At 31.7% G+C, this 60948-nt stretch overlaps 5 protein-coding genes and 1 long non-coding RNA gene across 6 annotated transcripts; 2 read left to right on the plus strand and 4 right to left on the minus strand.

Moving 5' to 3' along the window:
• Positions 1-2147: 2147 nt before the first annotated feature.
• Positions 2148-5065, minus strand: LOC139503577 (uncharacterized). The gene is made up of 3 exons (XR_011659132.1): positions 5044-5065; positions 2750-2860; positions 2148-2173 (listed from the first exon to the last, which is right to left on the minus strand). It is a non-coding gene; the product is annotated as an uncharacterized lncRNA (long non-coding RNA).
• A 3770-nt stretch (positions 5066-8835) lies between these two features.
• LOC139504243 (uncharacterized) lies at positions 8836-12673 on the plus strand. Its single transcript, XM_071294309.1, has 4 exons — positions 8836-9494; positions 10320-10400; positions 10779-10899; positions 11761-12673. Exons 1-4 carry the CDS (start codon positions 8941-8943, stop codon positions 12586-12588), a joined length of 1584 nt encoding a protein of 527 aa, XP_071150410.1. The 5' UTR covers positions 8836-8940; the 3' UTR covers positions 12589-12673.
• A 374-nt stretch (positions 12674-13047) lies between these two features.
• Positions 13048-14535, minus strand: LOC139503576 (uncharacterized). Its single transcript, XM_071293375.1, has 2 exons — positions 14441-14535; positions 13048-13809 (listed from the first exon to the last, which is right to left on the minus strand). Exons 1-2 carry the CDS (start codon positions 14531-14533, stop codon positions 13048-13050), a joined length of 855 nt encoding a protein of 284 aa, XP_071149476.1. The 5' UTR covers positions 14534-14535.
• Positions 14536-14638: 103 nt separating this feature from the next.
• Positions 14639-15932, minus strand: LOC139504244 (uncharacterized). Its single transcript, XM_071294311.1, has 3 exons — positions 15488-15932; positions 15009-15203; positions 14639-14646 (listed from the first exon to the last, which is right to left on the minus strand). The coding sequence occupies exons 1-3, from the start codon at positions 15930-15932 to the stop codon at positions 14639-14641; spliced, it is 648 nt and encodes a 215-aa protein (XP_071150412.1).
• Positions 15933-19874: 3942 nt separating this feature from the next.
• Positions 19875-59418, plus strand: LOC139504245 (transient receptor potential cation channel subfamily M member-like 2). Its single transcript, XM_071294312.1, has 13 exons — positions 19875-19961; positions 22493-22602; positions 23671-23736; positions 25166-25295; positions 27430-27567; positions 28208-28307; positions 28769-28829; positions 30294-30497; positions 31418-31558; positions 31967-32221; positions 32962-33136; positions 58153-58309; positions 59202-59418. The coding sequence occupies exons 2-13, from the start codon at positions 22501-22503 to the stop codon at positions 59416-59418; spliced, it is 1746 nt and encodes a 581-aa protein (XP_071150413.1). The 5' UTR covers positions 19875-19961; positions 22493-22500.
• LOC139503574 (uncharacterized) lies at positions 40654-53688 on the minus strand. Its single transcript, XM_071293374.1, has 4 exons — positions 53506-53688; positions 46312-46482; positions 45065-45195; positions 40654-43181 (listed from the first exon to the last, which is right to left on the minus strand). Exon 4 carries the CDS (start codon positions 42930-42932, stop codon positions 41670-41672), a length of 1263 nt encoding a protein of 420 aa, XP_071149475.1. The 5' UTR covers positions 42933-43181; positions 45065-45195; positions 46312-46482; positions 53506-53688; the 3' UTR covers positions 40654-41669.
• Positions 59419-60948: the final 1530 nt, after the last annotated feature.

Below are 60948 nucleotides of genomic sequence, written 5' to 3' on the forward strand. Positions count from 1 at the left end.
AGTATGAGTTGGTTAATAGTAATAGTGTAATCATATTAATAACCAAATTAACTATCCAAAAAAATGGATAATTAATGCAGAAATCGAAAACATAGCCACTGTAAGATGTTTGCATTCAAGAATTACATTTAAATAGTTTGTAGGGGTTTCTGTCTCTATGTTTTTATCAAGTTTTTGCCTTTCGATCATTTGATGTCATATTATGGTAATTTTTAAACTTCTTATTAAGTTCAATATTGTATATTTCACCTTCAGCATGTTACGATACATTGAGTGGATCGTGCCTTCTTCATTCTTATATCAGTGAGTGTTAACTTCTCACAATTCCTAGTGAACATAAAGCAACGATAACTGCCGACAATAGAATGTCGGATTGTTTTTATGTATAAGTGCTACAAACTTCTAATTGTTCACTTCCCATTTTCTAATAGTTACCTACTATCTGTAAATCGTATGCCGTTTATGTGTTTTGTGCTTTACGTTTCAACCACATAAGTTATATGAAAGGGTGTGCCTCTTAAAAAAAAAGCTGCGTCAACACGGATATGGAATCAGAAGGAAGGAAATCAACAGAACATAAGTGTATGACGATTATCTGATATTTTTGTCTCACTATACATGCGACACTTTTCATGGTCTCAATCATTATATACCAGAATAGTCATTTGGCTATAACATTAAAGACTCTGCCTTCAACCGGATGTGATATATTGACAACGACTCTGTCATCACCAAAATGGTATATATTGACTGAGTGTTGCTTTGCATTTCGAGTATGTATCAACATCTAGTCAATCTTACACTGTCATAGCACGGGTGTTATCCTAATGCTTATATAAAAAGATGAAGTATGATTGCCAATGAGACAACTATTCACAAAAGACCAAAATGACACAAACATTAACAACTATAGGTCACCGTACGACCTTTAACAATGAGCAAAGCCCATACCGCATAGTAAGGTATACACGGCCCCGATAAGACATGTAAAACAATTCAAACGAGAAAACTAACGGTCTTATTTATGTAAAAAAAATAACAAAAAACGCGTGATCCCAACCCTTCCCTTAACATTGGACAGTGGTATAACAGTACAACATAAGAACGAACTATAAATATCAGTTGGAAAAGGCTTAAATCATCAGATAGACAAAAAATACAAGTAAGCGTGGCCGGGTACTTATACATATCGACACAAAAAGACACAATGCACACATCTGAGAGTACTCGATGTTATCTGACAGCTAGTTCAAAGCCACTAATAACTAATAAAAAAGTCATGCATCTAAGACCAACTAATCAATCCGTACACATCCAACATCCAATGGAGAACGTGTAAAGACGCCATAAACAGTCAGGGAAACACATGACCTTGTACAATGCCAAGTTACAGGTATCGACAGATTGTAGATCCATGAATATGTATATGTATATAACATACTAGTAATATTTAGTTACCTTTTAATCCATTAATATTGATACCAATAAAAACAATATTCAAGTATCGTATTACAGTGTTGAATAGGTAACCTTTTAGAATAAGTTTATTTCAAAGAGCGACAAGTTTACATGGATCATTTCTAAATATCCGGGCACGGCATGAGGATGTGCTAACCCGTTTGAAATAAGTTTTCTACAGGTACAACCAAACCTCAAAACCAAATCTTTATATCTATGGAAAAAATATGTTGCATTTACTACTTTACGCCATCACGAGTTGGGTGACCGTTATGGAATACCCGTTTCACAAATGATATCGGATATGTTACTTACATCGTAACTACAGTCCCCTTCCTTTTCATGAATGTGATACACCGAATTAGACTATTTATGGAAATTCTAGAACAAGAGCAACACGACGGTTGCCACATGTGGATCAGGATCTGCTCACCCTTTACAGAGCACCTGCGATCAACCCTAGTTTCTTGTGGGGTTCGTGTTGCTTATTCTTTAGTTTTCTAGGTTGTGTCAAGAGTACTATTGTCTGTCTGTTTGTCTTATTCATTTTTAGCTTTGACGTTGTTATTTTTTTTTTTTAGTTTATTTTCGATATATGATTTTGAGTGTCCCTCTGGTGTCTCTCCTTTTTTGTAATAGTTTAAGTTATAATGAACGTAATGCAAAGAAATACAAAAAATCTAGCTCACCTCGTTCAAAACGCCTCTTTTACTCCCTGCAAACAGAATCATAAAAATATTTTGTTAAGGAAAGCTATTAAAGAAGTGCATCTACGTTAAAAAAAAAAAGAAAAATCGAATTATCACAAACTCATGATGATTAGTCCAAAATATATTAAAACAAGAGAGAAGAAACTTAGCCAAACTTAATAATTCCACAAGGCTCTCTCGTTTTTAATAAAATGTTTAATCACTAATTACAAAATCACAGGAAATATATTCTAAGTAGTGCTTGTTATACAGTATCAAAACTTCATTGAAAAGTATTATGCAAAATAATAAGAGTCGTATATTTTTTTCAAACGATAGTTGTTTTTCATTTTTTTATATAAATAAAATATGATTTTCGTTTGCACTGTTTTACATTGTCATTTCGAGGCCTATTGTAGCTCACTATGTGGTATGGATTTTGCTCATTGTTGTGGGCAATACGGTGATCTATAGTTGGTCTTTTTTGGAGAATTGGCTGATTGACAATCCTACCATATTTAAAAAAAATAAAAAATAAAACTTTGGGGCACGGAATTCATTTTACTGCTACAATACACAATTGTAAAACAATAAGATTTCACCTGATATGGGTGTACATTCACAAATCACACGGTTGTTCTTGAAATCATCTGCTGTACACTGACGGACTTCCTGTCCGGTTGGACACCTAATAAAGCATCTGCTGCAAGATCCTAAAAGGATATATTACTTAATGTAATAGGAAAAACATTATATATTCTAATTCTACATTTAATTTGAAATTCAAATAACGTCACCAATGTGTATGACATCGGTTCAAAATTTTTGTATAGGATTATAGATTTCTAGAGGTTATTGATGTGAAAACCGGGGAGATTAAGTTTTTGAGTAAGATTCCCGGTTTTCACATCAATATCATATAGAAAAAAAAACGTGTTTCATCCTTATTATTCTTCAGCCAAAGATACACGACTATTAATGTACATAATTTGTTTGATGGCTGCTGTATTTACCACCAAAGGCACAATGGCATGTCGTAACTAAGGCATACGCCGCCATCTTGACTTTCTAAAAATACACAAATGTCCGATAAATACAACAGAATCTAAAATGAAATAGCACCTACCCTCTACATTTTTCGAAAATTAATTATTATCCGAAATTGAAGCGTACACGTAACGAAATAATCTATCCCTTAACAATTTTTATTGGTATGCCGTCGTGTTTTGCTGTTACGTAAATTTGCCAAACCTTCATGAAATTTTGCGAAATTTTATATGAGTTTCATTTGCATACATTTTCGAAGCTTTAGTACATTTATTTTATGTTTTTGTGTTATTTATGCATAAAATATAAACAACTGTTATGCAAGTGTTTTATAATCTCAACTTGTTCAAAATCCCAATACCCCTGCAAGACTATATATGCACATGAATAGATTACGAAAGCAGTTTCGGAAACATGGTTTATCGAAGTAAAAACCAACAAAAAAAATCTAATTGACAAATCCAATTAAAGTAATTATAGATGGGCAATAGATATAAGACTATTATGAAAAAAATACTAACAAACACAGAAGACATATGACAGTTTTAAAAATGTGTGATACAACGTTATTTTCTGTCCATTCAATAAACATATAGAAAACAAGATGTAATGATAAGTTCCGCTGACACGTCGCAGTTAACTAAATTTGCGACCAACAAATCACTGATTGATGCCGTTGAGGCGTAAACGATCAAAACAGTTATCTCTTATGTGTGACATCAATATTCTGAAATTCTAATTATTTGGCATTTATATATAGCTCACAAACAGATGGTTTGATATAATTAAATGCACGCTAAAGTAAAATTGCACAGTAAATTTGAACCCTTAATTCGAGGAGTTTTTGTTTGTACGACATTCCATTATGGCATTTAGTTATGTATAGCTTTGTTATCAACGGAAATATTTTTAACAGTCGTTGAAGATATAACTTCAAAAACGCGGAGCACACTGGCATGTGCACAACATATTTTGTTTGTGCTTTTTGAAATAAAAAAAAGCAACATAACAGCAATTCCTTCCAATTTATTTTTTATAATAATTGCATTTTCGAATCATGATTAAATCGTTGATCACGTAACGGTCACATGATCGAATAATGCCTAGGAGCTGATGAACCAAATAGTCTCAAATCAAATGTCAAATTACCTCCATAAATATCCATTTATTTCAGAGGATCATTATAAGTTGTTTATTTTGTTTGTTTGTTTTTTTGCATTTTTTTTGTGAATGTTTACACCCAAACAATGAAAATTCAATGAAGGTGTATCAACATAGATCTGAACTATTGTTTGTCAACCTTACCTGTAACGATAGTAGCGCTTCCTTTGTTTTTTACAAACAGAAAAGAAACCAACTAATACAGATATTTTATTTGTAACCAGAAGAAAGAATCATGGAACTTGTATTTTATACTTAATGAATCAATATTAATGAAGTCCTTTAAACTTTGTTTTCTGAAACAGATGATATGCAAATCTGTTGATAACTTCTTCTTTTCTTTGTATTGAGACATTTTTTGTAGCAAAGATCTTTAGCTAATTGCAGGATGTATTTTATTCGTGTATTGACAACAATTATATATCGAATGTGTTTCTAGAATAATGAACATATCCTTACAGTTTTCTTTTTCGATTTATTGTGTGGTTCTTATTCTTTGAATTTTTTAAATATGTTTCAAAGAGTTGAGGTTAGTATTATGTCATTTTTTGAAAATTCAACGAACAAAACAATTTGGTTCAGTTGTAAGGTACCTTCTTTTCATTTTACCATTAGCTTTTTTTAAGTAATCAAAATAGTACATTATAAACCTCCTGCGAAATTAGTTTTTCTTTTGTAAATATCTTACCTTCATTACGCTTCTCTGTGCTGAAAAAGGTGAATCATTTGTCAATAACAATTGAAAAAAAATCGCGATGAAAATTGAACGCATCTTTGAGTCATCAGTTGACGATAGGTCAGTAACTGGTTGTTCAGCATTTGCTTTTTTATAATGGTTTCCCGTGTCTCTGTTTTATTATATAGATGAGAACCTTTGTACTTTTATTGAGTTTTCACAATAAAGATGTTGGGCCCTTAATAGTTTGCTGTTCGTTGTCAAACAAGGCTCCGTGATAAGAGTCATAGTTTGACCGATTATAGTTTATTTTTTTCACTTTGTGACTAAAATGGAGATATATCTCATTGTCAATATAGGCAACAGTAATATACCGCTGTTCGAAATTCATAAATCGATTGAAAAGAAACAAATCTGGGTTACAAACTAAAACTGAGGGAAACGCATCAAATATAAGAGAACTACGACACAACAGAAACAAAAAAAATAAAATTGACCACACACAGAAACGAACTATAATATGGCAATGACCATTTTAAAACCACATCTACTTATTTCTATATCTGAAGGAGTTAAACAAAGTAAGTATATTTTGATAGATATTACATCATGTGACTTTTTATGTTGTAGTGAAACACTATTGTTTTATATTAGTGTGATGATTAGTTCCTTTTAAAGCTTCAAATGTTTGTATAGTGATTTGTAGCTACAAAATCCCCGTGTTAAAAGTGTCTAAATAAGTTGTGCAGTTGTCATACAAAATAGATATGTACCTAGCTATAAAATCAGATTCATTCACCTCATTTTTTTCATTAGAAAATGCCTGTACAAATACAGGAACATCTCAGTTGTTATCCATACATGTAATGTGTTTGAGCTTTTGATTTGCAATTTGTTAAAGTACTTTCTTTCATTTCGAATTTTCCCTGAAAATCTTTTTTTTGTGATTGTACGGTTAAAAAATATTTAAATAAATATATATATAAAAAATATTATATGGAATCTTAAAAATTTTGATGAAATGTTTTGTTCTGCTATTACAATTAACAAGTATAAGACAATTTAAAAGATAAATGTCATGTGGGATACACTGGCTGTCAATTTTCAAGATATAAACCCTGTCATCAGGATAACAAACAGAACAATAACCTATATCATATGTCCGTTCAAAATATACAGATATATTTTAATTTATATTTTCAGACTTTTTCTTTTTAATTTTCTTAATTAAGTTTTAATGTAAGTTCAATTAGGATCCAAAAATAAAAATATTAACACGCATCACAGTTATACAAAAAAATATGACTGAAATATTCAATGAAACATACAAATAAATCTACACAAAAACACGAACAAAAAAGTTGAGGTCAATTTTACTCAAAGTGTTAATACACAATAGCTGATTACATACACATTTTAAGAGGAAGAGGAGGTAAATTTTCGTAAATTGATCATATACAAACAAGGAGGCGTTGATATGTTTCTGTAGTTGATAGTACATACCGTAATACATTCAATTCAAAGAGTTAACAAAATGGAAAACATAAATGACAGGATCGAACTTCCTCACCAACTTTACCAAGGACGTTCGAATTAAACAAACCGAAAGTGGGATATATGCATTTCGCATCACGTCAAAATGAAGGAGCTACAGATACCTGAGGAACATTCAATCTTGTAATTTGAAAAAAAAACCGATAAATTAACACAATGGCTAGCAATGAAAAATGACAAAAAGACGAACAATAGTACGCAAAACACATCATAGAAAAAAAAGAATAAATAACACGAACCCCCAAACTATTGGATTGATCTTGATAGGTTATCAGATCCTGCCCGACATGTGCCATCTGTCGTGTTGCTCATGAGAGAACAAATTTTGTTATAAGTAAAATTCGATATTTCACATTCGTGCAAATGCGACAGGCTGTGGTGACATTGAGACGGTATCAAAAGTCATACAAATAAGCGAAACATTATATCAAGAACACAAAAAAAAAAGAAATATGTAAAGTTAATTTAAAAAGATACATCATTTACCCAAACATGAAATCTATAACTCACAAACACACACCATTTAATGTTAAACATATATTCTGTGTAACTGATTGGGTATATACATTATGATTCAAGACTAATAAATGTTCATACCTTGCATTCAGTAAACTTTTACAAAGCACCTAAAATGCAGAACATATATTGCATCTTATTATATGCTTTAAGGTGGTACCAAAAATTTCACTAAGATAGTTTGGTTTGTTTAATTTACATAAAATCTTAACAAAGTATTTACTTTGACCTTTTGACAAAATATTGTCTTTTCCCCAACATAATTCTAGTGTACATGTTTCATACATTTTTGAAATTCATTTGTTCAGGTCTCACAATTTTTGAAATAAAAAAAAAAAATTTTAATGTGTCTTTGAAAACATCATTTCATTTATTGATTTGCTTTTAATTGACAATTATCATTTACTAGACGTTTTTGTTTTAAACAGACTACTCAGCGTTAGATCGTTTCTGAATCTTTCCAAAATTTTAATACATCGTTATCTAAGATATAACATCATACGTCAACTCTTAAAAAGACGGAAGTTATATCAAAAGGTATCAAAATTGTCAGACAAGTTGTAAATATTACAATCGAATAATCTTGACAAGACAATACAAAATTTTACATACCTGGGTTACAAGAACAACCATAACTGCTGAATACAGGAACCTGTTCATCATGTCTACAGATTGAATATTTTGTAGAATGATTTGCTGAATCAATTTGTATACTTTTATACCGAAAAGTGTTTTTTTTCAACTGCCAAACATGCCAACCACTGGAAGCAAAAATAGTATAACAAGATAAAATTTCCTTCGGCTTAAATAGTTTATTTTCTGCATTACACAATGCGATGAAAAATACGTTATTGATGTAAAAAGCTTTGGAGGCATAACAATGACATACCATTGATTTTAATTTTTTTTTTTTTACTTTTAAAAAAAATTAGTATAACAACTGTTACAAAACAAGGCTTATTTGCACTAAGGCAGTTGTTCATTATTAATATAATAGTTTTAAACTTGTTATGGATGTTTTCAATATAATTTATCTTTTTTTTGTTTTTCTTACATTTTTAAAATGCTGGCATTTATTTGTGTTTTTGTACTTGTTGCATGTATGTGTAGTAAATAATTGGTTGTTAATTTGTAAAATAAAAGTGGATATAAAAGTTAACATTATTCAGATACTTCTATATGAAGATTAATATGTCAAGTAAAAACTGATACTGAACTGATAGAATTTAAAAACAAAATTACGTGTAGTAATAAAACAAGTTTGGTGAAACCATTATTTCTTATTTCATTTCTTAAAACATATTACAAATCATCTTCTCAAAATATATTTTGAAAGTCTACATCACTGATTTCTTTTTATGCACACCAATCTGCTTTTTTCATGAACAAACTTACCAAGTTAAAACAGTTTTTAACGACTTTTTGTTTAGAATATAACACAACTACTGATATGTTTTATTATATGTTTTGAAAAAAGCATAGTCAAATCCACATTTTCAAGTATTAGAAAATTCTATCACATAAAAATGTATTCATTTAATCTACCTTAAAATCTCAATGTAGAATTCGGTTGGTAAGTTTTTTCGGGTTTTTCAGAATATAGAAATAGAAAGTTTGAATAAGCCTGACGATCTTCAATTTAGTATGAAACTGTAACTAAGTAATGCTTTATATGCGATATAGTATTGCATTTCATTGTTGAAAACACCGGCGATTAGTGAAGACAACAATATACCTTTTTCGTATTGTTTGTTCCGTTAGACCGTTCCGTCTTTTTTTCCCGCTTTTACATAACTTGTATCACGTGACACCCGACATCGTTTGTTTATTGACAACAAGATGGACGGCGCCAGATTCAATGCCTTTAAAGTTCCTCAGTTGCAGGAATATCTCAAAGAACGGGGTATAAGTGTTACTAATATTAACAAACTGAAACTAACCAAGTTATGTGAGGCCGTGGATAAGCTAAATTTACCATTGGATCCAGATATGAGAAAAAATGAATCAGTAACCAGTGTTAAGCATAATTTAGAACAATTGTACGGGTTTTGTGATCCTTTTAGCCTTGACGGGTATACGTCAGACTTATCGTTTATTCCAAGCTTTAGCTTGTATGACCTTTTTAACTATCTGATTCATAGTACTGCTAGCTATGACCGACGAAAATTAAAGGCCTACAAATCCAGTGAGGACTACAGACTTTATTTTGATCGGTATGTAGAGGAGTTACAATATACAGAAGTGCCAAGTCGGGACATATGTGTTTTCAATGCCAAAGTCAAACCTACACAGAAAGACAAGACATATCTAAACAAGGCAACATATGATGTGTGGGTCATCATGGACAAGAAAAATGGAGAGGTTAAAACTGCCTACTGTACATGCATTGGCGGGTAACTATACATACATGTATATATTATTAGGAGAAAAATATAGCATTTGTTTTGGAACCTGATTGTTTGTAAAAAATTGGCAAATTAATATTTATAATTGTTGATCTCTCTCTAATTAATGATTGACTCTAGCATGTTTAGGGTTAAACAGAAAAAAATGACAAATTTTAATGTACTTGCATAACTCAGTTATTTTGTACATGTACAATGTATGTACCAATGAACATATAGATACAGACAAACCTATATATATGCACCTGGGATTCTTTATGACATGGCCTCTGACTACATGAAATTTCTATCAAGCGATACACTGATTCTATAAGAGGGAAACATTATAAATTCTTGTCAACTTTTCATTAGTGTACATACATGTATTGTGTGAGCAAATAAAGAAAAGGAATAGCAAGTGCTATGAAATTACAACGACAATATTTGGAAATCTCTTAGTTCTCTAGGCTTAACTTTGACTCTTAAATATTACAAAGTGACCTCATTACTAGTTGGTTAGAGAGAAGCTGGACTTTGCTAGTGTATTTATTTTTTGTTTAATGTATATAGTGCTAGACAATGAACTGAAAAACAAGAAATCACAAATTAAAAAAAAATAACAACAAAAAAATAAGACTTAAAATTACCTTCTAAACAATTTAATACTTATAATACACATGTACAATGCATACATAATCATTGCAAGAAAATTAACATGTTTTAATATCACATTATGATTATTCCTTATAATAACTTTCAGGGCAGATGGTGCTTGTAGGCATGTTGGAGCCACTTTGTATGAAATAGAAGCATTTGAGGTTAAATCTGTAACAGATGGAGAAAACCAATGGAAAAAAGGCCAAGAAGCCATGACTGTCCAGTCCCAATTAAACAGATGAAAATAATGAAAGCAAGGTATGCGTCATTAATTTTAGGGGTTGAAACTAGACAGATATTATATGATTTTTCATTTCATGAACCCATTTTGCTGGATTTTATATACTGATCCCTAAAAAAACCAACATTGAAATAGTTAACCATTGATTGTGAAGGACAAAAGACCTAAATAATTAATAATGTCCATTATTTATTAAATCTATTCTGTATTATCATCACTTTGTGTTAAAAATGATAAGAAATGTAACCTGAATTACTTAATGAGTTTAATATTGTGGCTTTGATAACAATTTTCTCCTTTGCACTCATACCGCATCTTATTTATATTGATCAACATATTTTCAGTATCAAATTCTTAACTAGAATTGTATAGTTTGCTTTTTTTTTTAATTACAGGTACAATGAAGAACCTACCATGGATTTCAGTGGCCTACAAAACTTTGACCCCAGAAGTGTGGATCAGAGGGCAAGTTACAACTTGGAAAGAATTCAAGCTATAGCAAGAGACCTTAAAAAGGTATACACATTACTATGTTTTTAGTTTGGTATTAATGTCAAAAGACAAAATTACATGTATAAAAGCCTCACATGTAAACTTTCATTTGACTTTGTTCAAATGAATTTTAATACTATTAACTTAGGTATTCTATAACCCTTACATGTCTTCAGTAATTAAGTACTATGCCAAAAGAAAATATTTCAAAGGAAACACATATTTTCATCAAACTATGAAACTTGTGATCTACATAAATTTGTTTTTCTAGGAGTTGTGCCCCTTTGACCTTATAATTTTGGCCTTAAACTATTACTTTAAGTTTGTCAATTGAACCTTTCTGAAACAACACAGCATAATTACATAAAACTTTTTACATAATAAGGATATGCTATGTATACATTTGTATATAATAATGACAGGAAATTGTGATTAAACTAGGAGTTATATCATTAAGAATTTAGTTTGTAGGTCCATGTATACACTTTCAATTAATTTAAGTTTGTTCCTATATTTTGCATTGATGTTAATTGTAACTTTAGATATAGGAAGATGTGGTGTGAGTGCCAATGAGACAACTCTCCATCCAAATAACAATTTAAAAAAGTAAACCATTATAGGTCAATGTACGGCCTTCAACACAGAGCCTTGGCTCACACTGAACAACAAGCTATTAAGGGCCCCAAAAAATTACTAGTGTAAAACCATTCAAACGGGAAAACCAACTGTCTAATCTATATAAAAAAACAATTTGCATATTTATGATTACGGCCACAGAAACCAATGTGAACTTTTGAAACTTAAATCATCATCTGTACTTATTTATTTCTTCTTAAAAACAATGTAAATATTGTATAAATGTATTTTCTATATACTGTATTTCAGATATCTCCAAATTTGCAGGAACTTGACATTTTAGGAGACCCTAATGATCATGTAGAGGAAGTGAATAACATTGATTTAAATTGTGATAACTTGATAGTACATAAAAGAGTAATGGACCAATTGAACAACAATGATGACATAGGTTCTATTGCAGATACATTAAAATACAGTTCTGGTGATATTGATTTGATAGAAATGAACACACGTGGACAATCAAATAATGATTTGTGGTTTGCAATGAGAAAAGGTATTATTACCGCGTCAAATTTTGAGAAAGTTTTAAACGCTGTCCAAAGAGACCGATGCCCTCCTTCACTTTTGAAACAGTTAATGGGGGAATACAGCAATGCTTCTTCAGCTTCTTTAGATTGGGGTCGAAAAAAGGAAGAAACAGCTTTACACTTGTATATGAAAGTAAATAAGAAAGCACATCAAAAAGCTTGTATGCAGAACAAGGGATTACTGCTGTATGAGATCATGCCATACATTGGGTGGTCGGTAGATGGCATTTTCACATGCAAATGTCACACTTCAAAAGTTATTGAAGTGAAATGTCCATATTCAGCACGCTTTGACAACCCAAAGGATGTGGCAGAAGATAAATCTCATAAGAATGATTATTACCATCAAATACAAGGACAAATGGGTATTTATGGACTTGACAAATGTGACCTAGTGATTTACACTACGAAAGGAATATGTGTAACAACTGTAGACTTTGACCCAATTTTTTTCAATAACATGGTGACAAAACTAGATAAATTTTATAGAGAACACTTACTTCCATATGCTATCAGTATTTGGAGAACATGTGACAACGAATTATAAATACAAATACTCATCACATTAGTCAAACATGTACAATTCTTCTTATTTATTTATGTAGACCTACTCCATAGATGGTGATTAACTATTGTTATGCTGTCCGTCTGTCCGTCCCACATTTCCCTTGAATTGCCTTTTATATCTTGGCAAGTCTAACAAAGGACACAGCATGATTAATGATCTTGGATAACAGTAAAACAAGAAGCCAGTGAATGAACTCAAGTTATATTGATTGAAGGATAAGGAGTTCTTTCTTCTTAAGACAACATACTACATACAAAAAATGTATGTTGTTTTCTTTTGTGTTAGGTTTCTGTATCATTAGTATTGGGAAAGTAGAAATAGGTGATAAGACATACAAATGCACAACTTGGATAATTGTCCCATTAGCAATCATAACATTTAATATTTTTATGTAAAAAGTAAACCATTTAGATAAAACAATTAACATGATTGATTTATTCATTTTACAAGCTGTTCATCCAAGTTGCATAACATTGCACATACTTTTACTACCTCACTGTAGATGGGCTTCATTCGCAAAGGAATTATTCCCTGTAAAATAGCAAAATTTTTTAACCTTCCAATGGCTCTCTCAACATGAATTCTTGCCCTTGCTATTCTGCGAGTCTTAGTGGTTGCATTACTGCACATCTGTTTGCCAAAAGAGAAAGGTGGAATGTTCAGTGTGCCACCTTTTAAAGCTAATTCCCCCCTTATTAAAAAACATCTGTCTGCCATAATATCATCGCCAAATTGTATGTTATCTAAAAATCCTGAATCTTGAACAATTTTTTTGTCAGAAATACTGCCAGTGAATAAATCAGATACGAAACTAAAAGTACCACTTGGAGTTATTCCCACTAGGCATTTGAATGTGTTGTGGTGTTTGTATTGTGAATAGGTTATTCGTTGTGCTGAAGGAAGACTTGGTCGTTGTGTGAAGAACTCTGTACAGTCAATGATACATATGGTTTTAGGGAAATACTTAAAACATTTGGGTAGTTTATTTCTTATTTGCTCCATAGATGGCCATCTAATAAGAAAATTTAACTCATGGCTCACTAAGTTGATCCAGGTGTTAAATATTCTACTGATACTACTTTCTGACATGCCAAACATATTCCCAAGTGACTTGGTATCGAAGCCCCTTCTTAAACGTATAAGTGTGATTGCTAGTTCCTCTTTGATAGTCAACATTCTCTTTGGACCAGGCTTCAATGTCTACAGAAAAGAAAAAAAACATTTCAAAATTTATACATTATGAATATATACAATGTACTGGCATCTTCTAATATATATGAAAGGTGCAAAATCAATGAAATAAATCATGTTTTTGTTTGTCAGTCAGTCTGTACAAATTTGATTATTACAAACAGAGTAGGTTACAGTGACCTGAATCAGTAATGTTTTATGACACGTCAAGCAAATCATTGATCAGCACCTCTACAAGAATACATATTTTCCTTCAATTTGAACTCTTTTTTAAAAACATTGAAAAATATACATGCATAGATCAGTTGTATCAAATATTAAACAGGTATATATAAAAAATAGATGTGGTATGAGACAACTCTCCACAAGAGACCAAAATGACACAGAAATTAACAACTATAGGTTATCGTACAGCCTTCAACAATGAGTGAAGTCCATACAGCATAGTATGGTGGTCACTTAAATTATTGTTTGAAATACAACATTAGCTACAATTAACAAATTGAGTGAGACAACTGTCAGAAAACCAAATAAAGTATAGGGAAGCTTAGCCTTATATCAGTACAATGGAATTTAACGTAGAGCTGCGAAGTGGAAATAATATGGCTGTTTTAACACAAATAAATCCATAGATATTTACCTCACTACTTTCCCTTTCATTTGTGTTAACACTGTTCCAGTAAACCATGTTTCTGGCTTTGTCCTGAAGAAAACTAAATAACCATGTGAACATGGCTAAAGACAATCCTGTAAAAAAAATCTGCTTTTGTAACTACCATATTGTAAATGAATATCTTGTTAGTTGCTTTTTTCACATTGAGGGAAAATCTTAAACTTACTAGCTCTCTAGAAGATGGTGTATATATCTTATATTTAAACATATTAAAATATAGGAAATCTGAATTTTATTAACTGTTTCGTCCCTGCCAAGGGTACTCGTCAGGTGGTTTTATATATAAATGTACAAATTGATTATTGGACATATATATATGTTGGCTGCCACGACAGTTATTAATATATTCATAGTACAGTGGTTCACTATACATTAATTAAAAGTGTTACAAATACAGAACTACTGATATAAGATAAGACTCTGTTATGATCTGATATGTATCTATTATTTTTTGTCTCAAATGTTAATGTCATGAAGATGAAATCAGTACTTGTAATTGACCTAACAAGCTTAGTACCTTGAATTTTTTTTTTACCTGTATAAAATTTGCACGTCTTGTCACTTTTGAATATATCGTCCATGATGGACTGCCTCTTAAACTCTCCCCTATCTTTAAAGCAACCATCACTGTATGGTGACATATCATCAAATGAAATCTCTGTCTGCACTGACACACTGTTTGTCTGTATTTTGACTTTTTGTTCCACAGGCTTTGTATAACTATGATCACCTGCAGGAAATGAAAGGCGAAACAATATCTTAGTCTCAAGTAGTTTTATATTTTTCACATGTTTAACGTATTGTACATATTCTATTAACTCACTAAACTGTACTTGTGTCAGACCCAAACAAGTAAATCAATTCAGAAAAGCATGCAACTTGGGTTACAGTCAATCCACCCCCCTTTTTTCTTCAGTTTGGTGTGATGACTTACAACATGAATGTATAATCAGTCAATGCCTTGCTATTTCAAAATATGTAAATATATATATATATATATATACCAGTCATTACCTTTCAATTCTTCACAGGAATGTGCTGTTGCCTGAAGAGGTTGGTCTGTTGGTGTGTTATTATCAACAGTAACATATGCCTGAACATCCATCCATACTTCAGTTTGAGTTTTAGTGGGCGTGGTCATGATGGTTTTGGTCATAGCTCTGTCAAAGGGAAGTTTCCTCGACTTGTGCACTACTTGATTTGATAGGGTTGCTATGGTTGGGTATGGATGCATGGCTGTAGGTCTTCCGTCAATAAAATGTTTGATACATACATAGGCATGTTTGTTGACATTAGCAACGGTGTAATTTTTCCTGCCACAAGCTTTTACCCACTGCAGAGTTTCTTGCATTCTTGTTTTTGGCTTCGGTATAGGGAAGAATTCAACTCCTGACATATGCGTTTTATCTTTGTACCGGTCATCGCTGTTGCATGTTCCCCAAACACAGCGTTTTACCATATTGTTTGTAACTTTGTTTATGTTTTCGCGGTTTAGGGACTTGTCGGGTATCACGTGACGTTGGCCGCTTACGTTGCGCATAACCGCTTACATCAAATATAATATGAAAGTCGACTATTGTAAATGTCTACCAGGTTTGATACGTGTTTAGTATGACAATAAAGTTTCTCTTCTGTACTTTTACTATTAATAAAAAATGATTTATTTTGTAAAACATATATCTCCACCTTACTATTTGCTTTTTTTTATTTTTTTCTGTTTTACTTTCTGCAATTATTTTAAATTTCAAATATGTAACTAGTGTTGCTTTTATTTGTTCACCCTTATTTTATTGATACTGTATTATCATGATTATGTTGCGTCATAGATGAAAACCATTTACGTTTAGGTATGTTCACTGTCATGACTATTGTCTTTATATGTCGTGTAAATGAGTTCGCCGTTTAATGTGTTATTCTATATTGTGTCTTTCAATAATGTGATGTAGTTATTTCGTGTAAGGCTTGATGTTGGTACCTATTAAAACGTTTAAACCAGCTGCATGTATTTGCTCCTGGCCCGAATCAGGAACCTGATATCCAGTAGTTGTCGTTTGTTTATTTGGTTCATTTAGTGTTTCTCGATTTTTATTTCTATATAGATCAGACAGATGCTGTCCTGTTTTAAGGGTTAAACACTAGTCATTTTGCAGGGACCTTTGTAGCGTACTCTTGGATGTGAGCCAAAGACTCCGTGTTGAGGACCGTACTTTAATTTTGATTGTTTTTCTTTTACAAATAACGACTCGATTGAAAAGTTGTCTCATATTTACTCATCATTTGCTCATACCACATCTTCGTATATCAATAAAACTAGCATGCAAGCATTCAACTTACAGATAATATTCAAACAGTATACGATTATCATAAATTCTGAACTTACTTCTGTATAGTATTAAGGTTGATTAATTGATGTTCATTTTTGTTACGATTATTTCTGTCAATGAAATACAATTTTGCATATCCTAACTGGAGTGTCATAAAGGCTTTAAAATTAAAAGTAAACCAAATGTATTTATCTCATATTTGAGATGTGTTTCTTTCTTTATACTTTTATATTTTCATTACCCTCTAGGTAGAACTTGAAAGTAAGCGCATTATTGACTTATTTTATAGTCTAGTTTTGATATCAAGTATAAGTTGTCAATGCAATATAAACTATTTGTTTTAGTTTGGTTTTTCTTGAATTTTATTTTGTGTGTGTTTATTTGTCTGTCTGTCTGTCTGTCTGTCTGTTTGTTTTGTGTTGTATTTTTATTTTTATTTTCAACAACATACAAAACAATATGTATATAACAAAGGCATATGACAAAACGCATGATGTCCCGAGAACTTTTGATTAGTTTTAAAAATGTAGTTTGAGGTATCTGAACAGTCGTAAAAACACATGCGATGTTGTTTTGCCTGAGAGAAAGTTTTACTGTGATAAAAAATAATAATGTCGTCAGCAATTTGTTTTATGTTATTCGAGGCAGACTGAATAATCATAATGATAAAGCATTGTCAAGTTGTATTGCCGGACAGCTATTTGTTAAATTGTTTCTAATTTTTATATCCAAGCTGTGATATAACTAGAAGAAAAATATATTTCTACCAATTTTCGTTTAAATATACAGCTTTGTCTCATTAACAAGGATTAGATTGAGTATTATCAATTTGTTCTTTCTCTCTCATCTAACACGTCCTTTTTATTTTGGTTTTCTTTTGTTTTCCTTTTAGGTAATTAAGTTTAAAGTATTCTTTTATTTTCATTTATTATTCATCATTAACTTATGTATTATTCTCTTGTAACAATCTTCACCCGTATTACAGAAATGTTTATGTACTCAAAAATATGTGTACTTCATTTTTTATCTGTAACACATTTTTTATCTTTAGTTTTTTTTCGTGAGGTAATTAGACTTCGATCATTCTTTGTCTTGTTTATCATCACCTTAAATTGTTACGGTCTTTATTCAGTATTATTTATTTATATATCCTTTCTCATCTTTCTTTTTTCTTGTTTTTTTTTGTGAGGTAATCAGAGTTCGATTATTCTTTTATAATATTTATTACTAACATTATTTTGTGTTGAATTATCTTGTAACAATCTTCAAATTGTATTTGAGAAACTGTGATCTACTCGAAAATATTAGTTTAATATTCTTCACTCAATGATAATGTATACTGTTATAAAACTATATGAAGAAAGAACATACTGTTAAAGTATGAATGGTACAAAAGCTAATACTTGAAGTGCACAGCGACACAACAATGGCGCTGCTTATTTTATTTAAACAGTCACACATGAACGTTTAATACATATATATATATATATATATATATACATATATGCATTTCCAGCTACACTATTCAAACAAACTAGTACATAAAAGAAAAACAACCGTACAGTAATATCAATCATATTGCATTACAAGTAAAAAGAAACCAAGAAATATCTAAATCAATCAAAATTTACCAATAAATATACATTGATTACTTTGGCTCTGACGTGCTGGTTATCCATAAAACCATTGTTACGGCTTGAAACTGACCGGACGTTTGGTACCATTGATAAAGGGAAAGAAAAACGAATATACTCAGATTTTCTGCGTTCAATCGTAAATTTTTTTTATCTTGTAATAGCCTTCAGTCTGTGATCTTTCCTCTAAGATAACTTTAGTTCAAAGATACAAATCAATGTCACTGCGCTGCCAAATAAAAGGCAAAATAGTATGTAATACTAGGAATTTATTCAAAAATAAATATAGAGGCCTAAACGTTTTAAACCTTTAATTGTATAGGTAAATCAGTTCCCCCCAAAAAAATATTTCGCAGTCTTCGGTTTCCATTTCTATGCATTTAAAGCGATATATCTATCACATCCTCAAATTACACAGCTTTACTTGTTTCATACTATGGAGATTGAATGATTTGATAAACAGCTTACACAGAGTGTACATATATATAATGCTCATTTATTTTAGTAAACGCAAAGGATGTGTTGCCTTTACAGAAGTTAAATAGTTATCAAAGGTACCAGGATTATAATTCAGTATACCAGACGCACTGTTCGTCTACATAAGACTAATTAGTGACGCCCATGTCAAAATATTAATAAGCCAAACAAGTACAAAGTTGACGAACATTGAGGATTCAAATGTCTATGCTTGTACATCTATTTCGTCGAATTCCAAAATAGATTTAACAAATTTCAATAACAATGTGTTTGATTATAACTCTATTTCAAATAAGTCTTAATCGGTCCTTCCAAAAGAATTCTAATGCTATGAAAAAAGGCAACATTAGCATAAGTTTATCTTTGTTAAGTTTCGTAACAAGCAATATCTTTGTTTCAACTTATGTTGGTTTATTATGGATTTTCGCTTGTTTGTTTCAAATAAAAAAGCTTTTATAAAGACTATTATATATTGTTGATATGTAAATAAGAGATACAAAGAAGCAGAAACAAATTAAGAGTTTATGTGCTTGTTTTCCAGGTATAAGCAATTGCAAAGATGGTGGGATATTTTTTTTCTTTAGATTTCATGACATTTCGCACTGACACAGTATTTATGTAACACAAAAAAAAAAAAAAACAATGAACACTATTACAAGGATTTTATAAGATTTTGAAATACTGATTTTCATAAAATGTATGTAATAAAGTTATTGAAAGAAAAGTAGGGGTAAGCAGTAAAAACGTCTTATTGGAAAAACATGAATAAAACCAGAGGATTTCGGATATCTGGTAAACATTAAAAAAAACCAAGAGAAGCGAATATCCTCAACCTTATTACTCTCTGTAATTATAATCTGTGTTTCTATCAGGTCATTATGATTCAAAACATTTAAGTGCGTGTGTAAGGGGTTTTAAATGATTTTTCGGTCATGGCTGATTCCTCCAGAAACAAACGACACACTATTCACGTAAATTTAAACGCATTAAAGGAGAGGACGTGACTTTGTGTATAAATAAGCTACTATAAAATGAAATAAGATACTCTAAAAGGTAAGTTTGTTTATTTGTAACATTATATCATTGAAATTAATTGAAAAAAAACCGGTGCTTTAATCTAAACAAAAAGTTCTGTCTAAAACCAGTAGTTAAAAATGATATTTGAGTGACACATATTCTTTTACAATTTCTAGTGTGATCACTATATATAATCATTCAATATACAGAATTTGTAAACGCTTTAATTTGCTGTTTTTCAATTAATAGAAATAATGTGATTATGCTTAGTTCTTATGAAATTGCATACAAACATGATCATAGTTTGTGTCTAAATGTAATATGTATTTAATTTTTACAAATAAAAGTTTTATTTTTCTCAAATCGAAATTCAGTAATTTAATAAAAAAGATCATCGTATGCCTATATTTAATAAGTATCTCAACTTGTATTTTAAGAATATTATTTTGTTTTATCTGAAATCTAAATGCAGTCATTTAAAACCTTATGTGTTTGTACTTTAGTCCTGCTGTCATCAGATAGCACATAAATGTCGTACCTTCCCGAAGGTTAGATATTATTGACTACTTTTGTCAATGCAATAACTGTATAATTTAATCTTAGTTATTTTGATTTTAAAGGTATTTTCTTTTTATTTGAAATCAAATACACTAACACATACAGTTTGTTAATCTATTTCTCAATTATGATCACTGTTTTGCAATATAAAAATTAATCGAGATTATATATAATTTTCTCCATGACAATACGATATATACAGGTAAAGAATTGCCACACTGTAACGTTACATTCATATTTGAATTTTTATGACACGATTTTATTCTCTGTATTATCAATCGTTGTTTACATTTATGAGCAGATAAAACACAAAATATGTGCCTTTGTTGAGTACAGGGTTTCCCCTGGGTCAATTTTTTTTTTCGCCACCTCCTTCGTCAAAACAATATATTTTTCGCCACTTTATAATTTTTTTCGCCAAGTAACATAAATATATTTTTCGATTAAAATTGATCTTTTTCTACCCCTAAAATGATTTAGCCCCATTGTGTCTAAGATCATTCTCTCAAACTGATTTTAGAGTTTACATTTTAAGGAATAAATTCTAAACATTAACTTTAAAACAACAGAATTTTTTTTTAACTTAAAATGGAAAAATATTCTTTGTATTTAAAATTTTTTTTTCTAAATAAGGGGGCCACTATACTTTTTATAAAGAGAAGATATAAGACCTCGAATATAACAAAATTAATGGACATGTTTTGATAATATAATACCAGTATAGTTCGTAGGGAAAGTTTCTTTAAAAGAAAAATACTGATGTGCCATTTTATACTAAGAAGTGTTTTTTTACAACAAAACAGATATTGATCCCTCATTTTATGTGTAGTCATATTTACATTGAAGGGTCACTCTCATTCGAGGAGTTGTTCCCAACCTTTTGGATAGATTTCGTCATAACGACAGTTTTCTTTTCTTGACCATCGTAAATGAAAAAGTTGAGACGTAAAGCTATGGTTGAAACACGTGTGTCACTCAAACGACTTTAAAGAAGTCTCCCTAATCAATTACCTATATTATTTTGTCATTCAATTCAATCAACACCTTTATTAATTAGTCTTTTGTTGTCGATAGCTATAAAATGCAATCAGCTGATTATAGATTTTCTGTCCAAATCTTAACAAGGTCAAGGTGAATTTCGAGTATTGTCTGATAGGGTTAAGTCCGAGAAATTTGAATAAAAGTAATTAAACAAGATGGAGGAAAATAAATCGTTATATATATTTCTTTCGGCAAATTCTTTCGCAAATGACGAATTTTTATCGCCACAATTATTATTGACCGCCAGCGGAAACCCTGGTTGAGTACCTTCCCACGGTAAATGTTTTGAGTTATACTTAATAATGCCATCTGTACTGACTTCAGGGATTTCATGTAATGCCGTTTTAAGACTTTGTTTACTTAATATGTACCTTTTACATGCATAAATTGATTTATATCACTTCTTATGTATTTCTGTCATTTGTTCATTCAGTAAATTATGTCTTGCCTTTATTTTTTTCTAGGTTCGCATAGTAATAGAACTAAACATTTGATGCCTAACAAATCTTGTCAACATTGTTTCTAATACATTTTACATATACCGACGAAGAGCTATGCTCCTTATTTAGCTTTAAAAATGGCTGGTGTTACCACTTGATCAAATACTTTCAAGTTTTAACACATTGATTTTGATTTTGACGATATTATGAAGTTTAAACTTAATTTTCCTCAATAACTATGGCGTTGTTAGTTGTTAAGTAAAAGGAGATTCCATTGAATGAAATCTTTTCAGATTTAATGAAATGAGATGAAAAATAAAAAATCACATTCTTTCGGAATTTAATGTGTTTATTTTTGTGTTTTTGTGATTGATTCTTGGAAGTAATGTTTAGGTAAAACTAATCATAGCGTTCATTGCTAAACTATAGAATGCATTACAGAAAACACGTGTTTGTTATCTAACTATAGATTCATGTTTTTTTGCAACTACATTATTTATATTAAATCAGTACTATATTCCCCTGTAGAGTTAATCATGCAGTTATCAAAAGAGGAAGACGATGGCAATATAGAAGATATTGATATAACAACTTGGAAATCATGGACATATAAAAAACTGCGGCAAAATTACAAGCTGGTAACGTTTTGATTAAGCTGGTATAGATTGTAAATTGAAACAAATTAAAATAAATATAAATTTTTGTAACAAATTTAATCATAAATATTCAAAAATATTCTTGAAAATAAAACAGATTATAGATATATGGGCGAATGCAGTGTTCATCATTTTACATGATATTAGTACTAAATAATAGGAACAAATATATTGAAGTCGTTATATGTCCTATTTGTTACAAAAGCATTGTATTTCGCTTGTTTCATGACAAAAAATTGAACATTTTCAAATAAATTCCTGGGTCGAAAAGCTTTTTTTTCGATGTCTGCCTTTCATGCAATTTCATGTGGTAAGTCATTTAAGCAAGTGAAGTTTATATCGGCCATCTTCTGTGTTGGTGAAAAATGAACACTATGCAAGACTGTAATTCATATATAAATAAGAATATGTGGTATTATTGGCACTGAGACGAATATCATCCGAAGAAAAAAAAACTGACGTAGGAGGGTAACAACAAAGTCATCTTACAGAATTCATCAATGATTTAAATGCCAGTTAAAAAGGCTCCGAAATGGCAAATGTAAAAACGTTCAGAAAACTAACAACCTGATTTATGAAAAAAAAAACGAAAAACAAATACAGTAATTAGCACTAACATAGTGAATACTGATCTAAAACACTGCATAATAACACCATAAATGACGTCCTCTTGTAGCTGAAACTAAAAGTATTTTCCAAAAAAAAAAAAACGCACGAAGGGTATACTGTTACTATAAAATTAAATCAATCATGTGAACAAATTATTTGTTTTAATAAATTTTGCCAATGATCTGTACTGATGTAATCCATCGATACATATATAAAAAGTAAAAAGGAGTTATTGTATGATTGCTAATGTGAAGTAATGCATACGGGAAAACAAACCGAACGTATGTAAACATCGTTTTTTTCAAATGTAAATTTAACTATTGATGAACACGGAATCTCCACGCTATTATACATATAATACTACTATTCCTCTTGCAGTAACCAAATTAACAATAAATCAATAGTAAATCATTGAGGACGGTTTTTTTTAAATGTTTTCAGTATATGAAAAGTGATGACAGCGCGGGGATTCTTTTAAAGTCAAGACTACAATATCATACAAAACGGGTATGTATGAATACCTATCATGCTTTGCCTATTAATGTGACATCTTTGCGACAACTGTTCGCCATCTTATAGCCTGTGATTATTCAGGACTTAAACCATGATTAACATATACTTATTTTTTATTTAGCATAATTATCAAACAGCTGCAAATATGAAAAAAAGCAAATGTTCCTTCTTCTCTTAAAGGGATTGAAACCCTTTAATGAGAATTCATGGCAATACCGCCTCAACCAACTAGACAATTATGGACTTCATCAGTCGGCGCTATATATGGTTGTAACTCGAATTTCAAGCATTGAGGCAAGAAGATACCTTGCAGATCAGCTGATTTTTGTATTTCGTCAAGAATTTTTTAATTTTTTTTTGCCATGTCATCAGATTTAATTAGTATATGGGTAACATGCATTGCACCAATCTGTCTATCGTGTCATTTGACGACTTGCAATCGATTACCAGTTGACGCAAATGTCATATACATGTCTCGCATATGACGTTGCGTAATCAAATTTGATTGACATGTTCTTGTATTAAAATATTGATCTAGTCATGGGTGGTCTATAACGAATCACATCTCCCTTTTAGAAAATGCCTGTATCCAGTCAGGAATATGACAGTTGTTGTCCATCCATTTGATTTCGCCATTTGATTAGGAACATTCCGTTTTGAATTTTGCTCGGAGTTCAGTATTTTTGTGATTTTACTTTATAAATTGTAGTTAGAATGAAAAGAGGACATGCTGACTTGAAATTTATTCATTTTTCCTTCGGCCTATTTCATTTTTTTCTTAATCAATTGCAGTAATATAGAAATGCACAATTATCATTTAGAGATGCAAACATATTTTAAAGCGGAATGATGAAGTAATTTTGCGCTCATGGCAGTATGTTTTACCTGGTCAATTAGGTCAAAATAAGATCAAATGTATTATTCACTTGTAAGTCAATATTTGAACCTCAGTTGCACCCGTTACTATACAGCCTTTATTTGAAATTTTAATTAAGAGGTTTCACATACAATATGAAAGAATATCAATATTGAGTAATAAAGTAGCAGCAATTTAAACACAATTCTTTCAGCTATTTTGCCAATAAGATACCACCTTTATCGTGTGTAACATGCTCAGACCATGATTTACATTATTTTTGTTTTAAATCAAACTGACCTGGTTATATAACCTATAAATCTATGAGATGAATTCAAACTGATCTGATTATCATGGATCCAGTTATTTGACGAATAATGCCCCTTTAAGTAATTAGCGCAACGTCAATGATCTGGAAAGTTTCCTAACCTCAGGTAATGTATAAATTGATTCAGTTCGTCAGTGTATAACATACGAAACTATCCTGTAAACAAATGATCGACCCCTTTTCAGACAATTATATTTTGTAACATTAAAGCATTGCAAATATGCATTTTTTCCAAATAGACATGGTGTTGCGGGCGACACACTCGAGATATGATCTATTCTGACCAAAAATGTGTCAAACGTTTTTTTAGAGACATTGGTAAACTCCTGAAACGTATCTTACAGGACGAATCGTATGATGTTTACATAGGTGAGTAGCCGTTTCAAACTAATACTTAGCATACAATTATATTTGAATTGAACTATAAACATGGTATTCCAGTATTTTGATATTCAAGTGTATTGTATAGAGTTTACGAACTGTACGTGTATATCAATCATCTATCATCAGTGAAACCAACAATAGCACGTAAGGGGGCTCGCGGTTCTAAATCATTTTTTTTTAATTTTATATAGGATTTCGCTATAATTTTCACACACAGAGGTATTACACAAATTCCCCAAAATTTGGGCATTGTAATATACATATGTTATATGTAACTTATTCATTATCGGTATTCGTTTAAGAGAAAGAATATTATAAAACAAGAACATATAAAATGATGTCAACTCACTGTGCCTTTACAAAAATTTCAATTTTATATCTTAGAAGGTGTGGTATGAGTGCCAATAAGACAATTAACCTTCCAAGTAGCCACCATGTTAAAAATGTTAACAGTTATGGATCAAAGTACGGTCATCAACGAGCTACACATCTTCCAAAAATTACTAGTGTAAACCAGTTCAAACAGTAAAATTAATGATCTAGTATATTCAAAAATGAGAAACATTCATGCATCACACCACACACGATAAACACTGAAATTCAGGCTAATGACTTATAAAAGATACATAAATACGCAGCGGGTTTACCGTTTTCCCTGGCGCCAACCTAAACCTCTACGTTTACCAGAGACAGTAGTGCAACATTACAACATAAAAAGATACACTATTAATTGGTATATACTAGTTGTTTTAATGATAACAAAGTATAATAAAATATGTAGTTAAATACAGATATCTACATTATAAACAATAATGATAATACCCCAGTTCCACTAAAGGACGACCGCAACACACTCACCGCGATTTGAAATAAAATGAGATCGTGGTGAGGTCGCGCTATGAGCGGCATTCAAATGTAGATGTTCGTTGTTTCGACGATGCTACTACGGCTGCATTACGAGTCAATAACAATCCTGCTATGATTATACCACGTTCTAACCATGCTCATTATCTGGCTTCATTGCGATTATCATCATTATAACACGATCTTATCACGCTATTACCATGATCTTACCACGTTCAAACTGACCGCGATCTAACTACGCTCTCATTAATAACGCCAACATAGTGTTCAATATATTAAATACTGTTCCAATCTTTCTACATGTCATTTATACGTAGTATTCTCGAAAACAACACAGGCATGCCATTAAATTCTATTAGAACTCGTGGGCGTGGTGGTAGGGGTAGAACAACTAGAGTCAGATTGGCATCTAATACAAATCTTGATCCAGTAGAGATGTTAGACCAATCAATCCAACTTGAATCACATCGTATTGCTGATCCATCAAGATCAAATGACGATATTTTATAAAAACATGTCGGGAATACTACAGATATGATTGAACTGTTGGAAGTCATGTATGGACATGAGGTCCACATAACATACAGACAAAAAACCTGAAGAGCTTTCAATTAATTATTGTGAAAATAACAATGAGCAAAGCTAGAACTTTACGTGGTTGTAGAAAGAACGTAGTCAGGTCGTAATACGAGCGTGTAAGGACAGCATGGGTGTGTAAGAATCGTTCTATGGTCTTTAATAGTAGTAAAGTCGTAGTAGAAGCGTTATAAGGTCGCGCGGAGAACGTGATGGTCGTAGTGAGGTCGAAGTAACGTCGCTGTGAAATCGTAGTGCAATCTTTCTGATAGGAATCGCGATTTCGCCACGATGGTACTTTGATCTTACCACGAACTTGATACGCTGTCACTGTTATTCTCTACGACCCAATTTCGCCACGACAACACCAAGATTGTTTTGTTCAAAAATGGACACGCTCAAAGCAGTCATGAAGACCCAACCTCGCCCGTACACCAACCTTACTTACATTGTGCAAGTTTCGTCTTAACCGGTACAAGAATGATAGTGACCCGAATTATTGTATTTTTTATATTGATTTTCAATCTTTTGAAAGCATTTCCAAAAATAGGTCAGAATTGATAACATTGAATGTTTCTATTCTTTGTTGATAATTATCAGCATATATGATTTATATTTCCATTTTGTTATTTGTCCTCTTCAAAGATGACATCAAGTAGACATCATTAACCTTTTGCAGATATAGAAGAGAGCGATGAAATAAAAAGAAGAGATGTTATTATTTGGTCAGTCATACTTAATAAACGTGACGATGTAATGTTTTTATTGAAAAATGGATTGACAGAAGATGCAAACCATACCAAAGGGACATGTTTATGTAAATATACTTATATATATTCAACATTATGGTGCAATATAAATAAAAAAGCATCATCAGTTTTCGAAAACAAAAACCAAAGAGGTTGATGTGGTACACAATATTTCATATTGAACCGTAGCAAACCAAAATCACAAGAGGATGGAACAATAAAACTGACCCCAATAAAATTGAGAATGGACATGCTGAATGTGTCAAAGCGACAACAACCCGACCATAGAACAGACAAGCGCCGAATTTATTTTTAAGACATGAGCAGTCCTCGTTAAACCTTTTCGAGGGCACAACCCAGTAAAACACATCTGAAGGAATTGCATTAACTCCCTACATGTATGATGCCAAACCAGGCACATCGTCTACCGATATAAATATATCAGAATCCAGACAACAAATGTCGCGGTAGCAATTAGCGTGTATAGTAAATGGAACATCTCATGAAGTATTATGTGTTTTAATGAACAACTCATTTGTTGTTTACATACAATTTCGAATGCAAATCGGGATTTGGTCAAAGAGACAACACACCGACCAAAGAGCAGATAATAGCCAAAGGCTAACAAGGGACGAAAGAATGCACACATACACAAGTGGGTATATGTATATTGTAGTATTCAAATATGATAAGTTTATTCTTAAACAGATGCAGCTTTGTTTGCTAGTGCGATGTTGAAGGTGTTATCCAAGCTAGCAGATGCTGAAGAAAACATGGATCTTGGAGCATCATTTATGGAAAATTCGAGGTAAATTCACAGTCTTTGTTCAGTGAGTTTCTTGTCATCAGCATTATCTTAACGAAAAAAATCATAATGCAAACTGAAATGCTTGATTATATACATGTAATTTATAGACTACAATGACAGATTGTAAAAAAGAAATAGTTGTTTTGATATTTCAAATCCATTTATTTGTGAAATGAAGCCGATACTCAAATTCGTGTTATTTAATTTGTTCACTTATAACAAGGCCACAAGTAAAGAAGCCATTTCTCAGATTTTTGTTGAAACTTTGCCCATCGTTCCTCCATAATTAGCCGGATTCTGGTAACACGTTTATGCTACAGCATGTAGTGGGGTTATTCTGTAAATGTTCAATAAATAGTAAAAAACATGACAGTGTTCAGTAAAACGGAACAAATACAGGGTCAGCTATAAAGGAATAACACTATATAAAGCTATTATCATTTACTTGCTCCTTCATGTAGGTTTTCGCATTTTAAGATTCACAGAGAAACAAAACTGTACTTGCAAATTATTCAGTTAATTGTAATTATTGCAAATTGACTATCTACCTGCATTGCCGATTTTTTTTTATTTCATCAAGGTTTTTTGAGATTTTAGCCTGCAATATTAATGGTGTAGCACAAATGTATTCGAATGACACAGAAAATACTAACCCAACCTGTAAAGGAATATGGTTGTTCAATGAAGACTGTTATGAAGATTTCTGCAAATAATGAGCCAATGCAGTTTATGGGTACAACAGCATGCCAAACGAAACTTAAAAGTATTTGGAGAGAACATACATGTATGTCTATATTAACGTCTAAAGAAATGGTTTGTTTCAAAAAAAAATTTTTTTTTCGTGCAAATAAAATAAAATGATATTCAGACATTCATTATGTGTATCTTAAAAAACTGGAAGGACAAAAATTATATTGAAATAGGGTTATCTTATATAATTAACAACCTTGTTAGAGTTTTAGAATTTCACAAACAGGGCTGTGATTTGCTTTTGTGATCGCATAAATGAGAATGACGCACATAATCCAACAAATTGATACCGAATACAATGTCATCACAGTGATGGATAACTTGATCAATAACATTATTTGTTAATATAAAATAGAAGATAAGGTGTGATTGCCAATGAGACAAATCTTCACAAGAAACCATATGTTACAGAAATTAGCTCTACGTTTGTTATTTTAACAGACCTATTTTAAGTATTTAAATACGAAACCTGCATTGCCTCAAGGAAAAAAAGAACATCTGTAGATTTTCTTTAATTTCTCCTTTAGTTTTTAATGATACGAAATAATACGTAATTCAGAGAGTGATTGAATCAATCGTTTACATAGAGCAAACTTGATTTTAACTTGGTTAAAGATTGGACACGATTGTTTAGTACATACCTTGCTCTTTTCCTCAGTATTCAACAAGAGTTGACTTTCACTCTTTTGGTAGTAATCAGCATCAAGATATAACATAGCTGTATCTTAAATTTGCAAGTGCCATGTTTTGCAATGATGCATCTTTTAAAAACAAGAGTAGGTGTAAGAATTGGGAAACGCATAGTGGGTGATGCATGTGTATCAAACTCGCTAAATAGTCAACGTATGCAGTTCCGCTACATCTGGAATTCATGCTATTTCCGCAATGTCTCCTTCCTTTTCATCTTCGAAATCGATTTATTTGATATGAGCTTTATTAAACTACTGTTTACTCAATTCAGTCTCGTTGACTCAACTAAATATTTTTTTTCAACAGAAGAGTTTCAAAAGCAATTTTGAATACCTCATGCATCACTGAAATAAATAGACAAATACATGTATATCAAAGAAATAATATAATACAGTAATAATACCAAGAAACGTTTTCGTTTAAAAAGAGATAATACCTAATATCTTTTTAAGCAGGATATGTGTAGCCTTTTCACTTACTCGTTTTATCGAAAACACTTCTGGAAATGATTTCATTTTTATATAATCTTCCATGTTATAATTTCAGATCCTTGCCTGCATTTTCTTTCCTTTTTTCATACCATGTATTAAATTTGTTGCAAACAAAAGTAGAGACAAAAATAATTATAAAGAACCATTTTTAAGAATTGACTGGTTAGGTTGTAGAGACTCATCAGAGGGTAAAATGTACTTGATAAAGGCGTTGTATTGGTTCTATGGTGCACCTGTGACAAAATTTTGGACAAATTTGGTAAGAACTCATTAATAGTTTTTTAATTCATGCAAGTTATACATATTATACGACAACATATATATTTTAAAAACTATGATTAAAAAGAATAACATGACCAAACGTCTATTTTAAAACAAAAATCGTCTCTTTGTTTCTAGTTCGCTTAAATTAAATAACGAATCAGAATTCAATCAGTGAAATGTTTGACAACGAGCAATAACTATGATAATTTAATGCAATTTTAGGAAATGAGTCATGTTTTTAACACACACATCATTAAGGTACGAAATGATATATCCAATAATTGTGATGATGTTTTATATGGAAATTATAAAGATGAAATATCGATTCAATTGATTTTTCGATTTTTATAGGATTATATTTTCCTAGAAATATTAAGAAATAAAAAAATAAATCGAGAGAATTGCGTATTCCTACAGTATATGTATACATTTTAACAATGTTGATCACTATGTAACTTTCATTGCTATTTCTTGCATATCTATTATTTTACAAGAGCGGACCCTAAAGGAATAATTTTGACACACCTTTAGTAAAGTTCTTGTAGAAACTGAACCAAACATTGAACTCTATATGGAATTTTTATTAAAAATTAATGTTTTTTCGTTTTAAATTGTATTTATTACATCAATGGTTAAATGGAATTTACTGTGTAAATTCTTTCACAAAGCGATGACATTGTTTGTTTACTCTTCTTGGACTTCATATCTTTTATCTCATATTTCGATTTTCACTTATATAAACTCTGGTTTCGAATATTCGTTTCTACGTTTGCCTGCATGATGTAAGAATTAAATGGATCAGCATAATTTTTTTTAATTTTTTTTATACATTAAGTTAGAATATTTGTTTATTAATATTTCCAAATGTCCTTGTCTTGATTCGTAATTATAATTTATTTGTAACATCTTTTCCAGATCTCCTATCTCTTGATGCTTTGCTGCTTCAGCTTCTTCGTTCTTACAAATCTACACCCAATTTCTGATGGTCAACTCTCGTCTATGGAGTTCTGTATTTTCTTTTGGATTTTGACTTTGTTATTAGAAGAACTTCGACAGGTAAACATATCAATATACATAAAATGAATAAATAAACACAATCGAATTGTCCCCTTTAAAACATACGTGTTGACCAGATGCATTTTTGGTGGTGTTACATCTTACGAAATTTAATTTAATTATTTTTGCAAAGAATTCCGCTCAAGCTTGTGTTAGGGGACACCTTAAATTTGCTGTAAGGTGAATTATTTTATAGAAAAGATATGCAAAATTTGTAGAGGCTGGCCATTTGTTTACCTTACTCACCATTGCGTCGTTATTTATAATTGGTTACTTATGATTAAGTGTACACATAAATATAAATCAATAGTCAACTTGATATCGAATCAGTCCTTGTTCTATCGAGAATGTATTCTGATTAAAAAATCGGTTTCAATACATAACGTTGATCAAATATGTGTTTTCCAGATATGTCAGAGAGAACAACGCCTCTTATGGCACAGAATATGTAGCTGGTGGACAGACAATTGGAACAAATTTGACGCAGTCATGTACATTATGTATTTATTGTCAGTCATTCTAAGATTTTCAATGAAAAAGGATGATTTTGTATGGGCACGGATGGCGTACAGTGTAACCCTTGCCTTCTTTATCTTGCGCACATTACAATTCTTCTACGTTGCAAAAAATACTGGACCGAAGATTATCATGATAGGTAAAATGGTAGGTAAACTGTACTTGACATAATGTGTATTACCTAAATATGTTAGTATCCTAAATTAGTTATGTATGCATTTGTTTGTACTGTAATTCGGTCACGCCATATAGGCGAGAGGGTTTGCTAGCCATCAAACCAAGTATAACCAACAATTTCTTTCTAAAAATATCCCGTACCAAGTCGGAAATACGGCAATTCTCATCACATTGTTCGTTTATATGTATGTTGGCTTTTGTTTTTGTAGCAGTTCAGTGTTACTGTTGTTCCCTGTTTTGTCATCGTATCGTTTGTGCGTTTCCCTTGGTGTTGGTTTTGGTTTTGACTGAAATTTGGTTAGATGTAATAGATAATTGAATATTTAACAGCGGTAAACTAGTATTGCCTTTATCTATATCTATTTCCGATACACATATCCTTTATCAGTCATTTATGAGACTTTAGGATTATACGACAGTTTAACGGGTTTTAAAGTATGACAGTTACTGTAAATACACTAAAAAGAACTAATAGACGACGACATCCTGAAATATCGTTCGTGTTGTTTTCATACTTTTTCGGATGCACTCAGCAGAATTTAACCCAATCAACTTGCTCGCAAATGAATTCTATACGGACGCCATCACGAGTTGGTTTACCGTTATGTAATAAACGTTTCACAAATGCATAAGTCGATAACATCTGACAATGAAACAAAAATTATGAATTGATTAATAAGTCGTTTACTATATAGATCTATTTATTTCAGATGACTGATTTGCAATTTTTCATCATGATTTTTGCGGTTGTTCTTGTGAGCTTTGGAATAATTACACAGGCTAATTTGTATCCTAATTCGGAACCAACATTTCAGCTTTTAAAAAATGTGGTATATCTACCGTATTGGCAGATGTACGGTGAATTGTTTCTTGAAACAATAGAAGGTAAACACTTGGAACATTCATAATCATTATAGAGTTATATTAAATAACAAAATGATTTTTATATCTTTATTCCTTATAAGTCGATTTGCATTTTTACAGAGTTTTTTAACAGTGTTTTATGAACAAACAATTAAAAAAATCAAAGTATCAATTTGGAATAGACGGTTTTTTTTGTCAAATAAGTATAGCCGTTTATTCCTTATAGCCTCCAAATAATGTCCAAGTGCATTTATTACCCACAAGATAAGCACAGATATATGTACTTTGTTTATCCTTAAAAACTATAGGAATATAAGAAACAAAGATCTACAGTGCTTAGTATATGATACTTTAATACTTACATGCATTGTATGGTCACGCTGCTCTTTCCATTTCAAATTTCACTCGTGTATATAAAAGGTGAAAAATACTTAGAATTGTTCAACATGATGTTATTTTCTTTTCTATTCTAATCTTATTGATGGAAAGTTTTCTTTAAATGTTTTTCACACGATGTGCTTATAATGGTACTATAACAACATGTTTGTATATAAACCTGTATGGCAATGGATTTATTGCTTTCGATTAATTAAGCATGAACACATTCACTAGTACTTTATAAATAAAATATATTATTTTAAGTCCTTATAGCAAATAACTATTTCTTTATATTGATTTACCCTTATTTAAAACAACATAAAAGTCTAGTCATTTAGTTCAAATATTAAAACACAGTGTAATCAAGTTGGATATATAGTTACGCAAATTGTATGATTGATAATTGAAATTCACTTCTTGTTTTTTTTGTTTTTTGATAATTTGAAACTGCGACTCGATCAAATGTATGTAATGATTATACATCTCCCATTCCATAAAATTGTATTCGAAGTACGTTACACACATTTATCATTTACTTCTAGTGTTCATCAGAATGAAATACGTCTACATATATCGGTATTATAGCAGACTTGTGTTTGTACTAATACGTCAAAATTGCATTTAATTGATAAATTTTCGTTAACTAATCAAGAATTTTCTCAATATACTGCTGAAATTGACCCCAAGGGACTTACTTTAAATACATCAAATTTATACGGTAATAACTTTTCTTTCCTGGATTAAGTTACATGTACTATGTTTCAAACGGTAAACTAAACACTGAAATGTACGACAAAAGGGACGATTTTTCGTTCCCTATTGTTATTTTTTTCATTTTTAGATGGTGATGTTACTTTGGAACCATCTTACAGTGTTTATATTTCACAGCTCGTTTGCTATGCCCGTGTCTGTTGTGACGTTTTTGATTTTGACGAACGCAATCTATTTATTACTGGTAGATTATTAAACCAGGGATATCGTTACCATAAATTACTCAAAACCTTTACTAAATTTTTCAATATATATAAAGATTTGGTTTTGAAGTTTGGATGTACCTGTAGAAAACTTATTTCAAACCCGATAGTATATCCTCATTTTTACGGAAATGTTGTTAACCGTGCTCGGAAATTTAGAAATGATCCTTGTAAACTTATCGCTCCTTGAAATAACTTATTCTAAATGGTTACCAATTTAACACTGTAATAAGATCATTGAATATGATTGTTTTTATTGGTATAAATATTGATTTTGTTATAAGTAAATTAAAAGCAAACTAAATATTACTAGTATGTTATATACATATAGACATTCATGGATCTACAATCTGTCGATACCTGTAACTGGCATTGCACAAAGTCATGTTTTTCTCCGACTGTTTATGAAGTCTTTACACTAAATCCATTGGATGTGTACGGATTGATAATTTTGTCTTAGATGCATGATTTTTTAATTAGTTGCTAGTTGCTTTGAACTAGCTGTCAGATAACTGCGAGTACTCTCAGATCTGTTCCTAGTGTCGTTTTGATGTCGGGATGTACAAGTACCCGGCCACGTCCACTTGTAATTTATGTCCATCTGATGAGTTAAGCCTTTTTTAACTGATTTTTATAGTTTGTTCTTATATTGTACTGTTATACCACTGTCGCAGGTTAGGGGAGGGTTGGATCCCACTAACATGTTTAACCCCGCCACATTATTTATATATGTGCCTGTCCGAAGTCAGGAGCCTGTAATTCAGTGGTTGTCGTTTATGTGTTACATATTTGTTTTTCGTTCATTTTTTTTTATTCAAATAAGGCCGTTAGTTTTCTCGTTTAAATTGTTTTACGTTGTCATATCGGGGCCATTTATAGCTGACTATGCGGTATGGGCTTTGCTCATTTTTGAAGGCCGTACAGTGACCTATAGTTGTTAATCTCTCTGTCATTTTGGTCTCTTGTGGACAATTGTCTCATTGGCAATCATACCACATATAATCTTTTTATATCATAATTTGATATATGAATATTTAGTGTGAGCAAACTGAAAGTTTAAAATTTAACCCTCTCAATTATAAGACTTCCGCAAATTGTCAAATTATATCATAAGGAGCATAGAGCTACTGTTCACCAGCTACAGTTGGGTGCAGACAAAGCATTACATGTAAACGGGCCTTAAAAGTTAACGCGGCGTTTACTCGCGTGCACTTCATGTAAACGCCGCGTTAACTCTGCGTTAACTCCGAAATTTAAGTAGACATAAATAGTAAACGGGCGTTTACTTTCGCGTTTACCTCCGCGTTAACGCAAAAACCGCGCGTCTTCTAATTTTGTAAAGAGTAAACGGGCGTTTACTTCGCGTTAACGCGAAAAAGGCGTGTCTTCCAATTTTAGATAATAAAGTAAACGCCCGTTTACTGTTTGTAGTAAACGCGCGTTAACGCAGATTGTCCTCGTATCCTGGATACACTGACCTAATATATCACATGATAAGGTACATCAAAATATCCGTCTGTCCATTTTCGATCAACATATTGACGATTGCATTTAATGAAATGACACCTCTTTAATTAATTTATTGAAAATTAATAATTGCATATAAGAACAAAATGGAAATTCGTTCTGGAACTGTAAAACCTACAAGACTTTCAGTTTACATTCGTGAGAGGATATTAAGTTTAAGAAGATCTGGCAAAAACATTACTGAAGTTAGAGATGAGTTGATACGATCAGATAATGTTCAAGTTTCTAGACAGGGGATAAGTGCATTTCTACGACGATTCCGTCAGAGTGGATCTGTTACTGACTTTAAAGTAAACACTAGACAGAAAATGTTACAGGAAGTACATCTAGAGTTTATTGACGAAACAATTCGTAATGACCGAGAAATATCCGCAAGAGAGGTTGCTAAATTACTAACTGAACGTTTCCACATACCTGTCAGCGAAACCACAATAAAGAGAGCACGCCAACGTTTGGGATGGAAACATTCTCCGACCCAATATTGCCAGATGGTCCGTGAAGCTAACAAGCCAAAAAGGGTGAACTATGCGTTAGAGTGTATTATAAACCGAGAGACATTTGACAATGTGATTTTTACTGACGAAACAACTGTTAAAATACAATCGTCTACACGCTATTCATTTCGCAAAGAAGGAGAAGAAACACAAGCAAAGGGAAAACCTAAACATCCATATCAGGTGCGTAAAAACATCTTTATTCTAACTGTTTATCGGTGTAGTATATATATATCACTGTGTCATAATTTCATGAATCGATAAATTAGATTTTAAACACACGCATCCCCCCCCTTCCCCCCCCCAAAAAAAAATACTACGGAAGCGTATGTTTTCCTATCCGTCTTTATTTCTTTATATTACCTTGACCTACAATATGAAACTGAAAGTGAATCGCAAGCAGCACAGTACACATCATGTCACATGAAATATGAACAATTGTATTTTAAGATGATATTAGCAGCCATGCGTATGAAGGTCATTGACAGGTATGGTGTTTTTAAAATAAAATCTTCCCACGAATCATGCTAGCTCTCGCAGGCACAGTCTCTGTTTCTGTCACCCCCTCCCCCTTTCCGTCAACTAACCACACTCGTTCTTTGCCTCCTTAATATGCGAAGGGAGGTACACTTTTACAGTACTATTCCAAATAATTATGCATAGGCGGGTCCAAGGGGGTGGGGAGGGGTGCCGCCCCCCTTTCGTGTGGAAAATTTGGTTGATTATGTAGGGAATCACTAAAGCATGACTGAACCCCCAACCTCTTAGGTTAGTCAGAGAGCCCATTCTTATGTAAAGTTCTGTATCCACCACTAAATTGACGTCTCGTGAGGCTGTTTTATTTTCTTTGATAATATCCTATATATGAGTCAGAACCTATTTCCATTAAAAGCATCACCTTTGCCACAGTCACGGGGGGGTCTCAACATGGGATTTTGGGTACAGGTGTGCAGCTGGGATTTTAAAAACACCCCCCATTCATATATTGAATAATTGTGAAATCCCTACCTATACATATATTTCACAGCGAAATCATAACCCATTCATATATTTATGACCCATTGATATATCACAATCGGTCAATTACTACCTATTGATATATTTCCTCGGTAAAATTGCACCCCATTGATATATTTGACGGATCAAAAAAGGGACCCATTCCAGCGGCACATATGTATATACCTTTATATAGGAAGAGACCCCCCCCCCCGTGGCCACAGTCCAAAAATGAGAGAATCATGACCGGGGGAGGGGCTTACCTTCATTGGAGGGGTCTGATCCCATATCCTGCTTAATGTTTTGTCGAGGGGGATAGGAGGGGTCGATCTGATCCCGAAATCCCAGACTTAAAAACACAAAATTCTGAGATCCCGAAATTCGAAGAAAAAAAAGAATTCCATGATCCCAAAAGGGCCAATCCTGAAATCCTGAGCTTGAAAACACCCAATCCCGGAGTCACAATAAAGGAGCTATCCCCTTTGTTGAATTCATGTTTTCACTCAACAATAATTATAGACTTTCACGTATCTCGCTTACAAAAATCAGATATCCTGCATCAAACTGGGACCATAATGAGACCCACTTCATTACAAAAAATGGTAAAATATCTTGCCAGATGAAGTTATTAGTTATTTCAGGTGCATGACAATAAAATGCAAACTTTCTTTAAGATTAAAATCAGTCAGGGGTACCACTTAAACAAGTGATTTCAAAATAATCTACCTCTTTGAGTGATTTTGGCTGCGAAATATTTAAAATTTTCACAGACTTTTGATGTTTTTCAAAATTACTGAAACAAGTAGTTTGAAAAGTTAAAATGTAATCACTTCATTAAGTGTTTATAACATTTTTTGGATATTTTTCCCACAAGCTTGATTTTTTTATTGATAAAAAGACCAGAATTCAATTGAAAAAAAAACTACAATGTACATTACATGTATGTATATATGCAGAAATTGTCAAAAATTTGCTTGTTTTAAAAGCATGCCAGTTTTTACAGTTTATTTATAGACAAAAAATATATTACAGTCATTTAAAAATTCACTGAAATAGGTGAATGAAATCACTTGTTTAAGTTGCACCCCCTGAGTCAGACTGATAATAAAATCAACTATTTCAAATCAAATAATTTTTTTTCAAGAATACCAGTTGAAGAATGATGCAGGTAACAATATCCACTTATACATGTTATATCAATTTGAGCATGTTTAGACTTTTCATGATAAGGATGATTTATAATATTTTCACCAATTTGACACTAAAAGAACTTAATCAGTGAAAGCTTTTTAATGAATTTTTACACATTTTAATAATCTAGGAAGTTCAACCTCCAAATCTGCTCCCAGACAGTTATACAACTTCAACTTTACATAAAAAATTACTAGTTAAGTGTATGAATTTTTGCTTTTTTAGTGTAAAATTTTGAAACAAAAACTTTGATCATGTTGAAGGTCATACGGTTGCCTATAATTTCTTCGATCATGTACATTCACTTCTTTTGAACTTTAAATATGTGCATATAGTTGTCTCATTGGCTTTTATACCACATCTCCTTATTTTCCTATTTTTGTGGTTGTTGAAGAGATATTTATTAGGCTTAGTAATTGCATAAATAGTGTCCTGACCATAATTTTATATTGCTCACATTTGCATGTGGAAAATATACATGATATATGTTGTACATATATTATTTTAATTTTAGTTTCTTGTGTACAATTTGGAAATTAGTATGGCGTTCATTATCACTGAACTAGAATATATTTGTTTAGGGGCCAGCTGAAGGAAATCTCTGGGTGCGGTAATTTCTCGCTACATTGAAGACCTGTTGGTGACCTTCTTCTGCTTTATACTGTCGGGTAGTTGTCTCTTTGACACATTTCCCATTTCCTCTCAATTTTATTTTTTATCGTGTAGCCTTCTTGCATCATTGAGCATTTCAGTGCTTGTTTTCAGTTTATGTATGTCTTCATGGTCATTAGTTTTTTTGTTTTTTTTTAAATTGGTGGAATATTGGTCATGATGTTGGTAAATTGTTTTGTTATACATTATTGCATTTATTTGATAGATTGAATTGTATCATATTTTTAATGTCACCACCCTTTTAAAGTCAGCATTACATGATTTTTGTCATTGTTGAAAGCTGTAAGGTACAATATAATGCTTACACCAACTTTAATTTAACATTTTTACTAGGATGGATAGTTGTCTCATGGGCAATCATACCAAATGTAATGAGGAATTATAAATGAATAGTGTTCTGAAGATTTATCAGACAAATGAAAATGCTATTGTCCATTCAATTACCCCTAAATGACTAGTAAATACATTGATCTGCGAAGGCAGGGCAATTAAAAACTATATAAGAGCAAATTTCAAAGAATACCTTATAAATTCAAGAAATAAGATTCCAAAGTGACCCCTGTTTTTTTTTGTAGTTGGGTTGCTTGTTTACAATGTTTACTTGTACATGTTGTATGAGTAGCTGTATAAATTTTGTCCACTATAAATATTTGTGTGAAAATACAACTGAGAATTAAAAGCAAGAAGTAAAAATACCATTGCACCTGTCTAAGAGAACAAATGTACTTGAAGTACTATTACTCATTAAAAATCCAAGTTCATATTTTGAAACTAATTCATGTAATTCCTTTCCTATTGTTTGTCTCGTTTGTGTATCATTAATGTGCATATTTCTTTTTTATAGGTTCATGTATGGGGTGGAATATCACGACAGGGACCTACAGGACTATATATTTTCACCGGTATTATGGACAGCGTCTTTTACCAAGAGATCCTTAATGAACAATTGCTACCATTCATTCAGGAAAAATATCCAAATGGACACCGGCTAGTACAAGACAATGACCCCAAGCATGTCAGTCGCTCAACTAAGCAATGGATGCAAGACAATAACGTTAACCACTGGGTCACTCCTCCAGAATCACCAGATCTTAACCCCATTGAGAACATATGGGCAGCCTTAAAATTCCATATACGAAGAAGAGTGAAACCTTCAAATCAACAAGAACTACTTGATGGAATACAAGAATACTGGAATAATCTGTCTGCAGAAACCTGTTGCTCTTATATAAACCACCTGTACAAAGTTCTACCCAAAGTTCTTGATGTTGATGGAAATGCAACTGGTTATTAAAGAAACACAGTGTGAAATTAACAATTTATTGTCAATAACATACAGGTCAAGAATATAAATACAATATGTAAATAACTACAAACTGACAGTGATCAACATTTTAAATATATTTGACACTAGAGTCTTTCGTGTTTACAACAACAAGCTTCTTGTAAGAAAGAATAAAATAAGTCTCAATATGTATTTCTTGTATATGTATGAAAAGGAATGTAGCTTTTGCATAAAAAAAAAAGTTCAATTTCTCAGAAAGTATTGTGTCAGCAGAAGTTTTCAAGTCAAAATATTTCATCCAAAAAAAAGGAGCCAATACCTTAGCATGTTAAAAATGTTGTTACTGAATGTTTCTCTCAAAATTTTACCATGTATTGTATAACTTATATACATACAGATATAAAACTAAAATGACAAGCTTAAAAAGATTGGATTGTCCCTATAAGTCACCATACAGTACAACCTTGATGATTGAGCAAATCTAACATGGTATAACAAGCTATCTAAACGAGTTTTATTTTTTAATTTATATGTATCATGAACATCAAAAATTAAATGTTTTAATTAAACAAATTTGTTATACCATGTAGCAAAGTCAAACTTTGAATTGAAATCTCACAAAAAATTTTACACAAAACAAGACTATGAATAAAGCCATGAATAGCACAAAAATATATAAATATGGTTAAACAATAATATACAATATATAAAACATTAAGCCTTTTTTATAGTAAGCAATAATAAGATTTCACCTCGTACATGGTCATAGAAACTTCTTGTCTTTAGACTTTTTTGTTGAATGAATGATTACCGTTTTAACTTGATGTATACAGGCAATGTACAGATATTTATTGATACATTTTACACAGAACAACAATATTGGCAATTTATCCATGATCACACATATATATTCCATCTTAACAATGCTTGAGCTAAGAATAAAAAAGGTGCCAGTTTTTTGTCAAAATACCTTATACAGACTGAACATACATAGGTTTTAAATGTTCAACAAGTGTTTTGTATATATCTTACACGTTTCAGACAACAGGTCGCTGGTGCATGATAGCTTGCAAGTTGAAGTTGTTTTTCACATAGTTGTTAAAACTCCAATTGGCTTTGTCTAAGGCCCTAGTTACTGAATTCCATTTATTACCTGTATCTGATGTAGGACAAGGGTAGTACTGAAATGTCACGAGTTTAAGTATTGCCATCTTTGTATGGTTTATCTGTTCTTTTTGGGTTTTGGATCTGAACACTTTACCGTTTACATTTCTTTCAAAGGTATCACTGACATTAAAGATGGATCTAAATAATGTTGTTGCAAATCTTTGTCGACATTCTCCTGCTTTTGTCTTTGCATCTTGAAGAATGGCTTCACTAATTGTTGTGGAGTTGTTGACTTCTTGGGTGATTGGTAAAGTGTGAAGCTGGCATGTTAATGCTGCTGGTTTGAGTGATGTCACAGAGCTAATGCTGATTGACCAAAACCTTGTATCGGTTATGAAATGTTTATTGTTATGCAGTGGTTGTATGGTGGGAATTGGTGGCTGCCCCAAGACATCTAAGAGGGTCGCTCCAGCACGTGTATTGTTGAGTAAATTTATTTCCTGGAAAGTTATATCTTGCAATGGCATCTGTAAAGCATGTGGAGGAGTTGGTGGTCTGATCTCATCTATATCTTCAAGTGGTATATTTACAACATGTACAAAGGTAGCTGCAGGTGAATAGTCGGATTCCTCATGATGTGTTTTTTCTGATACCTGTCTAATTGGGGTGAGGTCTGGCAATGGTGTAGCTATGTATAGTGGAGATGATGGTGGTGATTCAGGTTCTTGTTCAATTGTTGAAATTGTAAAATGTTCTGGAGTTGAACACTGTTGAGGCATCTTTTCTTTTATTGGCGCTGTAGTTTGAGAATCAGGCATAGGGATACAGTTTTTATTTAGAAGTAATTTTTCAATTCTCTCAAGGATGTCTCTGTTTTGTAGAATACCTTTTTGAATATCTATGTTGGCAACAAAGCTTTCAAAAGCTGATATGTTGAACCCTATATCAGATGGCAAGTCTGGTTGATCTTGAGATAAAAGATTTATTGGAGGTTGAGTTGAAGCATTTGTTGAGGTGTTGGGTACTGGTAAGTCTGTTTTTTTCTGTAGAGATGCTTCATGGTTTGGTGCTGGTGATGACTTGACAGCCTCTTGTATTTGGTCCTCTACAACTAATACATCACAGTCAATTGGTATACTCAGATCAGTTTGGGTAGAGAAATCTCTTAGATTTGCTATCTTCTTCTGAACCATATCAGTGGCTTTTTCTGAAAGTTGGAAGGTAAGTGGTTGTTTTGGATGTTCAAGAGATGGCTGTATGTTAGCTGCAGGAGAAAATATTGTGTTGACCTGGGTTTGGTTACCGTCTGGCTGCTTGACAGAATCAGATGCTGGAATTTTAGTGGAAGCAAGAACTTTTGTTTTCGGCTTACTTTGACCTTGAGATTTTACAGTACTAACTGATGAAACTGTTGTCAAATTTGGTCGCTTGTCTTTAGGTTTCTGTAAAAACAAAACATATAAACATAAATACATAGGACTACAAGACTAAAACATCTCATGCTAATCTGTATATATAAAATTAGAAGATGTGGTATGATTGACATCGAGACAACTGTCCATAAAAGACCATTTGACACATAAATGATTAGGTATAGGTCACAAACAAATGAATGCACCTACCAAAAACATAATCCACATAAGTGCGACATAACAAAAACACATGATGGATTCATGCATCTAACACTATCAATACACATCAATATCCATCAGATTAAGGGTAACAATTACATTAACAGTCAGAGAAAACTTGACTGTGTGCAATGCCAAGATACAGGTATTGACGGACTTGTGTACATGTCTAACTATTTCAATTTTCCAAGATTATGAAAAAAAATTGTAAATGGTTCCGTGGAACCCAGTGTCTCCCCTACTTTTGCTGTAAATCATAGGCGCAACAAAAATGAGGTAATAATCAATATTAATATTCCACTTGATACTATCTTCTGTTACCCCTAGTTTTTGGTGGGGTTCATCTTGTTTATTCTTTAGTTTTCTATGTTGTGTCATGTGTACTATTGTTTTTCTGTTTGTCCTTTTCATTTTTAGCCATGGCGTTGTCAGTTTGTTTTAGATTGATGAGCTTGACTGTCCCCTTGGGATCTTTTGTCCCTCTTTTATGATTGTAGGAAGCTTAATTCTGTCCAAGTTTGGTCAAAATCTAGGATAGTTAATGAATCTAATTAATGTTTTAAAACTTTAACTGCAGACTGTGTGTAATGTTTACTGGAAGAAAATCTAAGTCCATTTAAAAGCAAAATACAGAAAAAATGGAGTTATCTTTTTACTAAATTTACTTCTGGATACTATCTTATGATCATAAATAAGCTTCTATCCAAGTTTGGTACAAACCAAGGATAGTTTAAGAAAGTAATCAAAATTTTAAAAACTTTAACCACAGAGTGAATGTAATGTTTCCCTGCAGAAAAACCAAGTCCATTTAAAAGTAAAATACGGAAAAAAATGGATTTATCTTTTTACAAAATTTACTTCTGGATACTATCTTATGATCATAAAAAAGCTTCTGAAGTTCTGTCCAAGTTTGGTACAAACCCAGGATAGTTTAAGAAAGTTATTAAAATTCTAAAATCTTTAACCACAGAGCAAATTTATGTTATGTTTCAACGCAGAAAAAAGTCCATTTATAAGTAAAATACGGAAAAAATGGAATTTTATTTTTACAAAATTAACTTCTGGATACTATCATATGATCACAAACAAGCTTCTGTCTAGTTTGGTAGATATCCAGTTTAGTTTAAGAAAGTTATTAAAATTTCAAAAACTTTAACCAATATCCAAAATATAAATACATGGTAAGATTCAGCATATCAACATGATCAAAGAATCCTGGGAATTAATTTTTTGATGAAATCAAACAAATTTTATTTTTGGACCCTTTTTGGATCCTCTTGACCTCAATGTGGACCAATTTGATAATGGGGCACAAACATTAAAATACATGGTTAGATTCCACAAATCAAAGGACCCCAAGAATTCATATTTTGTTAAAATCAAACCAAGTTTAATATCAGTCCCTTTGGACCTTAATGTCGACCAATTTGAAAATGGTACCAAAAAAAAAAAATCAGAATATATGGTTATATTCAGCATATCAAACAACCCAGAGAATTTATTTTTTGTTAAAATCAAACCAAGCAAACCAAGTTTAATTACAGACCCTTTGGACCTTAATGTAGACCAGATTGAAACTGGGACCAAAAATTAAAGTCTTAATACTCAGTTAGATTCAGCATATCAAAGAACCCCAAAATTTCAATTTTTGAGTTCACCTCTAACTATTTTTGTAACTGGTCATAAAAACAAACCTTTTGCAGAACTGCTTTCCTTTTTTTAGAGGGTTGATTTGGTCTATACTGAGTGGGTGGCTCATTTTCCTGCTCTGTGTCTGATTCATTAAAGTAGGTCTTAATTGCCTTCTCTAAGCTGGCTTTGTTGTCTGTAAAAAAGAAATAAATAATGTACAACATTGAAATAAACATGAGACTGGTTAATGGTTATAATGTGTTCTTATGTTGTTACACAACTGTCTCAGAAATCATAACTGTTATCTAGATATGGAGCGGACATGATCTTCACCACAGGACACGGGGTTGTCAACTCTAAACCAAAGTTTTTGACCTTGACCTTTGACCTAGGAAGTTGTACATACATCATGACACACCCTCTGGTGTTGGTTAAAATGGATGTCAAGTATAATATTTGAAATCATAATGGTTATCTAGATATGGAGCGGACACATCTTCACCACAGGACACGGGGTTGTCAACTAAAACCAAAGTTTTTGACCTTGACCTTTGACCTAGAAAGTTGTACATACAACATGACACACCCTCTGGTGTTGGTTGATAATCATGTTAAGTATTAAGTATGAAATCATAATGGTTCTCTAGATATGGAGCGGACACGAAAGTGTTACGGACGGACGGACGGACAGACGGACAGACTGATCACTATAGGGCGACCCGACTTTTAGTCAGGGCCCTAACTAGAAGCTTATGTAAAAGAGGGACCAAAGATACCAAAATTCATCCCATTGTAGTCTTACAATAGTTACAGAAGACTTATCTATTTAAATTAGTTGTGACCAATTGAAAATAATTTTGTTACAATTTTCCTATAGACTACCAAAGTAAATGTCTATGTTCTATATTAATTTAAGTGGAGAAGATTTATCATGTGTAGGTAAAAGATTACAAAAATTTAAGAAATTTATCTTAAATTTGCTATGAAAATGATAAACATGATAAAGGGCAATAACTATTTTAAGGGGTTAATTGACAATTTGTTATATATATTGTCTCATCTGTATATTTTGAAATATTCATGATAATAAATGATATTCTTTGAACACATACATGACATACAAGTAAAAATAATAAGTTTAAGTGTTTATACAAATTATTCATAAATTGACAAAACACTTTTTGGTCACTGACTCCCCAAAACATCTCCCCTTTCTCTAATGTTTTTTTTATTCCAACTTAAGTAAAGAAACAGGCGTGTAAAAAGACACTGTGTCATATGGTTGGATTAAAAATGAAAAAAAAAATACCTGATATTTCAATGATGTAACAATCAGTTATCTTTCCTTCCCAGTTTATCTTGACTTGTTTGTTGAATGGCTTTTGGAAAGGAATGTGCGGATCAATGATCTTTGTTGCAGGCACAACTGCAGACGAATCATCAATTGGAAAATGTACAGCAACATATCCAGGAAGCTTTTCTGAAAACAAAAAATATATTTTAACACAATTCACCTAAAACAGTGGTCAATGGTGGTTGTCGTTGGTTGGTGTGGTACATAAGAATTTGTAAAAAAAAGTTTCCCATATATGATAGATCAGTGCCTTTTTCCCCTTTTAAATGGTTGTAAACTAGTCATTTGTGGGGCCCTTTGTAGCTCCGTGTTTGAGTTGACCTATAATTTAAATTAATGGTTTACTTTTACATGTCTCATTAATATACATGTATCATGTATATGGACCATAATTTGCTATTGGGCTCGTTTCCTATAACTATAGAAAAGTGATCAAATTGTGAATTACTGTAAAATAAATGCCCAATGACTTGACAAAATCGATTTCAGATTTGAATGACGTTTAAACACACTACGTTTCCCAATAACGATGTAAAGGGTACTTGGAAAATTCAATCGAAATTACGTCTCTTATCATGGTGCCGATGTACGTTGGATTGAATTTGCTTCAGCAGTAAATATTACTGGATATTTTAGGTGAATAAAGATAATTAATAAATGAAAAATACATGTTAATATATTGTTACACTTGAAATGTACAAAGTTGGTAACTTTGTCACAATTTTTAATTAATTTTTTTGATTCATGTTCTGCAAACACTTTTCAAAAACGCAATAAACTTGTCAAAGGAAAAGTAAACTTTTACCAGGCATGACTTGAAAGGAAGTACTTTATTGATTTTAGCCCACTAAAGTACGTTAAAATGTGGAAACCATGTAGATGGTGTACAGGTCACAAATATCACATGGTGCCTATTTTAAAGATTTTAATTCCAAGTTAAAAAAAAAATTCTTTACTGGATTTAAAGAATTTTACATTGCCAATGATTTGGAATAAATTTTATATAACTGGAATTTCAAAACCAAATATAAATATATTTTTTGTCCAAAACATCAAGATACAACAATTATGGTATCCTTCATCAATGAAGAAAATATGAAAAATCTGAATAAATTGTACTAATTGTTTTCAAAACAAGCACATATTTACAGGGGCGGATGCAGGAATTTTCCAAAGGGGGGGGGGGGGTGCTATCCCAGGGCAAAGGGGGGGGTGCAAAACATATGTCCCGATACAAATGCATTGATCGGCCAAAATAAAGGGGGTGCGAACCGCCGGAACCCCCCTCTGGATCCGCCACTGTATTTAGGAGTTTTATAATACTGTTACATTTAAGATGGATTTTAAGAAAAAGTATACTGTAAAGATTATTTTAAGCTGTCACCATGGTCACGTTTAAAAAAAAATTTAATATAACATTGAAAATAGATTTTAAATATTAACATGAGGCAAATAACACAAGTAATGGTGTTTATTTATGCCTTTTGAATTATTTTGTGCAAAATAAAGAAAATACAGATTGGTTTCCTGTTTGGCTTCCTGTCACGTAAACGGTGAATCAAAATGTATTAATTTTTTCTCGAAAAACTCAATTGTTCCATTCATACTATTCTAACACCAACACAACCCACAAAATGAAAGTTAAAATTTTAGAACTTATAAAAAAGGATACAAAAAGAAACCAAAGGCGGAATACCAAATTATGGTCCATATCATGTATATATGTATATTGGAACTCATCTTCTTATTTTATATTTAAGAACTAGTCCTATTTATAAACATAGAATAGAAACACTGATGTTGTTGGGTTGCTGTCTCATCAATAAATTAACTATATTTTAATCTATTCATATGTTGTAGCTACTTATCTATTACGATTAGTGATTTGGAAATTCAACATTTTGTCCATTTGTAAAAGGGCTCAACTCTTGTACATTTAAATTGACACCATTAATATGTTATTTGGGTATTTGTGGTGATAAGCATTGTTCTATGTTGTGATGTTATACTATTGTTTCAGAAAAGGGATAAGGTTTGGTACCATTAAACAGGTTAAAACTTTAAATCCTGCTTCAAATGTTTGCACCTGTCCTGACCTAAGTCAGGATCTGATGTACAGCAGTTGTCGCATGTTTATGTAGTTCATACATGTTTCTCATGTCTCAAGGGGCCCTTTTATAGCTTAATGTTCAGTGTGAGCTAAGGTTTTTCTTTTATAAATTGATATTTGGATTGAGAGATGTTTCATTTGCACTCATACAGTCTCATACCACATCTTCTATATATATCTATATTGTGTACAAGTTTTATGACATTTGGCTGAAGCAAACTAGAAATAGAGAAAATAAACCACCTTTGTGACGTACAGACATAAATATAGACCAACATGAATGATTAGTACAGTGGGCAGATAACTTTAAATTATATTAGAGCAAAAAATCCTAAGAATTCAATAAAAGAAGATAGGATGACTTTTTTACTTATACAAGTAAAAAAATCTGAATGTGTTAGGGACGTAATTCAGCCAATATTTTGTTTACCTATACAAGTAAATAAAATTCACTTGTATAAGTAGCCTACAAATTTACTTATATAAGTATATTAATAGTACTTCTTCAAGTAATTAAAAATAACTTGTACAAGTAGTACCCTGACTGACATATAATTTTCAATTTGCTGATGAGAAAGACACGAAACAGATTTTGTGTGCTCATTTCATGTATCTTACTACATGTACTAAGAGGGTGGTAAGGGTTATTTTTGCAACAATTTCAGCCTTTCAATTTTACTTGTTTTGTGTGTTGACGCTTCATTGAAACCCCCCTTTTTTATGTTGCTCAATGCATTTAAATATAGACATATCGTTGGGACCCCCCTTTATCTAACGTTGGAAACATGGTATGAAGGAGATTTCAATATTACATTTAACATGTTTAATGGACAGTGATTATGAAAGCTTATTTTAAAGTGGAGATCAGTTTAGGTCTCCATTATGAGATCTGACAAATACTGATGCATAAATGTGATCTCTTGTATTATATACTAGTACTACAGATAATAAATTACTAACTTCTAGTACATGCTATCATGACTATTATATTTTAAATGCATGTGTGTGCACAAACGTTCAATTTGCTTAATCATTTTTAAAAAATTACGGGAAAATTCTTCATTCATGTCAGAATAAGTTTTCATAAATCATGTAAATAGGCAAATCTTTTCTAAAAAAACAAATGAAACAAGAATGTGTCTATAGAATGTATGGAAGCCCCAACCGCACTATCATTTTCTATGTTCAGTAGGCCATAAAATTAAGGTCAAATCTCCAATTTGGCATTAAAAATTAGAAAGATCATATCATAAGGAGCATGTGTACAATTAAAGTTTCATGTTGACCAGACTTCAACTTCATCAAATAATACCTTGACAACAAACTTTAACCAGTGAAGTGGGACAGACAGTTGGACGATTGGATAGATAAACAGACACTCGACCCAGAAAAACATAATGCCAATAAATCATGTAAATGGGGCATAAAAAAAAATATCGCAAACCACCAACAATATTAAACTCTACAATCTTAAATTGTGATGATTCATGATAGATACATAAAAGAAAAGAAAATAAACATGTTATAAACAACAACTAAATTTTAAAATTGAAAAGAAATGTGGAATGTGCCAAAGAGACAACAACCTAACCATAGAGCAGACAACAGTCAAAAAATATATTAACTTGAAAATGAAATAAATGATTTTTAACAATATATCGTGTTGCCAATTATTGCAATAGTTTTGAGCCAATAAACTATTTTGGATTTGTATATGTAAACCGTAATATTTCATCGTATTCATAATAATAACAACTACTGTGTTTTCGTTGATGGTTATAATATTTCCCCCTTTTAATGTCCTGTTCCTTTATATGTTATTATTAGAAACACAATTTTAAGTATAAGGCTAACATATCGTATATATAAAATATGTAAAGGCATCGTGGATAAACTTATTTTCCTTTTTATACTACTTTCCCCGTCTTCGCCGCTACGTCTATTAACACCTGTCAATCATTTCTTGCAAGTAAAACATTTTGGTCAGACAGATCACTGGTGCTTTCTATTTTATATAGTACCTTATTTATATTGTATATAACATAATTCTAAATTTCCTTTATATTTAAAGCAGTAAAACATGAAAACCCTTAAAAAGTGTCAGAAGACATTATAGCACTCTAGCCCTTCTACTGACAACAATTTGTTGGAACTTTAGCAAATTGACAGGACTTAATGGAAACTTAAAAACAGAGCGATGACCCATTCTATTCTCTATATTTTTGAAAGTAGCATGGTAAAACATTTATTTTGCCAAAGTTTAGGAAAATTCTATCTGAGGAGATATATACTGATAATACAATGTACCTTACTAGTTTAACATACTGTAACATTCAAGTAAACAATTAAACCAAGGACATGTGCTATAGATATAGGAAGATGTAGTATGAGAACCTAAATGAGACAACTCTCAATCCAAATAATAATTTATAAATCTTTAAAGTAAACCCTCATATGTCATAGGTCAATGTACGGCCTTCAACAGGGAGCCTTGGTTCATACCGAAAAACAACCAATAAAGGGCCCCAAAATTACTAGTGTTAAATCATCCAACCCAAAAACCAAGTCTAATCTGTATAAAAAAATATGCTTGCTGATAGGACAAATACTCACTAGAGACCAAAGGATGCAAATTAAGGAAATAAATTTCACTCTACTGCCACAAACGACTACTTCAAAGTAGCCTGTATTGCTCATTTGGATCTTAAACAATGGCCACTTTTTAGTCATGTTAGTGTAAATATAAATTTATCTAATCCCGTCAACCCACTTTGAAATAAATAAAAAATCTTGAAATTTATCATTTTCAAACATTGAAATCAGGCTTTTTAAATAGTTGAAACTTTCTTTGGGGGTTCATGAAATATTTCTTGCAGAAAGGATATTTGTACAGGTGGTCGGAAAACACAATTAATTCGTAGTGCATTTCTTTTAGAACATTAATGAAAATTTAAAAAATCCCACCTGCGCTTTCTCGATGAAACTTTCACAGTGTGTTGTACTACTTTTGGGACAAATTTTATCAAAATTATAGACTACTTCATCATCTCCAACTCAAAATATGGACAATTTTATCTTTAGGGTGTCTTGAAATCTTTTGACAGCTTCCGAAGTGCTATTTTTCAACCTTTTTCACCTGAACCAAATCACTACTTTCCTTTTAAATTCTAGACCCAAATTTTGTTACAGCAATGTACAGTGGAATTTCATCCCCCTACTTACAATTTCAGGCATAAAACATGCAGAAATAAATTTGGAAGGGGTATATAAATTAATGGCAAGTAACCCACTGTTAACACTAGGGAATATATTCGTGAACAACGAAAATCAAGGGAAGACATTTGTGGTCTCAGACCAGGTGCTGTTTGAAATAAGGCCAAAACACATTTTCATCAGGACATACATATCTATTATCATCGTGTCATGTGTTTTCGTACTAATAACAGTTTTCACTGCTTACGGTTTTCACTGTTGATTTTTTATTCAGGTGTTTACTCAAATTTAAAAAAGCATGTCCTGAAGATTGTTATTAGGCATCTAGTTTTTTTTGTCAATGCTTACTACGATTTTTTACTGTTTCCGATTACTTTGCGATTTTTGTATGTAAAAAACGGCGTCATATGTTTTCGTATGAAATAAAAATTGGATCAGTACACGGACAGGAAATGACTACAAAATCCGGAAATTAATATTTTCTAAAGTCGTGGTTCTGGTGATCGCTTGACTCATAAAAAAAGTTATTAAATACTTTTCAGTACTAAAAATTACTAGTAAATAGTGTAAGGTTGGTGTTTCGTGTGCTGAAATTTTTAGATTTTGATTAATTTCAGATTTGCACCTGGTTTGTACAAAAAACATTATTTTTTCTAAAATTAAATGCAGTTTTCAAAATTTAGGATTAAATATAAAAAGTTAAGACTGTTTTCATCTTCATGTCTCAAGGATGTATAAACAAAAATTGTCAATGAAATATTGAATAATTAGGTTTTGAACAACCATTTTATATAAGAACCCTGCTAATTTTAACTCGATGGTTTGTAATTAAAACGGCCAAAAAAACACATGACAGTCATATGTCTTGAAGATCCTGTCTGATTTGCAAAAAACATATATCTGGACTTTATTTTAACCCTTCAGATTTTTTTCCACAACTATTCCTGTGATGCATATTTTAGACATTAAATAAAAATGGCTAAATAGGACAGTTTTACTAAATTTGTTCTTAAGTCTTTAAAAAGCGACTTTGAATATGTTTTAAATATGTCAAGTTGTAGTGGTGTTGTTGTTCTAAATATAGAAAACGAAAAACATGCCACAATGTAGGCGTATGCAGTCGAAACCGACGGAAATGAGGTTGATACGAAAACATATGACATACGAAAACATATGACACGATGATAAATACAAGTCATAGGATTGTGGTCAAGCATGAAGACTGTGATATTTATGTACCAAAAAAAAGGAAAATGGTTTAAATTCTTTGCTGAATTAATTATTTATAAATATTTATGAAGATAATTCTTAAATAAAATTTCATACAAATAAAAATTTTAATTCTAATATTTTTTATATATATATGTCATTTGTTAGTGTTTTCTTATTCCATGAAACTGAATTGTGACTTTTTTCTTTGACTTTCTGCTTTGTGAAAATTTGTAATATTAAATTGATCATTGTATATCCATCCATGCCAATGCATTGGTGGATCCAGGGGTTGAACCCCCCCCCCCCCCCCTTCTTTTGGTGCCGACCAGTGCATTTGAATGGTGTCATATATATATAGTTTGGAACCCCCCTTTTTAAACCTGGGTTGGAACCCCCTTTTTTAAAATGGCTGAACCGAGAATAACATCACTACTAAACTTTTCCTAGTGTTTAAAATGAATATATTTGTCAGTAAAGTGAAGTGTAAACACACGTGGTTACGGAGCTTTATAAACTAATTCACAGACACAGGGTTTGTTACAATTTGCCGGGTTTAGTCCTACTATCCACACGAGCCCCCCAAAATTATCTATACGATGCATGCTCGAACGTACATATACACTGTATGCAATACTAATAATATTCCTGCTATGTCTGTTAACTTATGGTCTCATGCAAATTTGACGAAACTTGTGTGATCGGTTTTAAATAGATATGAATGACCTTGACAATGTCCCTTGCTACTGAACTGGGTTAGACTAATGACTGGACCGAATGACAGGACCAAATGAAATTGCTAATTTCTCTAAATTTTGTACAAATAATATGAGGCAGGCATTACCTGTAAATGGGGACGAAGTCTGTATGAATTATTTTTTTGTAACTTAATTATTTGTCAAAAAAAAGACCCGGAAATACCGTAACGTTTCCGATTTTGGTTCTGTTGTTAGGGATTTTAGTTGTGACGTTATTTAAATTATGACGTCATATGCAATGTAAACAAAGAAACGCTATCATTAGGTAACGTTTTTTCATATCAAGGAATTATTAAAAATGAAATGGGTATTGCGCGTTCCTTCCTATTTTATACTAGACTGAAAAATATATATTTAGTGTTATGTCGTTGTTCTCCTCTTATATTTAATGCGTTTCCCTCGGTTTTAGTTTGTTATCCCGATTTTGTTTTTTGTCCATGGATTTATGAGTTTTGAACAGCGGTATACTACTGTTGCCTTTATTTATTACTCAAAGTTTCATACAAACGAGACCGGAAAAGGGAAGTATATTGTACATTTCTGCGCAGGTCCGGGATTTCAAAACATGACATAAAAAAAATTGAACGATTTTGAGTTCATTAGTACAATGAAAAATTCGGGAAATTTTCCCGAATTTTTTTTTTATTGAATTTTCTACTGTTATTGGGGACTTCGTCCCCATATAAAGTGTTCTATTTAAATAAAATTGCAGGGTCATTTCACACAATTGAAATCTCTAAAATGCACTATACATGTACTTCACTTCACAGATTTTCACACCTACATAAAAACTGGGAAGTTAATATATATACATGTAGATCTATGTTCCTGATAAAAAAACAAATTAAGCTATAATTGACTCGGAATTTAAATGGAGAGTGCGTTATAGGTTTATAGGCCCAACTGAGGCTATCCCAAATTAGAAAAAAAAGCAAAATAACAAGAATACCGGTGGCAAAGATTTTTACAATTCATTCATTATTTTTTTTCCAAATACTTAATTGGAGCATAAGAATTAATATATATGCTATATAAATCGGGTCTCTTATACTTAAAACAACCAATACACTAATTTTTATTAAATATAAAATATGCATACCTTTGTTTCTCTGAGGTCTTGATGTCATCATCTTGAAAGTTAGCAATTGCAATGATCAGGAATATTCTCGAGTGGTATTTATGATAAATAAATGTATTGTAAAAACACAAGAATAAACAAAGGGAACAGAAGCCATTATATTTCACACCTGTCAGAAGATGCCAACCTTGGTCTGTATATTCTCTTGACACGCACACCTGAACGTTCATCTACATGTACTTCTATATATGCAATATACTGCCAATACATGCAATATGCAATATACAAGTACTTGTTTCCATGTCATTTGAATGAATCTTTAAAGCTCAATAACTCAATAAACAAATACCCGACAAACGTGAGAAAAATATTAACACCTACATGTACAGTTTGTACTTGTACCGGTATTCACTTAATCAAAAGTAAAATTATTAAGAATACATTTTTTTATCAAGACTTAATAAAATTACGGACCAAAGCTATTGTAAATCACAAAACAATTTAAATATAATCTTTGAGAGAAATTTTATTATAATAACAAATAATGATTTATTATATAATATACATGTAGCTCTTGTAATTTTTCTTTTTTTATATATATATAACAGCGGAGAACACTATGATCAGCAACTTCAGCGGTATCTTTGCAGGCTAAACTAAGATTAAAATATTCTACATTTGTTCAATGTTCAAAATAAATGTACAGAGAAGATGTGGTCTCAGTGCTTATATTACAGTTGATTTGGCATTGAAGGAAAAAGTGTTCCTCATCATTTAAAATTTTACAAACTTAACCCACTCTGTGTTCTCTTTGTCTCGACCTACACGTATTTCAATCTCCCAATTATGGTCATTTACGCGGAATTCGTACAGTACATACTGAATTCTTTTTTGACCAGAAATATATTCCTTAGACGTGTTCAAATATGCAAAAACATATATATTCTTAGTGCACCAAAGATTTCTTAGGCTTACCATTGTTTAGACGTCGATTTTGATGCAGAGGCATGGAGTTGAATATCCACGAAAACAAAACTTTTCAGTCTGAAGTCTATACAGATGTACGAAAGAAGACATTTTAACAGACTTACTATCGTAGTTTTTCATGATATATATACACATACATATGCAAAAATAAAGGTCTGGAGGATATCCACCGTTTCTCTATTCTTATATGTTTGTATATTATTCTGTATTGTGTAAACCTAAATTTAAACCCTCATGCATGTTTCTCATGTCTTAAATACTAGTAGAAAATGTATGAAAAGGAAACACAAAATTCGTTAATTTTACTATTGCATGTAAGTATACCTCGATATCAGTTTGTAGTTGTCAGTATTTTATGCAAACAAACTTGTCACTCGATGAGCATCTGCGTGTAATATTTGTCGCCGGAATATATATTCTCAACAAGAGACAGGGAATTTACGTAAACATTTAATTTTACATGAAATCGAAACGAACCTTCTCTAATGTTCAGATTTTTTACTGCCTAAATAAACCCCTGATTTCATGGTCGTTTTTTCATACAGTCATGTTACTAGAGAAGTGTGTATTTACATTGTATGCATGCTCTTTTGCTACTGTTTTTCGACTAACATGTTTGTAGAATGACGGTTATATATACAAGTGGGAAGTATTCTGTCCATAAATTAGTGCCTATAGTAAGACTATTGTAACTGTATGTAAACGATAACTGCAAGTAAACGTCGTCAGGTCATGATAAAAAATCCTAGTTTTTAATTTAATTGGGATACGGGAAGACAAGGGTGGGTGTGCGAATTTAATTAATTTGTGACACTATCATGGAAAATAAAAGAAAATAGCCAAAACTTCAATGACTTTGATTTGTCTCTGAATTAACCTACGCCAGATTTAGTAGGGGAAAGTAGTTTTCATGTTGTTCTTTTTATATAAAGTGTTCTTGACCAGCACCCTTTTCAAAAGAAATCGACTTCATTCAATGTAATATTATTCAGTTTTAATTAATTTTAACAAAAACATTCAGTTAAATTTTAAACAACCAATTACATGATACATGTAATGGTACAATATGTTTGAAGGAACGGAATGAAAAAAATAAAAACCGAAAAATCTTGAATGAGCGTCGTGCATTCATTTGTTCCGACTATTGAAATGATAATTCCTAGTTTTAAAATTATACTAATATTTCAGTTTGATGGTACATTATTTCAAAATCAAAGCTTGGAGTTTTACTTATTATAAACTATACATAGGCATACGTGTTACTGTATGTGTATATGAATTGATACAAAAATTAACTTTTAGATAAAGATATTGGCTACGGCATAGAACCAACGTTTTGTATGATATGTAATTTATTTTAATTCTTGAAGCATATTAACCTGGTTGAATCTGTCGTAAAGAATGTTGACAAATTACTTTAACAACGTAATTTTACATGATTTACATGTACATGTACACATAGTTTTGCAATAATCAATTTTAGCATATTTTTTTTTAAATATGCCGGTTTGTGAGTTGATATTTGTACATGTAAATTTTGAACAGAAAAATAGAAAAGCCGCTGTTGAAAGTTTTTGGAACTGATTTTTGCAATTGATAAATGTTTATATTTGTAATAAAAAGTGTTTTTAAAGGTTAAGGTTTAAAACACAAATACGTAAAATATTAAGTCATTTTAACAACATAAATAAGTGTACAAATGCACGCGACGATTATTTTATAATATGCACAATTAGTTAACGCGAAAAGTAAACGCGCGTTTACTTTCAAGTGCACGTAAAAATACAATTTAGAAATCTGTAGTAAACGCCCGTTTACTTTTACGTGCACGTAAAATTAAACTTGTGAAATCTGAAGTAAACGGTCGTTTACTACTGACTAAACGGACACAGAGTAAACGCGCGTTTACTCGAGTAGACATTAGAAATTTCCATTTTGACCGCGTTAACGTAAATGAAGTAAACGGGCGTTTACTAGTAAACGCGAAATTTAAAGTTAACTAACGAAATATGTGCACGCCGCGTTAACTTGCGTTTACTTTATGTAATGCTTGGTCTGCACCCAACTGTATGCTTGTGGTTCATCGGGAAGTTTACAGTGTCCGACCATAACGTATTATCAAACTTCTGAATGGCGACCAACAATCCATTGACGGACTCCAAAGGAAATATCTTGTGTTTGTTCAGCCTTTTTTTCAAAATAAGGAACTTAAATAAGTTTAGTCCGGAAATTGAGTATTCAATTGTCACTGTTTGTGTATATTGAAATATAATGACCCGTGATAATAAAAAAAAAAAAACAATGCTAAAAAAACAGAATAATGTTCGCACATGAATCTGCAGATGATGTACAAAAGCAGAACAAATTAAGGTGAACACATACATTTTATCAACATATGTAACATTCACCTAACCTCTTGATATTTTATCTCGTTTACACAGGTCAGGAGTCATCAACTTGTACAACAGAATCTTCAGTTTATAGAAATGGTACTTTACCTAGATGTCCCGAATCAACCGCAATAGTTCCTATTGTGCTAGCTGTATACATGGTGTTAACAAACCTTATGTTATTGAACTTGCTGATTGCTATGTTTTCGTGAGTGAAAATTGAAATCTTATATCTTTCGGTCCTCTTTTACACGTATATATTTTAAAAACACCTTAATAAGATAATATCTACAGAATCTCTCTCATTTACCGTTCGTGTATTTTGTCACAAACTATCATTGACTTTTATTTGACGTGTTGTCCGTAAAATTGTTCATAAACGACACATTCCTTAGTATATTGATTGCACCTCCCTCCATTAATCGATGTTTAATTTTGCAGACCTGTTGTATTTAAAGATGTAATTGATTGTTTTAGCATAATATAGTCACATTTTGAAAGTAGCTATATGTTTTGATTGGTTGACTTTGTGTGAAAATTAAACATAATTTCAACATGCAGTTTTAGATAGAACATGTCATTGTCTTTTTGCAAAGTTCTATCGATCTAAAGCTGTTTTACACTAAACATTTTTTTTTTTAAATCATGTACATGACATATACATCAATACTAAAGGATTCGGAAAGCAAGGTTTCCCTTATATTGCTCCGTCTCCTTAAGTTATGTTTAGTTATATATTAGAACAAAAAAGTTTTATCTCTTCACAATGTACTGATTACGTGTTTTTGTTAATATAAATAGACACGTTTGATTTGCGTTTATATACAATTATTTTACCTTCTTTAATGCGGTTTGGACATATTCTAAACAAATAGGGAACATGGTTTTTTTCTTAAGTGTAAGAAAAACATATCTTATGATGAATATGATATGTATAAGACTACACAGTACACGAGTATCTGATTGAAGAGGATGTATCAAGCTAAGTGTTTGCTGTATGCTAGTATCCCTTTTGTGATATTGACTATCAACATGATCAAGAAAAACGATTTTATTTCCGAACGCTAATTAAAACTTTCAGCTAACACATTTTGTTTCAGAAATACATTTCAAAAAGTTCAAGATAATGCAGTCTTGATTTGGAAGTTCCATAGATATTCACTTGTTCATGAGTATTACGAAAGACCTGTTCTTGCACCACCATTGATTATGATGAATCATTTATATAGAGCTGGATATTTTATTTATCATAAATGGTGCAAGAAGGACTGCAAACTTGACACTGCTTTTCAGGTGGATATGCCAGCAGGTACTTAAACATATTTACTATGATAAATTTTAACTTATTTGTGTAGATGTAAATACAAACTTACCACTTATTAAGCAAAAACAATAGATGCAAATATTCAAAAGAAAGTAAAATATGTATAAGATAGATATTGGAAGATGTGGTGTGAGTGCCAATGAGACAACTCTCCATTCAAATAACAATTTATAAAAGTAAACCATTATAGGTCAGTGTACGTCCTTCAACACGGAGCCTTGGCTCACACTGAACAACAAGCTATAAAGGGCCAAAAAATTACTAGTGTAAAACCATTCAACCGGGAAAACCAACGGTCTAGTCTATATAAAAAACGAGAAACGAGAAACACGTACAAATTACATAAACAAACGACAACTACTGTACATCAGATTCCTGACTTAGGACAGGTGCAAACATTTGCAGCGGGATTAAACGTTTGATGGTACCAAACCTTCTCCCTTTTTCTGAAACAATAGTATAACATCACGACATAGAAAAACACACGATATAATAACAATTTGAAGGCTTAACTAAATCAAAAAGATTCTACAATATACTTACTTATTAAGGACAAACATCAACTTTAACATGTTTAAGATACTACAAAGTCATGATAACTAGCACATAAAGGATGTGACTGACGCATATTAAGTTGTTTGTTGGAAGTAAACCAAGTTTAAATTTTATTGTGTCCTGTATACGATGAACAAATTCATACTAATATAACTTATTATAATATAACGAAGTAAATAGTTTTTTTTATATATACGGTATAATAGATATGCAGTGAGGAATAAATGTATGTCGCCCCTCTGGACAACCATTACATCTGATCTTTATATTCGAAACAATGTATATCAAGCTATTAACTGAACTTCGATAAATTATTAAAGTCTTTTGATAGTGTAAAGTTGATTGCCGCAAGTAAAATAACACCGTAGGATGCCGATTAAAATATCTCCAACTAATTCTATGACCGATGCAACAACCGTGAATGTAATATAACATTACCCGTAAAGAGGGAATAGAACTGATGAAAGATACACAATTGCAGTTATACAAGTATTTCCCTAAATGTTTAAGAAGACTCCGAAAAACAAACATCGATTGAAAATATGACAAAATCAGTAAATTTCTAAACTAGTTGTTACCTTTAAACTAGCAGATGTGTTCGCTGTAATGTTCTATTTCATATGGCTGCACGGTATTCCTAATAATTATAAATTGAAAATATTAGATATGACAAAAACTGTCGAACAGTGTATTTTATGCAGTAGTTGGTACCTTTTTGTACTTCTATATTGTCTGCTTACTACATTTGCCTTTGAATAGGTTGTTTCAGTAAATATATTTCAAGTAAGGTGACAAGTATTGCGGTGGTTTTCGTTTGTTTGAGATTCAGATTTGTTGCATATTCTTTGTCGTTAAAGGCCTTACTATGAATACTCTTTCTCTTTTCACCTACTCTGGTAATGTTTACAAATTGCATATCACGTCAAATGTTCGTAAGGATATCCCATTATCCTGTGTTTTTTGCTGTT

This window comes from Mytilus edulis, chromosome 14 (assembly GCF_963676685.1).
Source record: "Mytilus edulis chromosome 14, xbMytEdul2.2, whole genome shotgun sequence".
Lineage (NCBI taxonomy): Eukaryota > Metazoa > Mollusca > Bivalvia > Mytilida > Mytilidae > Mytilus > Mytilus edulis.

Coding starts and splice junctions, on each gene's coding strand:
- LOC139503576 (XM_071293375.1), bottom strand. CDS start 14,533: ATGTTCACATGGTTATTTAGTTTTCTTCAGGACAAAGCCAGAAACATG. Junction 13,810..14,440: donor ATGAAAGGGAAAGTAGTGAG/GTAAATATCTAT, acceptor TCTTTTCTGTAG/ACATTGAAGCCTGGTCCAAA.
- LOC139503574 (XM_071293374.1), bottom strand. CDS start 42,932: ATGGTTCAGAAGAAGATAGCAAATCTAAGAGATTTCTCTACCCAAACT.
- LOC139504244 (XM_071294311.1), bottom strand. CDS start 15,932: ATGGTAAAACGCTGTGTTTGGGGAACATGCAACAGCGATGACCGGTAC. Junction 15,204..15,487: donor TTCCTGTGAAGAATTGAAAG/GTAATGACTGGT, acceptor CATTTCCTGCAG/GTGATCATAGTTATACAAAG.
- LOC139504245 (XM_071294312.1), top strand. CDS start 22,501: ATGCAGTTATCAAAAGAGGAAGACGATGGCAATATAGAAGATATTGAT. Junction 28,308..28,768: donor TCATTTATGGAAAATTCGAG/GTAAATTCACAG, acceptor TCCTTCATGTAG/GTTTTCGCATTTTAAGATTC. Junction 58,310..59,201: donor TTGCTGATTGCTATGTTTTC/GTGAGTGAAAAT, acceptor ATTTTGTTTCAG/AAATACATTTCAAAAAGTTC.
- LOC139504243 (XM_071294309.1), top strand. CDS start 8,941: ATGGACGGCGCCAGATTCAATGCCTTTAAAGTTCCTCAGTTGCAGGAA. Junction 9,495..10,319: donor TACTGTACATGCATTGGCGG/GTAACTATACAT, acceptor AATCTGTAACAG/ATGGAGAAAACCAATGGAAA. Junction 10,900..11,760: donor TAGCAAGAGACCTTAAAAAG/GTATACACATTA, acceptor ACTGTATTTCAG/ATATCTCCAAATTTGCAGGA.